Source organism: Monodelphis domestica, chromosome 1 (assembly GCF_027887165.1).
Source record: "Monodelphis domestica isolate mMonDom1 chromosome 1, mMonDom1.pri, whole genome shotgun sequence".
Taxonomy (NCBI): domain Eukaryota; kingdom Metazoa; phylum Chordata; class Mammalia; order Didelphimorphia; family Didelphidae; genus Monodelphis; species Monodelphis domestica.
The window spans coordinates 580,311,843-580,383,931 of NC_077227.1; positions in this window are offsets into that span (position 1 = coordinate 580,311,843).

Genomic DNA, 72,089 nt, shown 5'->3' on the forward strand with positions numbered 1-72,089 from the left:
ACCTTCCTTTCTCTTTCTCAGAAAGGCTCTCTTCAATATTGCCATTAGTACATTTGCATAATTGGCATAGTGTCTCTCTTATCGATGTATCCCAATTCCACTCTCTATCTCAGATTTCATTATTTTATTATTTATTTAATTTATTATTCTGCCTAGAGGAGGTTTGCTTAAAGAAGTCTAGGTCTTCATTTATATTATCCTTTACATGTATTTTAAAGATATGCCAACTTATACAGTGGTTTCAGATTTTTCAAAATGCTCTCCTCACTTTTTTCTCAGGTACTTTGGGTACTATCCATATTATTATACCTCTTAACAAATAAGGAAACAGGCTTAAAGATATTACCTTACCCAGGGTCACAGATGGAGTAAATGTCAAAGCCAAAACTCAAAACCCAAAGAACAGTACCCTTCCCAATCTCCATCATGTTTTTTTCTCTAAGGAAGCACTTATATGATCAAAGGTCAGGCAATGTAAGATACCCCAAAGCTAAGCATTTTCACAAATGCTGGACAAACATGGCACCCAAAGCAAGGAATAAGTCAAGTCTTCAAGATCTCAACCATCCCTCAGGGTCTTGGCCATAATTCAGAGACGTAGTGGATAGAGAGTTATGATGATGATCAGGAGACTTGGTTCTAAGCAAATTATTTTCCTTCTGAGGACCCCAATTTTCTCACATGTAAAATGAAAAGGATTTAATAATCTTTCATTTTTATGCAAGTCCTAAATTCCTATACTCTATTATTTAAGACACTTCTCTCTGTGCATCTCAGTTTACTCATGATGATTACTAAATTCTTTTTAACTGGGGAAACCCCACAATTCAACTCTAAAGTTAAAGAGGCCAGCAGATCTCTAGGACCTCTTTGTCTAACACAAAATGTTTATTTGCAGTCCTGCCCAGTGGAAAAAGACCAAAAAATCACTGATAACAATAGGTTATGGAGAATGCTTCTTGGCAAATATAGAGATGATTGAATCCCATGGTGACTGACCCATTTGGCCGTTGTGCTAATAAGACAACAGCTTCCCTGGATACATGATGGTTAGCATCTTTCCCTTCCTTCTTGTTACTTTTCAAATAGTGGTAATGGTTCATCCAAGTTTACAAGTCTGTCTCTGGCCCAGAAATCATCAAAAGGGTAATTGGTGAGAACAATTAAGTGTATTTGGGCATATAGTCATGTCTCTATAGACAGATATTTTCTATCTTTGAATAGAGGTGGATATATGCTGTAGAACTACTCCTCCTTAACCTCCAGGAAAAACACTAATTGCTATAATTTCTATAATTAAAAGTCTTTTCAGTTAGGACAAAGCTTATAACACTGGAAGCTCAGAAGAAAAAGGAGCAGGTTTCACCAGAGACATGTCAGCAAGTTTGAACTTGCCTCCCTCCTCTCCTTTATTCTGACAGTTACTCTGAGTCTGAAGCCCCCTTTGACATAGACAGTAGGGATGACAGATCCTCCCTGAAGTCTCTACAGGTGGCAAACAAACTCATTGTTCTCACTGTCAGCCCCCTATTCAAGGGAAAGGTGATTCCTGGGAGCAACAATTGGCCTCATTTGTTAATGTTAGTCAGCAAGTGTGAGGCTGAAACATGCTGTCAAACAGAAAGAGGGAAAGCAGGACCCCCATCCCTAAAATCGAGCTGTAGAATCAGAAACCTGTCAATGTTTTGTGAAGGAATTTCCCTCCCTGTTTTTGGACCTCTTCCAGATTCTTTCAAGTGTCTGAAGGATGCTTGGCATCTTCCTGGTCATCTTTCTTTCTTCCTCCCCTACCTGGAGCAATGACCCCTGGAAAGCTGAATTACAGAATCAGAAGTTCATGAAGAACAAGAGTGGGATTCTTAGGGAAACGATGTTTCCTGGCACACAGTCCAGTCCATTTAATGACTTGCCTCTAAGAAGTGAGATGGATCCCTTCAAAGACAGACATTTTCATTTAAAGGGTACTAGATTTAAGATCAGAAGATTGGAGTTCCTGTTCCCAGACAAAAAAACATTTTTTTTAAACCAATACTGTGTATTGGCTCCAAGACAGAAGAGTGGGAAGGGCTAGGCAATGGGGATCAAGTGACTTGCCCAGGGTCACACAGCTGGGAAGTGTCTGAGACCAGATTTGAACCCAGGACCTCCCATCTCTGGGCCTGGCTCTCAATCCACTGAGCTACCCAGCTGCCGCCACAGAGAACATTTTTAAAGAATATTATTTGGTCTAGGCAGCTAGGTGGCACAGTGGAGAGAGTGCCAAGCCTGGAGTCAGGGAGACTCATCTTCCAGAATTCAAATCTGGCCTCAAGCACTTACTAGCTGTGTGACCTTTAACCTGTTTGCCTCAGTTTCCTCATCTATAAAATGAGCTGGAAAAGGAAATAGAAAACCACTCTAGTTTCTTTGCCAATAAATCTAGGGTCCCAAAGAGTCAGACATAACTGAAACATAACTGAAAACAACAGAACAACAACAATATAGCACTTTGAAATGTATAGAACCCTATCTCATTTAATCCTCACAATAACTCTGGGAGGTAAGTGCTATTATAAACTGTATTTTACAAAAGAGAAAACTGACTCTGAAAAAGTGTAAGGGACTTCCCTAGGGTCAACCAGCTAGCCTCTGAGTCAGGACTGGAACTCAGGTCTTCCTGACAACAGGACTAGCACTCTATCTGCTATACCACCTAATGGCCTTTTTATACCTGATCCTTATTCTTAATGCCCAACCAATACTAAGAGCATCACTTGGCATGGGTACACTAGTGAGAAAGAATGATGAAGACAGAGTTCATCCTAGCAAACAGATAAATTCCAGGAAAGATACATGAGTAGTAACAGCCTGAGCAGCCAGCAAAGAAATAGACTGGTTGGGAACCTGAGTAGGAAGCATAGCCCCTCTTAACACCCCCCAAAATTTATCTGAAACAAAATATTGACTTTTAAGCCCTCTTTCTTATTCTATCTCTGCTTTTTAGACTCTCCAGGTTTTTATTAGAAATATATGGAAAATACTATGGTGTGATGGATGGAGCATTTGAGCTGGGGTCAGGAAAACCTGGATTCAAATCCTCCCCTCAGACAATAACAAGAGACACTATGTGTCTCTCAATAAATTTTTTATCCTCATTATGTCTGAGTTTCTTTATTCATAAAATAAGGAACTAGTAATATCCCTTCAGATTCCAAATCTATGATTGTCTAAAAGATGAAAGTATCCCTAAACAATCTGTAAATGTCCCAAAGAGTGAACCACAAGTCCAATTTCAGGAGGCCCAGATTCTATTCTTATTCTGTGAAGAACAAATGTTTCCTCTCTAACTTCAGTTAAGATTCAAAAACCTTTTCAAAGCCACAAACACCTTCACAATACTCTGAAGATTCTAACCTCAGCTGGAATATCTTAAACCGTGTTTTCTGTTTTTATCCCTGTATACTCCCACTTTGGGTCACCCGATCTACTACTCCCTAAAATATGACCTTCAGGATATTTTTAAAAATATTTCTGACTTTGTGCCCCCAATTTGTTGCTCTGGTTATGAAGTGAGTTGGTTCAGATTAGGTGATCAGTAAGGTCCCGTACAACACTAGCCCTCTAAGTCACCTTCCAGCTCTGACATTCTATATTTCCATGATTCTTTGAATCCCAGAGCTACAGCAGCTCTAATTTCAAGCTTGTTTTTTAATTTTTTTTGCTTTGCTTCAAGGAACAGGAGAATAGCTTATGTTGCAAAATGCATTGGAGGGAGAGAGAGAGAGAGAGAGAGAGAGAGAGAGAGAGAGAGAGAGAGAGAGAGAGAGAGAAGCAAGCAGAGCCCCAGAGACTTGGAGTAGAGCTGAGCATAGCAGCTTGACCTAGTGGTGGAGGAGGGTCTGTTGTTTTTTGGTTGGTTGCTTTATGAAAAGCTTCGCTTGACAATTTGGTCTTACTGATAATTACCAGCTTCCTCTGGGGATAGGTCAGTGGGCAGTCAATACAGCTCTTCTGGGGGTTTATCCCCAACATGAAAGGTAGACAGGACTGACAGGAAGACAAGACTAATAGAGCAACTATCAGCAAAAGGACAGAAAGGGCATAGGTAAGCTTACACACACACACACGCGCGTGCACACACACACACACACATCTTGCTTTCCCTTTGGCTTCTCATGGTATAGTCTGATCATCCTGTGTTATATTCACAACCCATCTTACCATCCATACCATGTTCTACTTAAGAAATAAAAGTCCAGAAGAACAATTTCTTCAAGAAGTTTGTTGCTATCCTCAGAGATCTGAGAGAATCGAGAATTACACCTTTCATAGTTTTACTCCTCTCTTTAGCTACAATAGATGTTATAGTTATTGTAAAATCAAAAAATCATTAAAATGCAAAGTTGGAAATTATCTTAGTGATGATCTCTCCAGTCCTGATGTGAACAGTAATCTACTGAAAAACAGACCCAAGAAGTGGTTATTACACCATCTTTATTTGTGTCTCAATTGATGAGGAATTGATTATTTTCAGAGGAAACCCATTCCACTTTGAAGTAATTTTTCATCATTAATAGAATGCTCACATTTACAAAGTTTTTTTAAAGGTTCCAAAGCACATTAGAGAGACAGACAGACAGACAGATAGATAGATAGATAGATTTTGATCCTCACAACTCTGCAAGATGTTATTATAATTAACATTTTAGAGTTGAAAAAATAGAGAAAAATTGAGAAATTTGCCCAAGACTGGTCATCCTGTAAATGCCTGAAACAGGTTTGAATTCGGTCTTCCTGACTCTAACTCATTCTATCCATTCCTCCCGAAATTGTCTTTGCTTTTAACTGAAACTGGGTTCTCTTTAACTTTCATACATTGTCCTTAGTTCCTTCCCAGAGGGAAGAAATACAACCAGGAAAAGAACAAAATGGGAATGTGTGAGAACAGAGAATAGAAATGGAGAGGGACCTTTGGATATACATAGACTGCCATGCTTGCTTCAAGTGACAGAAATTTATAGAATTTTAGAAAGGGAAGAGACCTTAGAAATTATCCAAATTCATTGGTGGTGGAGTTGTGAATTGATCCAATGAGCAATTTGGAACTATGCCCAAAGGGCGCTAAAATACTGTCTGCCCTATGATCCAGCCATAGCACTGCTGGGTTTGTACCCAAAGAAATAATAGGGAAAAAGACTTGTACAAGAATATTCATAGCTGCACTCTTTGTGGTGGCCAAAAATTGGAAAATGAGGGGATGCCCTTCAATTGGGGAATGGCTGAACAAATTGTGGTATATGTTGGTGATGGAATACTATTGTGCTAAAAGGAATAATAAAGTGGAGGAATTCCATGGAGACTGGAACAACCTCCAGGAAGTGATGCAGAGCGAAAGGAGCAGAACCAGGAAAACATTGTACGCAGAGACTAATACACTGTGGTACAATCAAAGGTAATGGACTTCTCCATTAGGGTCAATGCAATGTCCCAGAACAACTTGCAGGGATCTAAAAAACATTATCCACAAGCAGAGGATAAACTATGGGAGTAAAAACACCGATGAAAAGCAACTGCTTGACTACAGGGGCTGAGGGGAAATGACTGAGGAAAGACTCTAAATGAACACTCTAGTGCAAATACCAACAACATGGAAATGGGTTCTAATCAAGAACACATGTGAAACCCAGCGGAATCACGCGTCGGCTATGGGGGGGGTGGGGGGAGGAAGAAAATGATCTTTGTCTCTAATGAATAATGCTTGGAAATGATCAAATAAAAAATTATTTAAAAAAAAGAAATTATCCAATCCAGCCTCTTTATTTTACAGGTAAAGAAACTGAGACTCAGGGTGAAGGGATATGCCCAAAGTAACATAGTGAGTAGAAGAATTAAAAATTAAAAGTATATCTTCAGACTCCAAATTCAATCTCTTTCCAGTGTACCATGTTGCTTCCCTTCAAAATGGACTGACCCCTGTCAGGCAACCTTTAAAACATCCCTATTGAGTGTCTTTCACACTGGTTTTACTCAACGGTAATTTAGAATCATTTCTTCTTCATGTCTGATTAAACAAATAAGAATGTCTCTTGCCTCTGAAGGTTGTAGCTTTTAAGAGTGGATGCCATAAACTGTGAGAGTTAAAATGGTTGAAAGCTATAAACTGTAGTGATTAAAATAGTGGAAGATAAAAATTGTGATAGATATAAGAGTGGGTGAGTAAATTTTTGACCGCAGAAAATGTTTTTCACCACAGTGTCTTGTTTTAAATCAAATATTTAAGGTGGTCGCCAGGGAAATATTCCCAATTATGAATATACCCAAGTCAACTGGGTTTTATAGAGAATTTAATTAATAATACAATGAGGAATTAAAGAAAGAGAGAAGGAGAGAGAAAGGGAATTAATGAGAAAAGAATAAGCCGGCCCTGGCCGGCCCTGGCCAGCCCTGGCCAACCCAGGCCTAAGCCCTAAGAGAAAAATCAGTCAGTCCTTAATCACTCACCACAAGATCTGTCCAAGCAAGAATATAAACACCAGTTCAGCCAGCCATCCTTCTCCAGAGAGAGATTCTTCTGACTCTCCTCAAGACGCTTTTTCTTTTCCTTACATAGGGAACTTTTTCCTTTGTCACCTGCCCTAAATTCTTACATCTACCAATCACAGTAGATGTTTTTCAAAGGACAGCCCATTCTGAATTCACAGCTGAGTAGATTAATCCTTTTAGCAATCCACACCTGAGTCGGTTAGAATCTTTGAGCAAGTTTCTCACCTTTTTGTCCTGGCAAGTTTACAAGTTGCCTGACCTTTAATAGGTACTTAGCATCCCTTTATATTAATTCTAAAAATAGGCATGGCTTAAGTATGGGTGTAAGTATTTTTCATTGTTTCAGCAAGGAGTTTTCTCCCCTAAAGCAGTCTTAAGTATGGGTGGAGTAGAGTTCTTCCCATTTCTGATCTAAGTAGAGTTCTCATTTTCCAAATGGGGAATTGTCCCAGTAGGGAATTGTTCCAATGAAAAATTCCCCAATGGGGAATTTTTTTAACATTCATAAGTCTGAGAAATTTCAAGATTCACAAGGTGTAGGCTTTAAAGTGTTTGGGGGGACTACATTCCCCCAGAGAGCTCCAGAGGTTCCTCCCCCTTCCTTCCTAGTGTGGGATTGGTCTTGAATGGACCAATCCTATGATGGAGGAGGTACCACGCTCCCTACTTCCTGGTCTGGGATTAGTCTTGAATTGGACCAATCCCATGCTAGGGTGCCCTACACTTCTGGAGCAGAATTGGTCTATATAAGGACCAATCCCACACCTAGGAGGGAACTTGGAATCTGAGAAGATTCAGAGTAGCAGGGCATTTAGTTAATTTCAACTAGGGAACTCCAGTGTTTTTTATTTTTCTTTTAATAAAGTTTTAAAAAGATCAAAGAGTTTTCTTTCACCTCTTTGAGACTAAGGCTGACTTATAACATCTCACTTGTAATGCAGCAGCAACCCATTTAGGTCCATTCCTCCAATCATAGTTCATAGGGAGTTTCATCTGAACTAGGTTATATCTCTGAGCTTTTCTTTTCCAGAATATTCATTCATTCACCCAGAGGTCTAGGCATGGAGTCATTCAGAAGGCATTTATTCAGCACCCATTGGATGCTGATCATTATGCCAAGTGCTGCAGTAGATCTATAAATCAGGTAAACCTCAAGTAAGAGCAACAGACTTTACTTCTTCAAAGCCCCCAAACCATTAGCATTTGCTCCTCCCCTTTTGGAACATTCAAGAACTATTTCAGTCCTAATAGGACAACTAGGTAGCACAGCTGATTGAGTGCCTGGCCTGGTGTCAGGGAAGACTCATCTTTCTGAGTTCACATCAGATACTAATTAGCTCTATGATCCAGGTCACTTCACCCTGTTTGCTCAGTTTCCTCATCTGTAAAATATGCTGGAGAAGGAAATGGCTAAACCATTCCAGTATCTCTGCCATAAAAACTACATATAGGGTTAGCTAGACTTAGACACAACTGAACAACATCAAAGGTGAAAACAATTGAAATTATTAGACTGACAAAACCAGATCAGAGGCTATCTGCTTAAGAAGGAGTAATATTTTCAAAGTTATAATAAAATCTAGAGCTGGCAGGAGCTTTGATATAATCTAGTCTAATCTCATTTTACAGAGGAAACAAAGACTGAAGAAGATGTCCATAGTCACCTAGTCTTTCATATTTGCCTGAGGCGCTGAAGGGTGAATTATTTAGGGCTGTACTTTATGTCATAGGTAGCATCTGATGCCAAGTCTTCCCGACTGCAAGGGTGATTCTCTAGCTCCTAAGCAACACTTTTTCTTAGTAGCTAATAATTTAAGCCCACATTTATATTGTGCCTTGAAATTTAGAAAACATTTTCCATATTTGAGACCCACAGCAACTTTGCAGAGGTCAAGTCCTCTGACTGAATCCATTTGGCACTACTCTGCCTCCTAGCCTCATCCTGTAACCAGTTTAGGGAAGGGTGCACCACCCCCTATACCACAATACCCCCATGCACACCACAAAAGGAGACTTGCAGAAGCTGAAGGGGAATTTTCTTGCAGGATTTACTTTCCTAACTTTCCCCCAATATTCTAGAAAATACCTGAAGTCCCACCTCCCAGGCAGCTAATAGCTTTTTTAGTTAATTCTTCATTTGATTTGTGATTTTTATTTATTCTTTGAAGTCAGAAAGAACAGAAAAGAATGAAATAAAAAAGACGCCAACAATAGCCAGGCCTAAATCAAGAGAAAAACAGGCCCCTGACAGTTAAGAGATGAGGGAAGGACGTGCCTGTCCGATTTTTCCTGAAAATCTGCCCTGTTTTTTATTGCTTAATAGCAGACATATGAGTGATTTATTGCTTCCAATGTCTCTTAGTTTGTAATAAAGTTTTCAGCAGCTCTTCTTTAGCCAAGGCACCCTCTGCCATCCTGCGCCTGCGCATCTGGGCACACACACACACATACACACACACACTCACTTTGTTATTTTTCACATAATGTCAACTCATAAACCTTTCATCAAGTCAACCAGGTGGAAAAAACCCATTACTGAAAGAAGTGTTCACTCAGGTTCTGGATGCTGGAAGAGGGCGGGCTGGTAGGGAGAGAGAAGGGGTGGAGAAAGGACAGGAAGAAGAGAAGAAAGTTTCCTGATAGGAAAAGCTGGTGTGGGAGAAGAGTGGGGGTGTGGGGGGAGCAATGGGGTGGGTGTGGAGGTTATGAGCTGGGGGCCCCCTCATGCAAAGACCAGTTCTGCTCCACATACCCCAGCTGCCAACTCATTCGCAGAGCCTGACAAATCTGTCATTGCAATGACAGGCTATGGAATGCACTGTGTACACAGGCAACGAGGCACTGCTTTGGACTCTAATACCCAATGATGAAAGAAGGGCTTCAGCAAAGGCAGACTCTCCGCCCATCCGAACAAAAACACCTGTGCTCTCGGAGGGGCAGCATCTTGGGCAGGAGAATGCCATCTTTGGCTATCCAGCTTCCTTCTTTTCTTCCTCCCTGCACTGTTTGCTCCCTCATTTATATTCAGACTGTTCCTCACCCCACTGTACCCCAGTGACCTACCCTAGGCTACAACCCCTCCCCCCCAAAAAAAATCCTCCTTTCTTAGTCCATTCATTTGGCACATAGGAACTCAATGCAGGGGGAAAAAAAGCTGGCTAAGAGGTAGGGACAGGTGATAGCAATATTCTAGCAGGAACCATGGAGTGAGGGGATAATGCTGAAAAAGCATTGGGAGGGAAAAAGTACAAAATGAGAAAAGAATCGGTGGATAGTGGAGAAGGGGCTGAATTGTCATTTTCTTCTCAGAGAAGGGATTGGGGGTTTTAAATGAGTCCATGACTAGAATTCGTTTTCTCCTGGAACTTCTCCCGCCTACAAAGGAGCTGAGCAAATACTAATCCTCACTCAGATTCTTGGGGGCCTTGAGTTCCTCATGAAAAGCTGAAGTTCCCGTGTGTTTCTGGGAAACACCTGGACTTTGCCCTTGTCATTTGGAGATATGAAAACATATGAGCTCAAATTACTACTTCATCCACCAATATGAGGGACAATGGAGAATTGTATCTTTAATAGAATCTCAGAGTCTTGTGGTAAATGATGAACAGCAGATGGAGCAAAACTAACAGATCCAGGGCAGAGGCTGAATCATTTTCATGGCATGGAGGACCCCTCTAGGAGTCTGGTGATGCACACTGATCCCTTCTCAGAATAATATTTTTAAATTCACAAAATAAAATAGATAGGATTATGGAGGACCCAATTATATTGAATGTGGTTAATAAGAAGTCTTACCAAATTCCTTTTATGACACAAATATGATGCTGACACCTAAATCAGGAAAAGCAAAACCAGAGAATGAAAACTAGAAACCAATTACCCTAATGAAAACTGATGCAGAATTTTAAATAAAATGCTAGCAAGGAGTTTAAATAGCAGCATATCTCAAGTATCATTCAGTATTAATAGGTGAGATTTATACTAAGAATGCAGTGTTGGTTCAATTATAGCATAACTATATCAATTACAAAACCAAAAGAAATTATATGACTATCTCAACAAATGCAGAGAAAAGCTTTTGACAAAATAAAATACTCATTCATACAAAAAACCTGAGAAAGTGCAGAAATAAATTGAGCTTTCCTTAAAATGATGAATAGTATTTATCTAAAACCAACAGTAAGCGTTATCTATAAAGGGATAAGCAGGAAGCCTTCTCAATAAGATCAGGGATGAAACAAGGATGCCCATAGTCATTACTATTGTTTATTTGTGTACTAGAAATGCCAGCTAAAAGAATAAGAGAAGAAAAAGAAATTGAGGGAACTAGTATAAGCAGTAAGGAAATAAAATTATCACTCTTGCTAATGATATGATGGAATACTTGGAGAATCCTAGAGAATCAAATAAATTCATTGGAAATGATTAACCACTTTAGTAAAAGTACAGGATATAAAATAAACCCATATAAATCATCAGCATTTAAATCTATTACCTACAAAATATAGTTTCAAGAGACATAAAGAGAAATTCCATTTAACAAAACTGTAGATAATGTAACTATTTATTTGGGAAAGGAAATTGGATTTGGAAAACAAGGGGATAATAGGAGGCTTGTATGGGGTATGGAGGAGTTAAAGGGAGAGAGGGTATATAGCTTGGTGAGGCAAGGGAGGGAGATGCCCCCTGCTGAGAGGAAACCGCAGGGGTCCAAAGAAGTCTGTTTGTCTTTGAATGACTGAAACTGAAGTTCAGCTCCCTCTATGACCAGAAAAGATAGTCTACTTATCTGACTGCGAATTCAAATAACATAAAGTTTAATAACTAGTTGGGATTGGAGTTTTTCTAAGCTTCAGACCTGAGGCCAGGCCCAGAGGCTGGCGGAGAGTTTGTCCCACTCCCATCTACTCTCGTTGTTCTAATTCAGAATCTTAGCAGTACACAGAAAGCAATCAAGAACAATTCTAACCTTCAGAAGCCTGTGTCTTCCGGCTGAACCAAGAAAAGCATATGCCACTCCAGACTGGGCTGACCAAGCTCCTCTCTCCTCCAACACCAGGCAGCAAGTCCCACCTGGCAGGAAGGAAGTGCTAGTCACCACACCCCACTGCCACTCCCAGTTAGGCCCTTCCCCCACAAACTGTCAGTCTAAATTTCCTTTCCACAACAATATAAAATACTTGAAAGTATATCTGCCAAGACTAACCCAGGCACTATATAAACACAATTGCAAAACACCTTTTACATTAATAAAGACATCTGAATAGTTGGGACAATATTAAATACTCCTTAGACTGAGCAATATAATACAAATGACAATTTTACTTAAATTAATACCCTTATTCAGTGCAATACCAATAGCATTACCAAAAATTCTTTTTATAGTTAGAAAAAAATAATGATTAAATTCCCCTGAAAGAACAAAAGATCAAGAATATCAAAGGAAGAAATAAAAAAATGTAAAGGAAGTTGACCTAGGAGCATTATAAAGCAATAATTATCAAAACAATCTACTACTGGCTAAGAGATAGTGTTGGAATAATAGATTGGGTACATAATTGACAATAATAATAATAATTGACAATAATAATAGTGACAATAATGATAATGTAAATAATAATTGACAATAATAATGACAATAATAATAATAATAATAATAATTTTGATTATATTAAACTAAAAAGATTTTGTATAAACAAAACCAATGCAACCAAGATTAGAAGGGAAGCAACAAACTGGGGGAAATTATAACAAATTTCTCTGAAAAGGTCCCATTTCTCAAATTTATATGGAACTAAGTCAAATTTATAAGAATCCAAGTCATTCCTAACTGATAAATGGTCAAAGGTTATGAATAGACAATTTTCAGATGAAGAAATCAAAGCTATAAATAATCATATAAAAATGTTCTAAATCCCTCTTGATTAGAGAAATGCAAATTAAATCAACTCTGAGGTACCATCTTATATCTATGAAATTGGCCAATATGACAGTAAAGGAAAATAATAAATGTTGGAGGCAATGTGGCAAAACTAAAATACTAATGCATTTCTAGTGGAGTTGTGAATTGATTCAATCATTCTGGAGAACAATTTGCAATTATACGTAAAGGGCTATAAAAGAAAGCATACATTTTGATACAGCTATACCACTACTAGCTCTGTATCTCAAAGAGATTTAAAAAATGGGGGGATGGGAGAAAGTATCTGTTTGTACAAAAATATTTATAGCTGCACTTTTTGTGGTGGCAAAGAATTGGAAACTAAGGGAATTCCCTTTAATCAGGGACTGGCTGAACAAAAGGTGATATGTGATGATGATGGAATACATTTTTTATAAGGAATGATGAACAGGATGATTTCAAAAAGAACTGGAAGAACCTACATGATCTAATGCAGAGAGAAATGAGCAGAATCAGGAGAACATTAAACACAGTAACTGAAATATTGTGGAACAATTAAATGTGACAGACTGCTACTAACAGTAAAACAATGATACAGGACAATTCTGAGGGACTTGTGTAAATAATGCTATCCACCTCCAGAGAAAGAATGGTTGGAGTATAAGTGCAATGATAACATATGATCTATCACTTGATTATTTGGGTATATGATTTGGGAGTTTTGGTTTTATAAGGTTATTCACTTACAAAAATGAAAATATGAAAATATGTTTTGCTTGATAGTACATGTATAACCAAGACTGAATTTCTTGTTTGTTCTAGGAAGGGAGAGGGAAGAAGAGAGGGAGACAACATGAGTCCTATAACTATGGAAAACTTATGTGGAAATTTGTTATTAAAATTTAAAAAAATAAAAAGTGAACTGCAAATAACTTTTTTAAAAGTATATCATGGACATTTTCTTTGATAATTCCTTGTAGTATGATGTCTAGGCTTTTTCATCATGATTTTCAGGTATCCAATAATTCTTAAATTGTCTCTTATGAATCTATTTCCCAAGTCAGTTGTTTTATTCAAGAGATTTTTCATATTTTCTGCTATTTTTTCATTCTTTTAATTTTGTTTTATCATGTCTTTTGTTATCTCATGTAGTCATTAGCTTTTATTTGCCCAATTCTAATTTTTAAAAAATGAAGTTCTTCCATGACTTTTTGACCCTTCCTTTCCATTTGATCCATTCTTCTTTTCATGACACTCTTTTCTTCATTCGATTTTTTTCACCTCTATTTCAAGTAGGTCAATTTTGCTTTGTAAGCTGTTGTTTTCTTTTTGCATTATTTTCATTTATTTTCCCCGTTTTTATTTGACTGGTCTTATTTGATTTTTGAATTCCTTTTTATATTCTTCCACCACCTGAGACCAATTTCCATTTTTCTTTGAAGTTTTGAATATGGTTGCTTGGATCTCACCATTCCCTACTGACTCTGGGCCTTTCCCCTTATCACCATAGAAATTTTCTCGGGTTATGTGCTTCTTTTGCTGTTTGCTCATTTTCTAAGCCTTTTCTTACCTATGGATAGGGAGTTCTGATAGCATAGCATTCTATTTTCTCTGCTGATGTCTTATAGGATTCAGCACTCTTAGATATTTTTCCCTGGGGCTAAGGGCTTCACCTCAGTGTAGGCTTGGAAAGACCAAGTGCTATTGCCTTTCAGGCCTCACTGTGGGATGGTGCCAGGGCCTGGGACTTCAAGAGATGAGTCTGGGGGCTGGGGTACTCTTTCATTTTTATACAGTTTCCATTCCAGTTTCACCTTATCACATGAAAATAGACTCTCTCTTTCTCTCTCTCTCTCTCTCTCTCTCTCTCTCTCTCTCTCTCTCTCTCTCTCTCTCTCTCTCTCTCTGCCTACCTTTCAAGTTGTATTCAGCAGGGGAGCCTCCTCACTCTGTCACTTGGTCTTGCTTTTGGACTTTGACTCCTTTCATTTTGAGGCACTTTTTAAAGATTGATTTGGAAGGATTCTCAGAATGGCTACAGTTTTCACTGCTACTAAGCAGTTGTTTTGGCTCTGCCCCAATCCCTGATTTTGAGGCAAGAACCCACTATTCTACAAAAACTGCTGGGAAAACTGGAAAGCCGTTTGTCAGAAACTAGGTATAGACCAAAAGTGCACAGAATATTGTAAAGGATAATTTTAGCATTGTGACCTAAACTATATTAATTATTGGTCTCCGTGGATATCCCAAATTAAAAAAAAATACCCAAATCAGCTGGAAATTAATTAATATAGTAGAAAGAAATTAAGAAGAAGGGAGAAGGAAAGTGTGTAGGATTTCTCCCACCTGGTTTGAGCCAGGGGGAAAATTAAAGGCTTTAGGAAGGTAAGGCTTTTGAGAGTAAAAGAGTAAGGAATCATCCTGAACTCCAAGAGGGCTCAGCCAAGATGCCTGAACCTGAATTAGCTCAAGGGCAAACTCACTGCCAAAACCCAGACAAATAGCTGCCACCACACCAAGATGTCGGAATGTTTAGGATGCTGCCAGCCAGAGCTGCCTCTCTGGGAAAAGAGAGCAAAGAGAAGTGACTTACCCTAGACAGTTTTACATCACTTTCCTGCATCTCATCTGTACCAATGTTAGCTTAGCTCGTCTTAGGACAGCCCAGGGGTCTGTCAGTTGTTTCTGTACATGTCTGTTGAAGGCCATCTTCTTAGATACTTAATCCTTGAGTATGGGTGCAGGCATTCCTGACCTTGTTTTTTTTTTTTAATATATTTTATTTGATCATTTCCAAGCATTATTCGTTAAAGACATAGATCATTTTCTTTTCCTCCCCCCCCCACCCCCCATAGCCGACGCGTAAGTCCACTGGGCATTAGATGTTATCTTGATTTGAACCCATTGCTTTGTTGATAGTATTTGCATTAGAGTGTTCATTTAGAGTCTATCCTCTGTCATGTCCCCTCAACCTCTGTATTCAGGCAGTTGCTTTTTCTCAGTGTTTCCACTCCCATAGTTTATCCTTTGCTTATGAATGGTGTTTTTTTTCTCCTGGGTCCCTGCAAGTTGTTCAGGGACATTACACCACCACCAATGGAGAAGTCCATTACGTTCGATGATACCACAGTGTGTTTGTCTCTGTGTACAATGTTCTCCTGGTTCTGCTCCTCTCGCTCTGCATCACTTCCTGGAGGTTGTTCCAGTCTCCATGGAACTTCTCCACTTTATTATTCCTTTTAGCACAATAGTACTCCATCACCAACATATACCACAGTTTGTTCAGCCATTCCCCAATTGATGGGCATCCCCTCGTTTTCCAGTTTTGGGCCACCACAAAGAGCGCGGCTATGAATATTTTTGTACAAGTCTTTGTGTCCATTATCTCTTTGGGGTACAGACCCAGCAGTGCTATGGCTGGGTCAAAGGGTAGATATTCTTTTAGCACCCTTTGGGCATAGTTCCAAATTGCCCTCCAGAATGGTTGGATCAGTTCACAGCTCCACCAGCAATGAATTAATGTCCCTATTTTGCCACATCCCCTCCAGCATTCATTACTTTCCTTTGCTGTTATGTTAGCCAATCTGCTACATTCCTGACCTTGTTAAACTAAGTAGAGTGGAACAATGTAGAGTTCCCAAGACTTGATTCTGTTAGACCAAGTATCTCCATTATTACAAATCAGGAAATAGCTAAATCAAATCTTCTAAAGTATGGTCTGAGTAGGGTGGAGTAGTTTTAAAATTCACAATATACCAACATATGGTAAAAATGAGTATATGATTTAGATATAAAGGGTGATACCATAAGCAAATTTGAATCTATGGATATCTTCTATTAGATCTAGGGATAAATGAAGAGTTTATTACCAAATAATAGATAGAGAATTATTGGATATTAAATGGATATTTTGATTACATTAAATTAAAAAGTTTTTGGACAAACAAGACCAATACAGCCAAAATTAGAGGGAAAGCAGAAAGCTTGAAGTGAGGAGAGGGAATTTACAGGAAGTTTATCTGATTAAGGCACTATTTCTCAAATGTATAGAGCACTGAGAAGTCAAGTTTATAAGAATAATATAAGGCATTGCCCAATTGATATGGTCAAAGGATATGAACGGGTGATTTTTAGATGAAGAAACCAAAGATATCTATAGTTATATCAAAAAGTCTTCCAAATCACTATTGATTAAAGAAATGCAATTTTTAAAATTCTGAGGTAAAACCTCATATCTATCAGATTGACTATTATGACAGAAAATGAAAATGACAAATATTGGTGGAAATGTGGAAAAACTTAGGATACTAATGCACTGCTATGGAGTTGGGAACTTGTCCAACCATTCTGAAGAACAATTTAAAATGTCCAAAGGGCTATAAAATTGTGCATGTTCTTTGTTATAACAATACCAGTTCCAGATCTATATCTCAAAATATTTTTTAAAAAGACCTATATGTATAAAATATTTATAGTAGCCCTTTTTGTGGTGGCAAGGATTTGTAAACAAAGGACATGCTCATTAGTTGGGGAATGACTGAACAAGTTATATAGGATTGTGTTGGAATACTCTTGTGTTATAAGAAAAATTTGGAAATATATATATCAACTAATGAAAAGTGAAGTGAGCAGAACCAAGAGAATATTTTAAATAGTAAAAGCAATAATGTACAATGATCTACTGTGAATGACTTGGCATTCTCAGCAAAATAAAGATCCAAGACAACAGAAAAGGATTTATGATAAAAAATGTCTTCCACCTACAGAGAAAGAACTGATGGACTCTGAATGTAAATCAAAGAATGTTAGTTTTTGTTTTCACTACTTTTTTCTATTTTTTTTGTTGACCAATATGGAAATATGTTTTGCATTGCTTGCTATATCAAGGAGAGGAGAGAGGAAAGTGGAAGGGAAAGAATTTGGAATTCAAATCTTTGACAAACAAATGCGCAAAAATTTTTTTAATATGTAATTAGGAAAAATTAAATACTAACAAAAAGAAATATAGTTACAAAAAATTCCTGTTCTAGGAAAATGCTCATATTTATTTGTATTAGTCCAACTATCATATATTCAGAGTGAAGCCATTTCTGTACTCTTCTACTCTGTCCTCATTAGCTACTATCCCATTTTGAGGTTTCCAGAAACCATTGCAATGTTCACACAGAAACCTAGCATTTCTTGTTTTTGCTTTTCTTATACTAGAAGTATCAAATGTTTACCACAGAATTGAAGGCAACTCCAAATATGCCAGCAAATTGCTATTAAAATCTACTTCCAAAGTGAGGATAACCTACAGAACATTTAGTATTGTCTGATTTTTCATCACCATTAACATACCTCTGGTAGCTTCATCCTTAAAACAAAACCAAAACCAACCAACTAACCAACCAATAAACAACAGCAACAACAACAACAAAAACCCTGTCATTTGACCCTACTTTTTTTTTTAGTTTACTATTCCTTATCTTTTCCTCATTATAGTTGAATACAGGGGGGTGGGTGGGGGTGGGGGAGGAATAACTGCAATCAAATGGGATTTTTCATGACATTCTGCTCTTCCTTCATTCTCCATCCAATTGTCTTCATAATCCTTAAGTTCCTTTTGCTATATTAACTTCAATATATGCACCAAAACTCTGATATGGACCTCTTTTCTTTACATACTCCCTTCCTCAATGATCTCATTGGCTCATATGTATTCATTTATCATATCTATTAGCATGATTCCATTATCTACATAAATAGCCATGTTCTCTCTAGAGTATCAGACCTGCATCACCAAATTCATTTTGGACCTTTGGAAATGGATACCCTACAGACATTCAAATCTTTATGTTTCTAAGACAATTCATCTTCTTTCTCCCCAAAATTTTTGCTTTCCCATTTCTGGAAAGGATACCTCCATTTTTTCATTCTCTAGGGTTAGTAACCTTGGAATTATGCTTCATTTTCATTTCTCATACCCAGACAGTCACTAAGACTTGTTCGTTCTTCTCTCCATTTACTTGATCAACTCCATACATCCTCATCCCCTAACAGTGACACTAGTTCAGATCCTCAGCTTTTCTTGTCTGGTTTATTACAATAGCCTTCTAGTTGTTCTTTCTTCCTTAGATCTCTCTCCTCACTAATCAGTTACCCATATCACTGATAGAGTGATATTCTTAAACATAGCTCTAAATACATTATCCCCTTCTTTAACATGTTCCAGTGGCTCTCTGTTTCCTTTCAGATAAAAGAAAAAATTCTTTTTTTTTTTAATTTAGAGCTCTCCATGTTCTGACTCCAGGCTACCTTTCCAAGATTAATATATAATTAGCCCCTCCAAACATTACATTTTAGAGCCAAATTCCAATTTCTCCTACTTACTATTACTCCTATTACTATTGCTGTATTTTGACTTCAAATCTCAGCATTCTTTCCATTTTACTAGGTTCCTAATGAATGCTTATTGATTGCTTAATCACATTGCACATTTATTGAGTACCTCCTACATATAAGGGTAATTATACCCAAAAAATTATATTTATATATTATACCCCAATTATACCCCCCAAAAATCCCAAAATAGATATAAAAACATTGTCCTCAAGGATTTTATAGTCTAGTTGGGGCAAGGAGAAGACATGTATACAGAAAACATAGCTAAAAATCAAAGTGTATAGTATTTATAACCTCACATAATCTAGTATTTTTCCATATATTTTATATTTATCCACGTTTTCTAGATTTCTGCATAAGTGACTAGCTAGCTTCTCCCTCAAGTCCATATTATATTTCTTATGTTTCTGTCTTTGTAAAGTCAGCCTGTGAGTCTGGAGCATATCCTATTCTCAGCTTCAGCTCTTAGAATACATATTGTCCCTTAAGTTTCATTTCAGGTCCTGCCTCCCACCTGAATTCTTCTCTTTTGTCCCTCTTTATCTATGTTCTCTTCCTTCCAAATTATCTAGCATTTCATCTTATGTGTATATGTTTTACTAATACCTCACAGTAGACTGCAAGTTCCTTTAGTCTGGGAACTACTTTCTCTTGACTTCTGACTAAGCCTCACAATATTGATGCATTTAAAAAATAATTTAAAAAATTGTTCTAATCATTTATCCTGACTAGCTTTCCTCCCTAGTCCTTCTCCCTTGCCCATCTAATTGTTACCATTACTTCCATCATGTTACGTGCTCTAATAAATTGAGATTCTGGTATTAACAAACTGAAAAAAAAAGTTAAGTACATTTAAATGGTAGGCATTTAACAAATATTTATTGAACTAAATTGAATCGGAATATGAGTGTTAAATGAGCAGTATTAAAAACAAGTAAGAGGAAGTAGTTAGGGAAGGTAGGACTTAGAAATAAGAAAATAAGGAAAGTTTAAATTAATTGTACAAAAAAAGGAGCCTATTTCTGGTAGAAATATTTAGGGGAGAAATATAAATACTTTGGATAGCAGTGGGTAGAATCATGGGATATAAATTAGAGAGGGATTTTGGTAACCATATAATTTAACTCATCATTCTTCCTATAAAAAATTGAGATGAGATGGCCCAGTGTCAAGATGCAGATCAATTTACTTGAAGGAAGGTGTTTATTTAGAAGTTTATTAAAGGATAATATTAGAGACATTGTGGACAAATTTAATAAGGCCTTGAATGCCATCTTATTTGGATCAAATGCATTCAAATTTTTAAATTCAAATTTAAAGCAAACAATTGAGCTGTATTTCATATGTACCTCCCAAATCAAAACTCTTAAACAAAAACTCACTGCCCAGGTAAAAAAAGTCAGCTCATACTCAAAACATGGATTTCACCACACAGTTTAGGGGTCAAGTATCAAGGAACAACTGTATTTAACAGAAACATTCTCCCTGATATTGGAGTTTAGTTTAGATTTTGTAGTATGGTATTTCACAAAGAAGGGGAATTAATCAGTATTTCTAAAATATTTATTATTTCAATTTTCTTTATTATTGCCTATGATAAGTTCAGACAAATTGAGAATGAGATGCCAGTGAGATAATCAAATGGAGCCTTATGTTCAAGAGGAAGTCAAAGATATAACTCTGGAGCTTACAGAAGTAAAATTATGAGAAGATATGTATTATTGGTACTCTTAATTTGAAGATGAGAAAATTAAAGATGACAGAATTAAGTGACTTACCCACTTAAATAGAATTTGAACCAATCTAAGGAGAAAATGTGTTCAATTAGCATGAATAAATATGCATCTTGTTCTATCCCTAACTTCTCTATTGATATTGCTATAAACAATATTGCTCTTATTATTTAGATTCAATCTTGGGAGTTATCTTTGCATGTAGTATATCAGGGAGAGGGATGAGGCAATCAGATGCCAGGTTAGATTCATTCCAAGTAGACAATTTCTCTTGTATCTCCCCTCCTTTCCATTCACAAGCTGATCATTATTACTTCTCACTTGGTCAATTGTAATACCCTCCCAAATGGTTTCCATACTTCCTGTTTCTCCTTTCCTCTTCCTCCATTTTTTTCTATCATATGTTCAAATAATTTTCTTGATATGTTTCTCTTGCAACATCACTCTTCTATGCCAAAATTTCCAGTGACACTAAAATGCCTTCCAAATAAAGTGCTGTATAAACTCCTGATCAAAACATTCAAGTCTCTCTACATTCTAATACTCTTTCCTCCTTCTGGTCCCATCTTGTTCTTTTCCTTTCAGTATTTATATATATATAAATACTACAGTATTTGTGAGTAAGACTACACTATTCCCTACCCTACATTTTTATCTTTTCATGCCTGGTTTTTCTCTTTAGATTTCACCATCTCCTACTTTTCACTTGCCACCTTGCCACTCTGGAGAAACCTCAAACCCCCTCTTTTGATTGATAAATTCTTCCCCCAAAGCACCATTTTGCTTTACTTCACTCACAGCTGGACTCTCCTGATCCTTCTCACTCATTGCCTCACTCTTTCCTTCTCATCTCACTTCTTACTTTTTAGCTGCCTTTAAATGCTGATCCCTCCTCTCCATTAGAATGTAATCACATTTTAGTAGAGACTACTTTGTATCTGCCTCTTATCTGTGTCTTATTTGTATTTGTATCTGTAGCCCAGTGCCTGACATACAAACACTTACTAAATAGTTTATTTTTCTATCTTCACTCTGCCTTTGCTTAGGCTATCCTTTATTCTTTTAGTATTCCCATGCATTTCAGCCTCTCCTCCTAACCACACCATAGAAGCTATCACTCAATAAAAAGATATGAATACATTCAGGTATATTTAATGCCTTTCAAGTTTCTATTTATCAGTTCATTCTCTAGAAGTGGACATTTAGAGATTATTCTTCAAATATTAATTTTGTAGTTGTATGTAATGTCCTATTGGTTTTACTCATTTCGCTCTTCCCTATTTAATGCAGGCCTTTCTAAATTTAAAAAAACTAACCTGCTCATCATTTCTCATAACAGAGTAGTATTCCATCATATCACATACCACAACGTGTTCAGCCATTCCGTAATTGATATACATCCCCTTGATTTCTAGTTCTTTGCCATCACAAAGAGAGCTGCTATAGATATTCAGAACATATAACTTCTTTTCCTTTTCCCCCCGATCTCCTTGGGAAACAGACTCAGCAATGGCATTTCTGGGTCTAAGGGTATATACATTTTTTTAAGTCTAGGCATAATTCCAAATGTTTTCCAAAATGGTTGGATCTGTTCTCAGTTATACCAACAGTATATTAGTGTCTCCACTATCCTTTATTCTTAGAACAGATTTTTCTCATGTCTACCACCACCATTCATCAAAGTTCTTCCTTTCCTTTAAGGTCTAATCCATGAAACCTTTCTCAGCCTTGGAAAATGACCTCTCTTTCCTTGAATTTCTAGACCCTTGGGCTAATTTCATTCTCCCTTGTAAAACTGTTATTTGTATACACAAATTTTCACTTCTTTAAGATAAGTGCCTCAGAAGTAGATTCTGTGTCATATCTTTTCATAGCTTTTAGGATTTCTTTTGTACATTGCCTTTAATATAGTAGGTATTTTATAAATGTTTATTTAAAATCCAAATGCTAATCTTTTATAATTTTCAATTCTTCATTATCTCACCTTATCGATTCTTCATTCCAAAACTCTCTTATAGGATGGAGTTCCATGGGCAAAGCAAAATTGAGTCCTTAAAGTAGTAGTCTATAACTTTTTATACTCCAATGACACCTCTTCTCAAATTAAATTTTTTCAAATGCATAAAACAAAATACTATATATGCTTTCAAAAGAAGCCACTTATGTTGGAATGAAATTATCATTAAAAAATCAAATTCACAGATTCCAGGTTAAGAACCATAGGATATTCTTTTTTCTGGGCCCAGAAAATGACTGGAATAAGAGTTTTTCTTGACCTAGCTTCCTCAAAAACATTGAGACACAGATAGAAAAGGGGATACCTGACTTGTTCTTAACTCTATAATTCTGTCAAGGCATGACCCAAGAAAGTGGTTTCATGACACCCAGAGATAGTGTACTCAACTCTAAAGCTTCTCAGAGAGGATGAATTCTTCCATATTGCTCAAGAAAGCATAATAAAGGAAGTAATATGAGTAACTTATTTTTATTTTTTAAATGATACACCATTTAATAGTCAAATGCTAAACCCCCAACAGCATGGATGAATTAGGCAAGTGTTTGCCAAATGCTTTGAGCTCCTAGGGGAGATATTATAAAATGACAAAAGATAGTGTCATCTGTTGGTCCAGAGAATTGAAAGGCAGGAAGGAATTTTATAAGTCTATATGAAAGAGGTATTACATTTGTTCTGGTTGGCCCCAGAGAACAGAACTAGGAGGAATGGGTAGAAGAAGCAGTGTGCTGGTAAATGTTTAACAACCAGCTCTCAGAAAAAGTTTAATCTGTATTATGAATGTATTCTTCATCACTTTCTTAAGTCTAGAAGAAACAAAACAATAAAGCAATTTCTGATTTGTCTGATTTGACAAAGATTCAAATTCTCACACTGAAAATTTAACAATCAGCTCCAGGACCAATTTGAGCTGTCTCCACCACACCCTGGGTGGAAGTAACATGAAGATGAAGTTCAGTGAATATAAAGAAAAAGTTCCTAGCAGTTAAATTCATCTAAAAGTGGAATAGCTGCCTCAAGGGATAGACTTGGCTGATTATGTTCTTGTGAATATTAGTTCAAATAGAAGGTTGAACTAGACTGTCATACCTCCCAATTCTCTGATTTTCTCTTGGAGAATTGTTTTCCTTTCTGAGAGACACCAATCAGCATCAAGAGACCCTTTATTCCCAAACAAATAAAGGTCAATGTAATTTAAATTATACATAAATGTGAACTTCCATCCAATAGATATTAGTGGCTTGTGGAACTGGGAATAAACAGGAAAAAAAGTCCTTGTCCTCAAGGAACTTAAGCTCTCTTAAACACATATACAGGAAACAAAAAGAAAAATATAAATGTCAACTCATCTCAGAGATGATTGGGGGTTGGGGAAGAGTACTTGTAAGTGAACAGTCATGGAAGTCTTCATGGAGAAGAAGGCACATAAATTGGGACTTGAAGGTTACAAGAGATTCTAAGAATCAGAACTGAGGAGGGGGAACATTCCAAGTCCTGGGGGGATATGCCTATGCCTTCAAGATGCTTTCAAGCATGCCACTTTGGTTTCAATGTATGCAATGTGGGCAGGAGTTAAATAGTCAGTTGGAAAGAATGTTAAATCCTATCTACCTCACCCTCCACACATTTATACTAGACAGGTTGGTGGCACAATGGATAGAGTACCAGGCCTGGAATCAGGAAGACTCATCTTCTTGAGTTCAGATCTGGCTTTAGACACTTACTAGTTGTATGACTCTGGGCAAGTCACTGAACTATGTTTGATTTAGTTCCTCATCTGTAAAATGAGTGAGAGAAGGAAATAGAAAACTACTCCAGTCTCTTTGTTGAGAAATCCCCCAATGGGGTCACAAAGAATTGGATGTGGCTGAAAAATAAGAACAAGAAGCAATAGGGGAGGCCCAAAATATCTTGGGCTATTAAGGGATATTGACAGACCTTTACTTTAGCAATATTAATTTGGCAGCCCTGAAAGGGGAAAAAAATGTTAAAAGGACAAGCTAGAAAATGAAGAATTGACTGGTATCATGGGCAAAGGAGACAGAACTCAAACCACCAGAAAAGGAAGCTCACCTCAATGTCTCCCCCTCTTCTTTCTGCTTTCCTTTTCTCCTGCCCCCTCCTCCCACCCCTGTCAGAAAAGCACTTTCTGGCTGCTCTCCAGGCAGATTACAGCACATAAGGTCGCCCAGCTGTCCCTGCTCTTGGAGATATCCTGTGACACCATGTTATGACTGGCCGCTTGCTTGACTGGCTGGGGCCTGCTTAGGATTAACTGAGGTAACACTTTAATATTCCCCATTTGCTTTGACTTGTGCTAGGTGAAACATGCCTTCTTCATCTCTGATGGCCCATCAGCTGCTGTCCCTTTGAGTCAGCAAAAGGGGGCTTTCCTCTTTGGGTCTGGGAGAGGGTGATCAAGTTTCATTGGATAGGCTGGGAAACTGCATACTTACCCACCAGGGGAAGGAAGCCACTATCAGTTCCATCTTCCCTACAACCTAATTAATTCCTGTGAAATCAGTCTCCTCTGACAGCTCTACTGGCAGCTCCGGGCTTTCTTTCTTCTTGTCTCTTGGTGGCCTCTTGCTCTCACGGGTTGCTTTCTAGTATTGCTGAAGAGCAGATAATCACCAGAGAGTGAGTAAAAAGGCAAAATTGACTTCCAAGAGTAGCTTGGTATTCTAACGGGGAGGGGAGGGGTGTTTGGGGCAGGGTATGTTCTTCATTTGTTCCTTCCTTCCTTCTCTATCTCCCTCCCTCCCTTCCATGGGCCAAGCTATAACTGTTTCTATAAGATGGCTAGAGCCAACTGTTAGAAAAGCCCTTATTCTTTTTATAACAACATATTGGGGGTTCAGGAATCATGTGTGCCAGTCCCAGCTCTGTCCCTACCTTGTTGTGTGATTTTAGACAACTCACTAGACCTTTCTAGACATCAGCTCACTCACTTGTCAAATGAGCTTTAAGTGAACTCTAAAATTTCTTCTTACCCTGCCAATCCATTCACTGTGGAAGATCTCAGAGCACCTTACTCACCCTCTGCTCCAACACCAGAGATGGATCACAATCATGGGCTCATCACTTATTTATTAAGTACATTTAAATATCCACTTAACTCCCTCTTTCTTTCCTCTATCCCCATTCAAGAAGGCATCGTTTCACAAAAAAAAAAGATATATGTATATAGACAATTTTGTCTTATTTCTATTTATCAGTTCTTTCTCTGGAATTGGACAGACACAAGTCATTCTTCAAACAACATTGTTATTGCTATATATAATGCTCTCTTGCATATGCTTTCAGTCTTCATAATTTCATGGAGGTCTTTCCATATTTCTTTTCCAAAATTAACTTGTTTTTCATTTTCATTTCTTACAGCACAGTGGTATTTCATCACAACCATATGCCACAACTTTCTTTTATCACTTCTAAAAGATTCTGGTCTGTAATGTCTTTGGTCAAAGGATTAGAAAGAAGAAATATTTTTGTAGGCAAAAAAAAAAATCATAAAGCCTTCTATGTCATGATATGGATAATGTATGCCTCATCTCTACCAAAAGGACTTCAGGCTAAAGAATGCCAGGCTTCCCATTAACCAAAGTCATCCTGTCCCTGAAGATTAATAGCATGTTTGATTTAGGAGTTAGTTTGCGTTTTGCCATTATAAATTTGTGTTGCAGGAACCTAATCTTCTCTGCAACTCTTTTATATAGATATTACTTTCTGATACTCTACTTCTTTCACATATTATCTAGTCTAAGCCTTTTCCTATCTCTTTAAATCCCCACCCCAAAATGCTCATCAGATGATTTCCTTTCCAGCTTTATTAAAAAATAATAATAAAGCAACCCAGTGCCATCCTGTGAATCTTCCTTAATTTTCCTCCAACTTAAGTTAAACCTTCTGTTTTCACTGATTCACCTCATCCTTAGAGGGAGCTCCTCATTAATCTCCCTGTCTCAAGACTCTCCTCTCTCTAATCTATCCTCTATATAACTTCCAAGGGAATTTTTCTTAAGTACAGGTGTGACCATATCCCCACCATCACCCCTAACTCCCCCCTCTACTACACACACTAAATCTCGCCTTCTTATACATTACTCACCTCCACACACTCTAAGATTTAGAAACACCGACTTACTTAATGTGTCTAACACTAGTCACCTAACTATAGAAAATAAACAGCTTGGGGAAAAGATAAAAGAGAAAGACAGATATAGACAGAGACAGAGGAAGGGAGGGAGAGAGAGAGAGAGAGAGAGAGAGAGAGAGAGAGAGAGAGAGAGAGAGAGAGAGAGAGAGACAGAGAGAGATATTCTCAATGTTTTGAGGAACACTTAATTTGTACACATAGATAGAGTATGTCCCCAAAATGTTAATGTAGTTTCAAGTCTAACCAAAAGAAAATCATTTGGAAATTTAATTAAACTTCTTTTTATATGTGTTAGTTCTGTATATTTTATATAATACATTTTTTGTTTTTAAGAAAACAGGCATTATATGATCAGAGACTTCTGGAAGACACTTTTTCAGACTGGTAGAAAAGGAGAAGAGTATCCCTTGTTTGGCTACCTCAGTTACCTGACACCTTTTATTGTAGAAACATATTGAACCTGTCATATATGCATAAAGACTTTCATAACATGATGCAAAATGAAGTACACAGAATGAGCAGAACATTGTTCACAGTAGCAGCAATAATGTCCGATGTTCAGTCCTGAATGAATTTACTATCAACAATGAGAGAGTCTAGGGCAACTTCAAGGAATTCATGGTGAAAAAGTCTATCCACTGCTCTAGAAATAACTGATAGTTTCTGAAGGAACATTAAAGTCTATCATTCTTCCCCTTATTTGCTCCCTGGAGTTTTCCCTAGTATGATATGTATCTTCTTTCACAACATGATGAACAGCAAATATGTAATATATGATACAACATATACAACCTATATTATATTACCTGCCATCTTGAGGAGGGGGGAGAAGTGAGGATGGAGAGAGAAAACATGGATTTCAAAATATCAGAAAAAATTATTAAAAATTATATCAACCTGTAGTCTGGAAAAAATTTGAAAAGCACAACTTTGGTCTTTGGATTATATTAAGACTAATATTATAAGGGCAATCCTTTCAGTCAGGAAGATCCAGCCAATGATAGTTTTTTACAAAGTTTGCAAGTTAACTATTGCAATGTATATCACAAGATGATGTTATGTTTTTATTTTAATAAGAATAAGAATAATTATATTTTAATAAGAAATTTAGCATGTTAAATTCAAAATAATTGTTATGGGTAAATAACCTTTCAAATATGTTTTATAAGCTTATAGCATTTATATTTCTGAAAGCCTCAGTGCTTAAAATTGGACTAAGGCTTTTGGGACTAGGATAAATCAGTAGATAAAGATATTGATATGAATATGGATATAGATATCAATATAAATATCTATGTGAATATTTTTTGAAAATGTTATTTAATTAGTTGATTTTGAATATTTTTCCATGGTTAACAAGAATCATGTTCTTTCCCTGCCTTTACCCCAACCCCTCCTGTAGCTGGCATGCAGTTCCACTGGGTTTAACGTGTGTCATTGATCAAGGCCTATTTCCATATTATTATCTATGTGGATATTGATATCAATATTGATATACTCTCCCTTGACTATCTTATCTATACCCAGACTTCAGCTATTATTCAGCTATAATTTCTATCCAACAACCTTTCAAATATGCATTTTCACAATGACTTATCTATCTCCTGTACTATACCCTCATATTTTTAATTGCCTATTGGGCATCTTCATCTTTCTGACTCACTCCAAGCTTGGTTTGTCTATAATGGAATTAATCATCTTTCCTTTTAAATCATCATTTCTTCCCAGCTTCCCTATTTCTATCATTGGTACCATGATTTTCTCAGACACCTGTGCTCATATCCTACTATCTTTTTCAAATTTCTTACATTAAGTTGAATTATTTCAATTAACAAAAATTTACCTTTCCTCTCTTAAAACTCCATCTCCTTCTCCTATACCTCTGAAAGTGAAAGAAAAACAAAATCCTTCTAACAAATATACATAGTCATCTAGAATCTAGCGTTACAGTTCATAACTTTCTAGAGAAAACTAGATTGCACAGTGGATAGAGCCCTGTGTTTATAGTCAAGACCTGAATTCAAATTGAGCTCAGACATTTACTAGCTATGTGACTCAGGATAAGTCACTTAAATCTGCATAACTTAGTTTTCTCAACTGCAAACTGAAAGTAATAATAGTATCTGACTTCTTTGGTTGTTGAGAACATAAAATGAAGATAAAAACATTTACTATAGTGCCTAACTTATAATGGAATTCAATAAATGCTTGCTTTTATTTATTTTATTTTTTATAATATAATATAAATAATATCATATAATGTAAATATCTTGGCAGCCTGAGTCTCCAGAGAGAAAGTCAGGTTGACTCACCCTGGGTTTGGCCCCTTGGCCATAGTTCAGACTCAGGGCAACAGGAGCTGAAGTAAAGTCGAACAGAGATTTAAAATGTCTTTCTCAGGTTTCCTCTTCAATAGTCTTTTCAATTAGGAAATGTTGGGCGGAAAGATTTCTAGTCACCAGCAGCAAATGTGGGTAACCCTCAGGAATAAGTCTTTTTCCACTTTCTCTCTTTGGTTTCTCAAGACTGAGAACCCAATTCCTCTAACAGCCAGAATCTTCTCCTCCTCAAGATTCCGATCCCTTAGGGCTCCTCCCCTGTTGAGGTGATCAGTTTCACACACTCTTCAACCTGGCACTTTAGTGCCAGCCTGTGTCACAATGACCAATGTGGAATTAATAAATAATAATTAAATTTATTTCATATTATTTACATTATATTATATTATTTATATAATATCCATCTGTTGGTGATGGAATATTATTGTGCTGAAAGTAATAATGAACTGGAAGAATTCCATGTGAACAGGAAAGACCTCCAGGAATTGATTCAGAGCAAAAGGCGCAGCACCAGGAGAACATTGAACACACATATTGTGGCACAATAGAATGTAATAGACTTTTCTACTAACAGCAATGCAATGCTATCCACATCCAGAGAATGGCAGCAGAACAATAAAAGAAAAACATGATTGATCACGTTGTGAATTTTAAAACTATTCCACCCTAATCAAACTATTTTTTAGAAGATTTGATTTAACTATTTAAATATTTAACAAATATTTCCTGATCAATAATAATAGAGATACTTGGAATAATAGAATCAGGTCTTGGAATCTCTACATTTCTCCTCCCTTCTTAGTTTAACAAGATTTGGAAGCTCTGCATCAAACTCAAGATTTAATTATCTAAGGAATGGCCTTCAACAGACATGTTCAGAAAAAAGGACAGACCTCTGGGCTGTCCTAAGTCAAGCTAAGTCCTCATTGGTATAGATGAGATGCAGAAAAGTGATGTAAAACTGTCTATATAAGGCACGTCACTTCCTGTCTCTTCCTCTTTCCCTAGAGAGGGGAGACTGGCTGGCAGTGTGCTAGGCGTTCTGACATCTTGGGAGTGGTGGCAGTTCTTTGTCTGCATTTTGGTGGTGAGTTTTGTCCTTGACCTGGTTCAGGTTCAGGCATCTCAGGTGAACCCCTTTTGGAGTTCGGGTTGATTCCTTCCTCCTTCACATTCCAAACCCTTTCTTTCTAAATCTTCTAATCTTCCCACACAGTATCAGCCAGGTGGGGGAGAAATCCTTCACCCTCTCCTTCTCCCTTCTTCTTAATCTCCTCCACTATCAATTAAATCACCATAAAACATTCCAGCTGACTTGCATATTTTATTATTTGGGATTTCCCCTGGCGACCACTTAAATTTAGATTTTTTTCAGTCTCAACCATAATTTTAACCTTTATAATGTGGTTCAATCGGGATATAATTGGGGTTTTGATGTTAAAGGATCACTCTACTGCAAATATGAATAACATGGAAATAGATTTTGAACAATGATATATTTATAACCCAATGGAACTGCTTGTCAGCTCAGGGAGCAAGGAGGGAAGAGAGGTAGAAAAAATCATGAATCAGGTAACCATGGAAAAATATTCTAAATTTTAAAAAAAAGCAAGTATGGGAATATACATTTAAATTTAATCAACACTATTAACATTTTCTCCATCTCTTTTTAAAGTCTAGACAACAACAAAACATTAACTCAAGTCCTGATTTATGACATTTACTGATTCCCAATATGTAAATGCTAAAATGAAATCTAACAATACTCTGAGCCAGTATAAGCTGTCTCCAGCATATTTCTTCCTATACTTTACCATATAGCTGGAACATTTTATTCAATTTAAGATACACCATTTCAAGAGGAACTTTGACAAGTTATAATATAAAGTTAGAGTTGGTGAGTACCTTTTAAGTCATCTGATCTAAACATCTCACTTTTCACATGAGAAAGATAAGGTGAAATTACTTATTCAAGGTCACATAGAGAAAACTCAGAGCTGGTATGTGAAGCCAGATATTCTGACTCCAAATCCAGTATTTTATTCAGTCTATCTTCCCCATGGTAATGAAGGGAGTTGAAACTATGCCATAAAAATATTGGTTGAAGGAATTCTCATTTCCATGTCTTGGAATAGACTTATAATATACTCCCTGCTCATTTCTATCTCAGAGAAATCTCTTTTTCCTCAAGGCTCCAAACATTTGTCACCTTCTGGAAACATCCTATTCTAATCCATCAATTTGGCACTGCCTGCTCCCTCAAAACTGATTCTGTAAATACCAGATATTTGTGTGTGTTTTTCCTAATAGATTATGAGCTTCTTGAGAACAAGAACTTTTACCCCTTCTTTTTATACCTAATAACTCCTACACCATCTAGTTTAAAGTAATTACTTGATAAACACCTGTTGAAGTAATCAATCAATGAAATGGAGCTAGGTAGCTCAGTATATAGTGCCAGGCCAGGAATTGGGAGAATACAAGTTCAAACCTAACCTCAAATACTTCCTAACTCGTTGACTTTGGGCAAGTCACTTAACTCCAAATGCTGAGATTTTGCTGCTCTTTTCTCTTGGAATTGATACTATTATAAGAAAATGAGCAGGAGCGGAAGATACTGCAAGGCAGAAGCAGGAAGGTTCCAGACTTCTGGAGAAGTGACAATGAGACCAGAGGTTGAGTTTTTGTCTAGTCTTCTAGGGTGGACCTAGTGAACTGGCTATTCTCTCTCCCATGGCTTTCCTGTTGATCCATCATAACAACTTCCTGTACCCATATAATATGTGGACTGACTGAAATATTCTTACAGAGCTGCTTGAGACACCAAAAGCCATCTGTCAGTGAGACCATCCCTTTGAGCCCTGTTCTTGCTACCTTCCAACTTACTATCTTTATCACTATCTAAGGGGGAATTAGGGTTAGTGAAGTGTAGACTATTACAGGAACTGGGAATTTTACTTAGAGAGCTAACTGGCAGTATAGATACCATCTTTCTGAGGTTACCAGTTTGATTGGGGGTAAGGGGTTATTCATGTTCTTTAGTTTAGCTATCCCAAACCCCCTTTCACCTTTCCCTTAATTATTAAGCAAACTGTCCTGTGATTATACAGTGCCTGTGTTTATTAGCTCAGGATCTGGCTCTGCCATACTAAAACAGAATGTCAGGGCTTAAAAAAAGTCTGGAAAAGAATTAAATTAGGGAACATTAAAAGTTTTTAAGTATTGGAAAATATGGTAAATAAATTAGATATATTCTGTTTTGTTCTAGAGTGAATAACTAGGCGTAATGAGTAGAAACTATATAGGCAGATTTCAGTCTTAAGTATGGAGGAAAATTCTTAACAGTTACAGTTATTAAAAATGAAATATAGGTATCCATTCTACATTGCAACTTTCTCTATTGTAAGAAATCAAATGGGAATTTTTAGGGAATTTTGCAGTTGCCACAGATGACACAGGAAGGCCAGAAGATGACACAAAGAAAAAAGATTAGAAACTCAGAAAAGAATTAAGTATAGGTATAGTATTGTATAATACCAACAAAATTTATTTTTAATAACATTAATATATACAATTTCTTTTTTTAAAGTTAAAATTTTTAAAAAGAACATGAAAGTCAGTAGACAACCCCCAAAAGTTAGAAATGTATAGATACCTTAAAAATTTAGTAATGCACAAAATGTATATAGCATTATGTATAATTTTACCTGTATAGGATATATTTTATTGTTTAATAACAAATGAACAACTATATAATTTTTTATCTTAAAAATAAATTTATAGTAATAGAACTGAAGTTCCATGCTCTAGTTTGGGAATACCAAGCATGTTTATGGTGGTCTCTCACCTGACATTTTGCAATGATAAAAAAAATTATTCAGATTTTCCATATCACTTGGGTGCCATGCTTCTTACCCTAACAATTTGGAAGGGATACCTGTATACTTCCTCTTGGGTTTCCCCCACTTGAAGTCCTTTGCAAGTTGGACACTTGTCAAGAATGTTGTAGATGGAAGACTAGACTAGATAACTTCTACAGTTATTTACATCTATAGACTATCATTATTGTTATTACAGGGTAGGACCCACACCTATGATGTCATTTTCAGATAATTTGGGGGGGCATATGTACTATATTAATGTACACTAGCATTAATTGTCCTGAAATTTATTATTTTAGGGAACACCCAAAGAACACTGAGAGACTAAATAATTTACCTAGATTACCTAGCCCATATATGTCATACAAGGGACTTGAATTCAGATCTTCCAAACACTGAGGTTTATTGTCTGCCTTAGTTTACCTCAATACCTCTCAAAAGTCTTTAACTATAAAATATAGCATTTTCAGCACAATTATTCCCTTCTTTACCTATGACTTTTCTTTACAAAATAAGTCTTGAATATTTAGTCTCTGGTGAGTTTAATTTCAATATTTAGAAAAATTCTAGAATAGATTAATAACTTAAGGGAATTCACATTTTATGTTGTATTCTTTTGTGTCTCTTCTCAGTGTTCTCCAATTCAGTATATTTTCATTATAAATATATAACTCCCTCTTTTAAAATTTCTACTTCTTTAAAAAGATTCTCTATAATCATGTAACCATGGAAAAGTATTCTAAATTAAAAAAAGATTCTCTATAATGTATCCAATTTTTTCTATCATGTTATTTACATTTTTTCAGTCTTCATTTAAAGCTCTGATTTATGTTATAAGTCATACCTAATTTGTATTTTAAGAGTTTTATTTCTTTTTTGAACCATTGCTATTTTCCTATGTTCTCTGGAGATTCAACCACATTCCTTCATCTCAGAGCAATGGTTCATATTTCATCATATTATAACATTTATTTAAAGTAATTTAGTTTCATTTTGAGGTTTTAAACATTATTAATTCTATTTTTATGATATGCTAGTAGTTTCGGTTTTTATTCAGTCTTTCTCTTTTTAAACTTTTGATCTTTCTCTCAACTTCAGAGATCCTTTGGAATCTGCCCTGTACTCTTCAACTATCATACACATCCTAAAGGCTGAGCTGCTGGATAGCTTCAGGTGTCTCTACTGGGACATACTGTGGTTATCCAGGTCCAGATCTTTGACCAGAGTAACCTCTGGCAGAAGGAAACTGGCCCCAACTGTATTTCTAATCCCCCCCAGGCCCAGAATTCCATTTCCCACTAATATTTGGCTTTGAGTATCTTTCATTTTGCCAGAGTATTTAAAATTCCCTTCTCCTTAAATCATGGGTAGGCATATTTAATATCTGTCATTCTTTGCATTGCTACAGGTTCAGGGTCAGAGTCATTACAATATGGGATCACAAAAATCAAACTCTAAGTTATAAGCCTATGAGTTTGATTGTGTTTGCTGTAGAAGTGGCTGAAGATAGTAATTCTGAAAGAGAGCTCCAAGTATCAGAGTGATTTATTGTTAATTTATGAAGTAATTAATCTGCATGGTTATTCTGTCTTCTTATCTTATGAATTCAGCAATATTTATTCTATATCTGGCACACAATTGCTTTCTTTTGAGGTTTTAATTTGGAAAAGTTTGTAGAAAGCAACTATCTTACTAGCCTATTGAACATAATATTTATTGTTATCCACAGGACATAATATTTATTACATATTATTTCTTTATTTGTTTGTGACCATGTAGAAAGGGTGATATTGATGACTAAGAAGGCACACGAATTCATCAAGAAGAGATCATGGTAGAATAATCTCATTTCTCCATTTCTTTTTTTGACTATTTCAAAAGAATTACTGCTATTAGAATTAACTACTATTTCAGTTACAGTATACCTAAGATTCAGCAAATTATTTGTCCAAGAGTCATGCTATCATCATGGACAAGATATATGAATATATTGTAATATATTACAATACATTATGATACTGGAAGATTCTGAGTTAATCGAATGGGTAGAACTAAAAATGAGATGTTTATATGAGAAACAGTAATGTCAATAAATATTGATTAAGCACATACTATGTGCGAGGCATTGTGCTGATTTAAAGAGTTACCACAAAGGACAAAACAGTCTCTGCTCTTAAGAAACTCATATTCTAATGGGGTAGATGACATAAAAATATCTAGAACTATACAAGTGGTGTAACAACATAGACAGAAGGTAACCTTGGAGGCAAAGGCAAGAGAATCCAGGGGAGGGGGGAATCATTAAAGCCCTCCTGTAGAAAATAGAATTTGAACTGAATCTTAATGTAATCCAGAGAAAGTAAGAGGCAGAGCTGAGGAGGGAGAAGGAGAACATTCCTGGCATGAGGGACAATAACTGCAAAGGCATAGAAATGGAAAATGGAATATGATGGGTGAGAAATAGTTGATTTTCTTGTATAGTTGAATCATACAATATTTGAAAAAAAAAGAAACCTGAAAAGATAGAAAAGGACTCGGTTTTAAAAAACAATAAGAGAGGGCTGCTTGAATTTATTGAATGGGAAGGTAGGTTGTAGTAACTTGGGTAGATCTATACTTTAAAGAATCATTTTGGCAGCTGATTGGAAGATTGGAAGATAGATTATTAGAGTGGAGAAAGACCAAGGCAGAGTGACCAATTTGACTATTGGTATAGTTTCATTGAGAAGTGATAACATCATGAACAATGGTGATGAATGTGTGAATAGAGAGAAGAAACATATAAGAGACACTGTAAATGTAGAGAAGGCAAGATTAAGGAGCAGACTCAATAACTAGAATGAGTGAAAGTTAAGTGTCTGGTGTGACTCTGATATTGTAAGTCAGGGTGACTGGGAGAATGGTGGTGCCTATGACACAATGGGAAAAATCAGGAGAAGGTTGTTTGGAGGGAGTAGATAATTCCTTTTTAAAATATATTAATTTTGAAATACTTATGGGATATCCAGTTGGTGAAAGGCAGATAATGAAGTGGTACAGAAGTTCAGAAGCAAGATAAGAGCTATATATAGGGATCCATCATCAAAGTAGAGGTGATAATTTACTACATGGGTATCAGAGGTAGAATTTGAACACAGGTTCACTCATTCCAAAGACAACTTTCTTTCCATTATACTATAGTATATATCTACATTTGCATTTCAAAACATCTTTTTAAAAGTCAGATGGAAAAAGGATAGCTAGATAGCCATTTCTGTGAACAAGGTCTAGAGAGTTTATTGGCTGCAAAGCCAAAATGATTCAATGATACAATATGATGATGCAAAAATTTATCATAAATTTAATGATTTTTTGGCTTCACCAGTCATTCAACATGTGTTTATTAGGTACCCAGGATGTGCCAGAAACTGTACCAAGTATTGGGAATATAAAAAGATGCAAAAGATATAAACTCCTCAAGGAGTTTATAATCTAACAAGCAAACAAACATGTAGAAGCAAGCTATATATATATATATATATATATATACACATCTATGTATATATATATTTATGTATAAGATAAACAGAAAATCTTTAGAGAAGTTGCTAGAACTAAGGGAAGATGGGAAGGCTCCTTAGAGAAGGATATTTTAATTTAAACTTAATGAAAGCAAATCAGTAGGTAGAGATGAGAAGGAAGAGTATTCCAGGGATGGAGGATAGCCAGAGAAAATTCTCAGAGCATAGAGATGGAGTATCTTATTTGTAGAAAAGCAAGGAAGTCAATATCATTGAATCAAAGAATACACAGCAAGATATAAGTTGCCAAAAGATGGGAAAAGTCAAGGGAGGGGTAAGTTATGAAATATTTTGACCACCTAATAGGGGTAAAGTAGCCCAGAAAGAGTAAAGATGGAAAAATTACCCCTGTTCACATTTTTAGGGGACAGACTTGGTTTTTCCTTCCCTCCAGAAGGACAAGATGTTTGGGGCAGATAACAAAATGCTTTCTGTTTAGTTTGGGTGGCAAGAGACAAAAGAGGAATTTCAGGAACATCAAAGGGTCAGCGAAATAATATTTGATTTAGTACAGATAAACACTCCTTAGATCACAACCCCAGAATGGACTCCTTGTCTCTTACCTAAAATTCCTGCATTAAGGTCTGTTTATTGTCAGATAAGAACCTGTATGTGTAACTTGTATCTGGGAAACCCATATAACCTGTTCCCTAATGCCGAACCTGTGCAGTTTTCCATTAGGGAATTCTGTCCCAGCTGGTAGTTTCTTTACTTCTCTCTTTTATTAATAAATTTTGGTTCCAATAATCAATATTCTAGGTGTTTGAACTCATTTGTGAAGTGTCCCGCTTCAGGGGATTTTATATTTTATCCTGGAGGTGATAGGAAGCCACTGAATTTTGAGTGAGGAGATGACATGGTTACACATACACATTAGGAAAATTACTTTGGAGTCTAAATGGAGGAAGACTTGAATTGGGAAGGGATTTGAGAAAGGGAAGAGATACACCAAGAAGCTATTGCAATAGTTCAAGTATAAGTTGATGGCCTGTCTCTGCCTGGTGGCAGTGACAGAGGAGAGAACAAAGCATGTTGGGGAGATGTTATACAGGTAAAATAGATAGAACATATAACAGGTTAAATGTGAGGAATGAGAGGTAGTAAGGAGTCAGGAATGACACATAGGCTTTGAGTGTGTGAGACTAGAGGTTGGTAGTACCCTGTTCAGAAATGTTTGAAGGGGGAAACAGAAAGAGTTAGGGGAAAAATAATTCAATTTGAGCATATTGAGTCTGCTGGGCATACAATTTGAGAAATATGAAAGGCACTTGGAGATACAAAGCTGAAGATAAACAGAGAAGTTAGGGCAGAATAGAGAGACTAGGAGCTGCTGAAATTACTAAATTCAAGGGAAGTGATATCAACAAAGAAGGGAAGAGAGCTCCCATCAGAAAACTGTTCAACCTGTACAGTTAGAAGGTTATCCTCTGGCTAAGGATCCAGTAAGGTAGTCAATAACAGAGAGGTCAGATAGTAGAAAGAAAACTAAAAGAGAGTCTTGTTCTAAAAATCTTAGAATAAAATATCTAGGATTAGGTGATCAACAATATCAAAGGCTAAGGAGAGGTCAAGAAGTAAGATTGAGATGAGGTCATTGGCTTTGGTAATTAAAAGATCTTTAATAAACTGTGGAGGGAAGAGTTTTTGTGGAATGATAAAATCAAAGGCTGGATTATTGGAGGTTGAGAAGAGAATAAGAACAAAGTGGAGGCATCTCTTGTAGAGGTCTTATCAAGGTTAGCCACAAAAGACAGAAGAGATAAAGCAGGAATGGAAGGATAAATATAAGTGTTTTTGAGGATAGAGAAGATATGCCATGAGCAGAAAAAAGGAGTCAGTACCAGTGAGAGAACTACCACCTACTCAAAAGAATCTTGAACTCTACATCAGTGTGTCAAAGACTCTTTTATTTCATTCTGCAAAGCCAGTGTTACAGGTGTCATAGCCAGAAAGAAATGAAGTGATAAAGCTAACAGACATCCTTTTATCTTGGTCCCTGAGCAAAAATGGTTCCTCCCCTCATTCACTACTGGCTGGTTACTTGAGTTACAATCTTATCTCAAAAGCTAGCAAATAGGCAATTTACAAACCAAATTATCATAATTATTCAAGTGGGGTTTAACCAATCAAAAAAAAAAAAAGCAATCTGCTGAAGAAGGGAATTGCTTGTGCAGGGAATGGAGTTTATTTTGTAAAGATTTTTTTTTTTTTTGAGGGAGAGTAAAGAGAAGAAATAGTGGCAAAAACGTATATATTATATGATATGAGGAAGAGGGGAATAAATGGACCTCAGAAAATATAGCCTCCATTTTATTTGCAAATAATAAGGCAAGGTTCTCAAGTGAGAGAGAGTTTGGGAAAGGGAGAGCTATGTGAGAAAGTATTTCATTCCCTATCACTAAAAGTCTTCAAGTGGGAACTGACTGACCATTTATGAACACAGTGTAGAGAATTAAGCTGGTCAGGTATAAGTGGTCTAGATAGATTCTGAGGGTCTTTTCAACTATGAGATTCTGTGATTTTGTGATTCTAGCCAGAAAAAATAAAAATGAGATTTTCAAAGTTATTCCAATCTCAGATGCCAAAAGTCTGTAGATAATGAAACTTATTTGTTTTAAAGACTTGATTGGTTTCAAGAAGGTTCCCCCAGTTTAGTTCATCAGTCCAAATCAGTTTCATTTTTTCAGACTCATTTAACTTTTCTTGCCAAAGGGGATAAAGTGAGTGAGAACAATAAAAGGGTGGGGAGAGAGGGGAGAATTAAAAGACTCTTGAGTGAATAGGTAATTTGATTCACTGTTTACATGGCTTGTGGAGATATTTAAACAGTTGGCCTACCCCTGACCTTTTAAATTGAGATTTTGGAGAAAATAAAGAAAAAAAAACAAATAAACTTTGGAGTCATGAAGACTATTATTTGCAGATTTTAAATTAATCCAGGTGGTCAGACTAGGTAGAGGTTGGGCAGGGGTCATTGTTGGGGAGGGAGCAGGGAAGATGATGCAACCAATAATACTGATATTCTCTATTTGTGTAGTCCTTTATGGTTATTTAATGTGATCCTTACAACATCCCTATGGGGTAAGTACTAAAAATATAAAGATAACCATTTCACAGAGGAGGAAACCTAGGCTAAGGGTTATTAAGTATCTACCCAAAGCTGCATAGTTATTGGTAGAGACAAGACTTAACTTCAAGTATTTTGACCTTATTTTCAGGGATCTTTCCTTTACCCTCATGTCACTTGTGTATTACTAGAAAACAACAACAACAACAAATGTATATGAACTACCTGCTAAGTGCAAGGTATCACAAAAATGATAGTCTAGTTAGAAAGATATGTAGGAGCTACACAGGGAGACTTACTAGAAAAATAAAACAAATTAACATTTTAATTCAGTTTAACAAAACAAGTCAGTACAAGATAAGATCATTGTGTATGCATTTTCCTTGTGTTAGACAAAGATTATGATAGGCTGGGATAGTCAAGATGAAGCTAAGTTGGACTGTGAAGAATAAGTAAAAATTATATAGAAAACAAAAAGAGAACCAAAAAAAAATGGTCAAGACATTTTTAGGTTAGGGGTTGAAGGAGCAGACTGATTTGCCTAAAATAGAACCTTTGAGGTCATCATTAACAAAGAACTAATTAGGTTGGTGGAATAGTGGGTAGAGTTCTGCACCTAGAGTCAGGAGAACTTGAGTTCAGAAAAGATCTCAGAAACTTACTAGCTATATGTCCCTGGACAAGTCACTTTATCTTGTTTGTCCTGTTTCCTTATCTGCAAAATGAACTGAAGTAAATAGCAAACCACTCTAGTATCTTTGCCAAGAAAACCCCAAATGAGGTTCCAAAGAGTCAGATGTGACTAAAAAACACACCATCAATTTCAATAAACATTTAATAATTCCAGCGAACCATTGTACCTTTACACTAGTAGGGATTTTCAAAAATATTTTCAGATTCTCAAACATATTTAAATTTAAGTGTAGACCTTGATAAAGATCTTAAAGGTTGACCTGAAAGTCAGCCATTTCACCAAAAATACACCACCAGTCTTCAACTAGGTCTATCCCTAGAATGATTTGTGGCCAAGAGCTATAGCCTCCTGAAGGGTTCAGGGCTTTGGGAAAAGCATAATATGTGCAGCTTCCTTCTCCCATCTGCATTTTTGTTATAGGGGAAGGGAGAAGCTGGGGAGTAGACAGTGGAGGCTCCAAAATTCTATGATGCTGCTTCTGGGAAAGACAACTGAAGGTTGTGGTGAGATTGGTGAGGGATTTATTTAGACTATTGTGACCCAAGGGAAGCATCCTTTAGTTGATTTTTCTTTGAATTATGATTGGATGCTCAACTCAGTTGTTTTATTATGCAGAAAGAACCTTCTAAATCTAGGTACATACTGTGAGAGAAATCCCTAGTTTCCCTGTCAAAATTAATTTTGCTTCTTTTTTCCTTCTCTTTCCTTTTCAATGAAACTTTCTCTAACAAATGTGTTCTATATTAATATTATCTTTGTCTGAAATCCTACTACTTTTAAAGGCATTATCACATAAGCTAGCATTTAATTTCTTTTCATTTATTTTTATTTGGCTGTTTTTTTCTCCCAACTAGATTGTAACTTTCCCAACATTAGGGAATGTCATGTCCCTTTTTATCCTTCACAGTATAAGATATCATTAATGAACTAACAACATATAATAATATGATGGTTAGCTATAAGAATTGCTGAAAATGTTTCTTAAAAGATGTTACTATGATCTCTTGTAGAATGCCAGAAACTAAGACATCGGGAATTATTAGGATATAAAATATGGAATGATTTAAGCTTTGGCTCTCTGGGTAACTTAGAAACCAATGAGAGTGGTGTGAAGATTGGATTTGGCTCTCCCCTGATTGTAACAATGAAGGTACTTAGCTCTTCCTTGATTGTGAAGATTAAATTGTACTCCCCTGTCTATTTTTAGATTTTAATCACCATAAGTGTAAATACAGTACTTAAAAGTTGAGTATGGAGATCTGTCCATTTTGATTTAATCAAAAAGGTAAGAACACCCATCTCACACACTGAGTAAGAGGTCTGTGACCCATGTGTGGAAGAGTGGGTGATGAATCAGAATCGATTGACTTCTGGGAGGTCCTAGAGCAGAGCATCAGCTGTGACTGGTAGACATAAAAATTAAGGGAAGTGACACAAGAAAAAAAGGTCTTTAAAAGAAAGAGACAAGGACCTGAACTGAATACTTCTGGGTATTCGACTTGGAACATACTTGGAATGGAACCTCCTGTGAGAAGCAGTCCTTCTAGATTTATTGGCAGTTCTACTGGAGTTGAGGCTGATGAAGAATCTGCTGACTGGACTGACATGTGGTGAGTGTAAGGGCTGACTCCCTTTCTCTTGGCCTTTCTGGAGGCACCTCCAGAGCAGTTATCTCTCTCTTTTTCTTCTCTTTCTCTCTTCCTTAATATCTTCCCTCTTTATTGTAAAATAAACTACCATAAAATTCATTCTGACTTTAATAATTCATTTGGGATTTAGTAACTAAATCCCTGGTGACCAACTAAAATATGAATCAATTCAACCAATAAATTTAATGGGGGAAAGTGGGACTTACCATGGAAATAGACCTGAGAAATATAAGTTTGAATCCTGGCTCTGCAATCTACTGGTTCTTTGACTTTTGTGAGAACTTTCTCTATCTGGTTTTTTGCTTCCGCTTTTGTGAAATGAGATGCTTGGACTACATGAGATTTGAAGTCACACAAAATCACAGATTTTGAGTGCTTAAAGGGATCTCTGTGACCTCTCTAGTCCAATCCATACACAAAGAGAATCTCCAGTATAACATGTCCTTCAAGAAGTTATCCCCCCTCTGCTTAAATAAGCCATTCTCATTCTAACATCCTCAAAGACAAACATACCTCACTCAGTCTTTTTTGAATCTATAGTCCCAAAGAAACAAGATAGTTTAGTAACAAATAAGGGTCATCTGGTTTTGAAGTCAGTCATATAAAATTAACTCACTCAGACAGTGCCAAATATACAGCCTTGGAAATAGTCTACATACTGGCCTACATGACCAGTAATTTTATTCATCCCTTTTCCCTGGGATAATAAAGAATCATGAGGGAATAGGGTAAAGAGGCTACAGATGCTATCAAATTGTGACCCTCCTTCTACTTCCACTTTGAACCTGATATTCTTAATAAGACTTTCGGCACTGAGGAAATCCAATTGATCTATGACCATCTTTTGTCCTCAAACCAAGTAGACATTGATTTATTTTACTTTTTCCATTTGGGGCATTTGGTTGGAAGAAGTAAAACCATATTACTTTGGCTGAAGCCTTGGAGAATGACTAAAAGAAAGAAAAATGTATAAAGAATGCCCAGATTTGAATTCAATATAGAACTGGCAAAGCCTTTGTCCACCTAAAATCAAATAATGAAATACATTCTCTTCTATAAGTTTCGGCAGCTTTGGATCTATTAGGATCTAGCTTAGGATCTACTTTGAAACTCTTTCAGGATGCTTTGTTCCTCTTTTCTACTTTTCTCAAAAAGCAAGTTATTATTATTGATATTATTATTATTTGCAACAAATAATATATTACATTGCATAAAATTATATTAAATATTTTATAGTATTTATACATTGTAATCCAGGACACTTTGTTAGGTGTCCTTGACTCTATTAACATTTGAGGATATAGTCAGAGGATTCAATATCACTAGGTTTTAGCTCAAAATAAGGTTTCATTCATTCACATATCTTTTGTCCCCAAAGCTGGCTGGTCCTATATACCATCCTCTTGTATATAAACTCCATGGGGATTCCATACCTATTTTCACTGCTTTACAAATATTTTCAAAATTAAGAAGAACATCCAGAATACTTACCAGTCTTCCTCTTTTCTTCCTTCCTTTTTTCCCTCCTTTCCTTCTTCTTTCCCTTCTTTTCCCCTCTGTTATCTTCCTTCCTTTTGTCTTCTATAAAGAGTGCTGGATTCAGTGTCACCAGTCCTAGGTTTGAATCTTGCCTTCAATAATTTTGCTTTTATGGTTAATTCATAATGTCTCTGACTCTTGCTACCTTTTTTCTAAAGCTGAAGATAAAATACTTAGACTTCTAGAATATGTTAACTAGAATGTCAACTAGAACATGTTTAGCATCTAATTTATTCCAGACTGTGCTAATCACTGGGGATACAAAAACAAAAGACAGTCCCTGCTCATAAGAGCTCCTAATCTAATGGAAGAAACACAATGCAAAAAATTATGTATATACATGATATAGACTGTGTACATGGAAAAGCATGAAGAGAAGGAAAGACTTAGCAACAGAGAGGACTGAGAAAAGCTATTGGAAGAAAGGAGGTGTTTATCTATGACTTGATGGAAGCTATGAGATTCTGAAAGCAAGGATAAGAAGGGACAGAGTTCTAGGAATGGAGGACAGCTAGGGAAAATGATTGGAATTAAGCAATTGGATCTAAGAGGAAAATGGTTTCAACATTTTGTTAAGGCTACAGAAATGAGACATATTTCAGTGATGGATACAGAATCTCATTGATAATATTTACTACAATAGTGCAAATCTAGATAAAAACTATTCATTTTATGAGATTCTTTTCTCCTTTAAAATTATTTATTATTATAAACTTAAACTTCTCAATATAGAAATAATGAGAAAGGATGGTATAAGAAACTGTGAACTACTATTACATGTAGTTTTTAAAAGATATATTAAGTTATAATACTAATAAAACTGCTTTGCTTATGTTATGTATGCCCCTCAACTTCCTTCTGCTCTGATTTTTTGTGTATTTTTTTCCCATCGATGCCCTTAAAATTTTTTTTCTAGCATTTCTCACCAACCATCTCTCCTACTCTTAACCCTGTAACTGCCTGACAAATAGAAGTTCTCTCATGCCAAATAAATCAACACATTGGCTATTCAAGAAAATAAACATTTCTCCTTCTGACCCACTTATCCATCTCCTTTCTTCTAAGAAGTGTAAAGGCCTTCATTATCACTTTCTGGAGTTATGATTCTTCATTGAATTGATTAAATTCTGAAGCCTTACAGAGTTGTTTTCCATTGTATTGTTGTAGTCATTGTATACATTGTTCTGATTCTCCTCTTTTCACTCTATAAATTTAGTTAAGTCTTCCCAGATTTTTCTGGATTTGTTGTCCTTTTTATTATTACTTACAAAGCATAATCTTCGGTAGCATTCATATACAATAATTTATTTATTCATTCTCCAATTGATTGGTACCTGTTTCATTTCCAGGTCTTTGCTACATCCAAAAGATCTGCTATAAATATTTCTGTAGATATGGGTCCTTTCCTCCAGGCTTTGATCTCTTTAGCAATATATGCCTAATAGCTATACCTTTGGGTTGAAGTATAATATGCATGGTTTAGTGCCTTTGGGAATGTAGTTCTGAATTACTGTCTAAGATGGTTGAAACAATTAATCATTCAACCAACAGTGCTTAGTGTGCTTATCTTCTAAGAGCCTCACAATTGTGATTTATTCCTTTGTCATCTTTGCCAGTAGGATGAGGTAGAACTTCACGGACATTTTAATTTTTTTCTCTTATTGTTAGTGATTCGTAACATTGTTATGTATATTTAATATTGCATGTCTTCTTTTGAAATCTGCCTGTTTATATCTTTTGACCATTTCTAACTCTTTCTCATATTCTCCTATAAATACTCAATAGATTCCCCTTTCATTAGGTCTTTTCATAATGTCTCAGGGCTACCAATACATTACTTAGACTATACAGCTCTCATTCTTATCCAAGGAAGAAGGATGATAAGAGCTAGGAAATTGGAGTTAAATGACTTGCTCAGGGTCACAGAGCTATGAAGTGTCTGAGGCCAGAAGTATCTGAAACCACATCCTACCGTCTCTAGACTTGGTAATCTATCCAGTAAGACACCTAGCTGCCTACAGCTATTATTTTTACTCTATGATCACCCTATCTCTTTTTCTAAGTTTCTGCTTACTAGATGATATCTTCATTGTTTAATCTATTAAGGAATAGTGCAGCTTACCATTTATTGTAAATTATGAGATGCATAATAAAATTGAACCCTCTGGTTGAAAAAAAAACAATTAAACAAACCTTTAAGGCTATATCTTGAACTATAGTCAAACAAAAACCTAGTGGAATCATTTTTTCCTGTTCCTTTTAGCCAATTGTGTGATTGTGGCTATATGGGGAACAGACTAAAGAAATAATTTCCAATAAAGCCTATGTATTCCCTTCTCATATTATCAAAAAGAATATCCTTGACATGTATACATATCATCCTGGAGACTTTACAAAGATGATAAAATGGTTATATAATTAATTATTTTGGGAAGAGAAGAAGGATGACAATAATGTCCTTTGTGATTTTCCAGTAGTTATTATATTCTTATTTTTCAAATATTTTAAAGAAAAAATGTCATTTTCTATGCATATTTCTTTGGTATTTACATGGTCTTAACAAGCTCTTTTTTCTACCTTCTACTTCTTTAGTGCATTTTCATTTTTCCTATAATACTACATCAGGGACAGATATCTGAAAGTCTAAGTGTTAAGCTACTATTATATTTTCTGATGAAAATATTTTATTATGTAAATACTAATGGATTTGTCCAACATTTTTTATGCTTGGTAGGTTCCTTCTAATTTTATTTATTTGATTGGTCAATGTTTTGGAGATGATCTTGGTCTCATGCCGAGATTTTTATAAATTTATTTTTTCATCCATAATACTATTTATCATTCTTGTTTGAACTGTTGTCCTAGAATTCCCTTTGATTGACATATAGGTCTGATCTCTATTATATTAAAATTTTTAGGGACAATTTTTAATGCTCCATTTTAGAGATTACTTCATTTTAAAAATCAGTAGGAAATAAGAAACTATGTATGTGTTTTTCCCTTTATTCATTTCCTATTTCTGGCATCAATAACTTGTTTGAATAGGTCAAGTTGGAGTTATTATAAGTACCACCTCTTCATCTTTATCCTTTCTTCTAATATGGGATTCTTTACCTCTTCAACAAGTAGTGAAATGGATAGAGTGTGTGAAGATTGGATTAAAAAAAAATCAGACCAGGGAATGACACTTTCCTATTAAAATAAAATTCTAGTTCTTTTTCTTCTTATAGTATGGCAACTTCCTATAGTCTTGGCTGCAAATGGGTAAGTAAAATATTACTGCATTCTGTCCTAAAGACTTTTGGGATAGAAATTTATTGAACCCTAATACAGGGGCCTATTATGAATTTATTCTTGCTTAATCAACATTTTATATACATAGATTTTGATATTTTGATTCTGATTTTGAATTTTTTTCTTTCTACTAAAAGTTTAACTTCCATTTTTTTCTCCTTCTTTATGTTTTTGGTTTTTGTTTTTCTCTTCTTTTTGATAATTGATTCATACACCCCCATAACTCAACATTGCATCCTGAGCTGAACTGGATGTTATTTTAACACCCACTTCAGGGGGGGGGATTGTATTTCAATAAAAATCCAAGATTTTGAATTTTTGTTCGAGAAAGATCCTCAAGGAAGAAGCTTGATAACTCCTAAATCCAGAGAATTAACTGTTGCAGAAAGATGCCAGAAAACCTACACTACATCAAGAAGATCAAGAATGAACTTTGGGTGTGGTTGATTGAACTGAAGTTTGATTGAACATTTATTTGAATGTATACTCTTATGCCAAAAGGGGACTGCCCCCAATTGGTTTTTGTCAATGCGCCCAGCAAACATTGGTTTTGTTGTCTGTCTTTCTTCTATTTCCCTCTTCTATCTAACTATTGTAATTTCCTCTCAGAAACTGAATATTGTATACATCTGTAGTTAGAAGTGCTTTAGGACTACAAGATGATTATGTTAAATGATCAATGGGGAGACTAGTCTCCCAATGATTATCAGGGGGGATTGTGAAGATTGGATGTAGCTATCTCCTGATTGTAACAATGAAGATACTAAATCTGACAAAATCAAGAATGTCTATACCCATACTTAATGAATAAGTATTCAGGAGGATGGCCTTTGATAGGCATTTGCAGAAAACAGCTGACAAACCCCTAAGTGAAGCTTAAGCTACTATTGGTACAGATGAGATGCAGGAAAGTGATGTGAAACTGTCCATATATTACACATCATTTCCTCTCTTCGGTCTCTTTACGTGGAAAGGTAGCTCTGGGTGGTGACTTCCTGTGAGCTGCCTAGGCACCAGTTCGATCCTGGAACTAGAGCCTGGAGGAACTCCTCAGACAGATTCCTTGATAGAGTTATATGGCGAGTGATAAGACTGACTCCCTTTCCCTTGGCTCTCAGGGGAGGCCCCCTTGGGCAATGCCTTTAACTCCTGCCTGGCTCAGCCTGAGCTGGAGCAGTTTTAATTAACTCTTTCCCTCTCTCTCTCTCTTTCTTAAATTCTTTCCTCTATATTAATTAAAATCATCATAATTTCCAGCTGACTTGGTTATTTTATTATTTGGGATATCCCATGGTGGCTAATAATTAAATATAGTTTAGGTCACAATGATAAAATTATCCTTTACAGTGTTATGCCTGGAATTAGAAAGACTTATTTCCCTGAATTTAAATCTGGTCTCTAACATTAACTTGCTCTTTGACCTTGGACAAGTCACTTAATCCTGTATGATCCAGTTTCCTTGTTTGTAAAATGAGTTGGTAAAGGAAATGGCAAACCACTTTAATATTTCCCTCTGATGAGAAAAACCCAAATGGGGTCATGAAGAATCTGATGCAACTGAAGAGACTAAAGAACAACAAATAAATAGCTTTTAAATGCACACAGACAACTGATTTTTGAAGTGACCACTACATTAGTAATTAATCATTTCCTGTCTGTTAAGATGTTGCCGATTTATTTTTTTATGTGTGAGATCTTCATTATGCTCATCATTTTTAGCACCATCAAATTTATTTCTTAAAGAAATTATTTATGCTATGCTTGATGGATACTTCTGAATTATCAAAACTGTCTTCATCTTCCCTTTGTCTTTTTAATCTTGGATCATATGTTTCCTATATTATTCTTTACCCACTTTCTGAATGAAGTTACCAAATATCAATATATATGTTGACTTGGTTTGGAGGATCATAACAAATTATTCACAGAATGTCTCAACAGTTGTTCGTACTTAGGTTACAATTATTTTTATATAGTGGTCTTTTTGCTTATCATTATCATGAGCAATGCAAAGCAAGATGATCAAGCATCCTGGAAAATGATATTTCTTGTTACCTTTAGATATACAATTGAAATAAACTCTGCAAATAATTTATTTGCTTCTCCAAGGGGGGACCTATGAGCTGTACTTCCAGTTACTTATTATTATCTTTTGTCTTCTGGTTTATGGGGAAAATGCTAAAACTGACAGGTTTAATTTTCTCCAGTGGCATGCCTCTAGTAAGGCAACTAGGTGGCACAGTACAGAAACGACTGGACCTGGAGTCAGAACAAACTAAGTTCAAATGTGACCTCTGGCACTAAATAGCTATGTAACTCTGGGCCCTTTATTTAACCTCTTTCTACTTTGATTTCCTCATCTATTAAATGGAAATAATAATAGCACTTACCTCTAAGAGTTCTTGTTAGTATGAAAGAAGATAATATATCTAAAGCAAACCTTAAATTATTATATAAATGGTAGTTAAATAAAATAATAGGAGGAGGATTTAGCCTATAGATTATTAACAGTTCAATTAATGTTTATAGTCTAAAAAATTGTGGGATTCTTAGCAATCCTTATCTGTTTCTCTATCATTTTGTCTTCATCACTGCAATAATAGTAGGTGACAACACAAGATACAAAATCACTTGGACTGTATTTGTTTCATGGATTGCTATAGCAAAACATTAAATTTCATTCATTCAAAGGAATATAAACTGAGTGACTAGTACATATGAAACATTATGTTTTGGTTGTGGGAGATGTCAAAGAGCTCAATCTATTATTTCTTTTCTCAGAGACTTTGCACTATAAGTAAGAAAAGTCATGAAAATTTATTTAATGTGTAAAATTTAAATTAATGTCTAATAACTCCAGGTAATATATAAGATTTATTAGTAATCAATTGAAGTGGAAGAAATAAAAGAACAAAATTTTTTTTAAAAGCCTGAATAAAAACACATGGGTAAAATTCTCCTGCCTGGCTCTCACCCAACCTCCACAAACCACCTTCCCTGGAGCAGAGAGAGAGAGAGAGAGAGAGAGAGAGGGAGGAGTTACACCAAATATATCCAAATATATACATTAGCACACATAAATGCGATGCTGGGAAAGCAAGTCCTGGGGAGCAAATTCTAATTACACATATGATAAGATTTAATTATATGCTAATAGTAGCTAGATGTTGTAGAGAGTGGTACACTGAGCCTGGAATCAGAAGGACCTGAGTTGAAATCCTACCTCAGATACTTATTAGCTGTATACCCTGGGTAAATCACTTAGCCTTTTTTTTACCTCAATTTCATCATTTGTAAATGAGGATAATAATAGCACCTACCTCTCAAGGTTTTTGTAAAGATCTAATGGGATAATTGTAAAGAGCCTGATGCTTAATAAATACTTGTTTCCTTTTTTCTACCTAAGAAAACACTACAGGAATTGTACAAAGCCAATAGTCAAAGATGAGAAATAAACCAAGTAAACTCATGGTGTTATATCAACAAGGAGTGAAATACAAAGAGAAATATATTAGAAATCAAAGGAACTATTGTTTTTCCAAATGAATGTTATTATTTCTAGTTCAAAAATAGAATGTTTTGGTAATTTAAATTGTAAGACATTGAAGAAGTAGATTATTTTAAATAGTATTTTCATTTTAATTATATTGGCTCTGGCTACCCAAAAATATCAAAGGAATTAATTTTAAAAATATAAAAGGACTAGCAGCACCAAATTTTGAACTGTATGATAAAGCAATAATTATTAAAACTATCTAGTACTGGCTAAGAAATAGAAAAGTGGATCAGTGGAACAGAATAAACATAAAACAAACAATTATAAAGATTACAGTAAATTTATGTTTGACAAAAGTAAAGATCCAAGTTTTGGATATACACTATGTGAATCTTAAAATTCCTCAGACTCTGCTTCAGAATATTTGGTTAAGCTATTCTCCATTTTAATTAATGTAGGTACTTGATCAGGAATATATTGGGAACTTTAAAATTACTCCACCCATACTTAGGCGTACTTTAGGGGAAGATAAAGTTGTAAAACTCCTTACTGAACAATGAAGGTACTTAACTCATACTTATAGTAAGGCCAAAACCTTAAGCCAGGTCTATTTTTAGATCTAATACAAAAGGGTGCTAAGTACTTATGAAGGTCAAATTAATCACTAAGAGGTAAGGCAATTTACAAGGGGCAAGCTTAACAAAGAGGTGTGAAGTACTCAGAAGATATAATCTACCCAGAGAAGGTGAGAACTAAAAACTAAGAATGGGCTGTCCTAGGAAAAGCATCTACTGTGATTGGTAGACAAGGGGAGGTGACACAAGAGAAAATTCTCTTTAAAAGGAGCTGTCTGAACCAGTTCAAGGTAGTTTGCTTTAATTCAGCTTTGGAAGCTGAATTGGAGGTCAGGAGTCAGAGGAGGCTGCTGGGTCTCTGAACACTAGAGTTTTGCTTGGAAAGATCTTGTGGTGAGTGATTAAAGACTGACTTAGTTTTCTCTCTTAAAGATAAAGGCCTAGGCCATTGGCCTGGGCCCTAGCCTTTTCCTACTTTTTCCTCTTACTCTGTCTCTTTCCCTTTTCTTAATTCCTTCACTTATGTTAATTAAAATCTCCATGAAACCCAGCTGTCTTGGGTATTTCATATAAGATCAAAATGGAGAAAGGAATAGGCATAGAGGGAGATATCATAAACGAATTAGAACAGAGAATATATTACCTACCCTATATATGGAAAGGAAAAGAATTTATGAATAAATGAGAGATTGAAGTCATTGGAAGGTGAAAAATGGATAATTTTCAATACATTTAATTAACAATATTTTGTGCAAATAAAAATGTTATAACCAAGATTAGAAGGAAATAATTAATTTGGGGAAAAACTTACAGTCTCTCAGATAGAAGTTTCATGTCTAAAATATAGAGAGAATTTTGTCAGATTTATAAGAATATGAGCCATTCTCCAACATATAAATGATAAAAAGATCTAAATAGTTTTTGGATGAAGAACTCAAAACTATATATAGATGTACAAAAAATGCTCTAAATCATTATTAGAGAAATTAAAATCAAAACAGCTATGAAATTTAATCTCACACATACCAGATTGGCTAAAATAATAAAAGGACAAAATAGTAAATGTTGGAGGGGGTGTGGAAAAATAAGGACACTACACTGCTGATGGAACTATGAACTGATTCAAACGAGTTTTAAAACTGTGTATCCTTTTTGACCCATCAGTACCACTATTAGGTTTATTTCCTAAGGTGATTAGAGAAAAAGGAAAAGAAACCATATCTTCTAAAATATTTATAGAAGCTCTCTTTGTGGTGGCAAAGAATTGGGGAATAGCTAAACAAGTTGTGACATATTGATATGATTAAATACTACTGCATCATAAGAAATAAGGAGCAGATTAATTTTTTTAAAATATAGAAATACCTATATGAAATTATGAATAGTGAAACATGCAGAACCAAGAAAACATATACAGTAGCAAATATTTTATGAAAAATGACTTGTGTATGTCCATTCCAGAGAAGGAACTGATGAAATAAGCAATATATAGTTTTATACATACATATTTTTTGTCAAATAATGACTTCTATAATAGAGGAGAGAAATCAGGGAGGCCGTTACTTGTGTATTTTAATGTAACAAACAAATTTAAATAAAAAAGAAATCAGAAAACCTAACTTCAAATTACATCTTTTTCCATACTACTCACTACCTGTCTCATATTTAGTCTCTGTAGGCCTCATTTATAAACTGAAGGTTTGGAATTCAATAATTTCTATGGATCTTTTCAACTTCAGATCTTAAAATTCTCTGAGATAACTTAGATTTACAGGTATCAGTAAGACTCAGAGAGATATGACCAATTGCTAGAATATTCCAACAGAAAGCTAGAGGCTATTCAAAAGGGAAAGATTTGTTTGAAAGGGAAAAAAATATCATTATATTCTTCAGGAGTCTTTCATCAGAGTATTCTGTCCAACAGGCAATTTGCAAATGATCCATGATTTCTCATTCTGTGTGATATTAATTCATGGCCTCCAATAAATCTTCCAGATGGAGTCTACTCAACATAATGGGGGCACTACATATCAAGATGATATACTTGTGTGATGATGGTGAAGATTCGTTGAGGAAAGAATCTAAATGATATTTTGAAGGGGACATAACACAGACTACTTTGATAGAAGAAAGGAATAGATGATGATCTCCAGAAGCAAATCACAAAGGTGGCATGGAATTTGTTTATTTGGTTATTGTAGTAAAGGGATTTTGTAATGATCCAGATGTAAGTTTAAGATATATTTCTGTCCGAAGCAAAGTAGCTGATAAATTCTCAACTTGTCACAATGAATTTTTCATTCTTCAAATGGGAAAGAAAATGACAAAGTCAAGTGGTAATCTAGCCCTCATTCTAACCAATAAGGAAGACCTTCATCCATTGCAGGATGGAAACTTTAGAAGGAAGTAACTATGACATCCTGGAGATTGTGATATATAAAAAGAGTAAAATTATTCAGTCAAATATGTATGCCAGATCTGAAAAGAGTTTATTTCAACATGTTTGGGAAAATAATAATAGTGTGAATTTGTTTTGCTTGATTCTACATGTTTATAACAGGGATTTTGTCTTGACTTGCTTTCTTAGTTGGGAAAGAGTAGGTAAAAGAGAGAAAAAGTAGTTCTAAAAATTAAAGAAAATTCAATTTATACACAGCTAAGATTATTCTATCCCATTGCTCAAAGGCTTTCCATGGTTCCCTAAAGTAATAAAGAGACTCTAGTAGGCAAATATATTATAGCCTAAGTCAGTTCAAAAGGGAATAGATGCATTGTAGAATGTATAGAGCTCCAAACTTAGTCATAAGTTTGAATCTTGGTTCTGATACTTGAGACCTGAGACCATGGGGCATAACTGAACTTCTCTGGGACTGAAAAGTTATAAACACCCATGTTAGAGTGGTAGAGATATTCATAGATGCTAAGAGTTCACAGGAAAGAGAAGTCATTGTGCTTTGCATTGTTCAGGTTATCTCTATTTGAAAAGGCAAGGCTTGAATTTGTCATTCAAGGAAAGTTAAGATATTGATGAGGAGGACATTTCATATTGTGCTACATGAAACAAGATCTGATGTTGATAGAACTTTGTAAGCTTAGAAAATGTGCCAATAGTTCTGTTATACTACATGTAGTCATGATCCTAGATTTATAAACATTGTTCAAATAAACAACTCATATGAATATATGTGTTTGTTTAGAGTCTAATTCTCATGGGGTCTAATTCTAAATGAAACTTATGAGTTGCCATTTATTTTTCTTTTTATATACAACAATATATGTAACATAACAATAATATAATACATATTGTTGTAAATATGTAATAAATATGCTTACCCAAGAGAAACAAATTCTCACATTAGCTACGTCCAAAAATCTGCCTTCTTTTTTTTCCTCTCTCCCCCTTTACCCCCTTCCCATGAAACTTTTCATGGAGACAGAAAGTAATCTAGTTTTCCAGGGCATAGCACAAATGAGTATGGAGAGATATGAAATGAAAGGTAGGAATGCCAACTGAGGGAGTCTGAAGTTAGAAAGTTATAGGGAACCACAGAAAGGGTTTGACCAGAGGAACTGCATGGTTCTCTCTCTGAATTAGGGAACCAAGCAGTGATAGTGTCATGAAGGATGGTTTGGAAGGGGAAGACAGTGAAGGTGGAAAGACTTTTTTATTGCACAATTACAACAATCCAACCATGTGATAATCAGATCTAATACTACCTCATCGTTGTCAGTAGAAAGAACAAATTGGGGGGAAATGCAAGAGATATTTTGAAGGTAGACTCAATAAGACTTAATAAATGACTGAATGTGGGAGGTGAGACAAAGGAAATAGTTAAAGTTAATAACAAAAAGTTTGGGACATAGGGGATAGGTGCTCTTGGTGCCATTGTCTAAAAGAAGGAAAACCAGAGGAATCAGATTTTTTTTTGGAGGAGGAAGTAGGATAGAAAGATACATTTTTTAAAATCCCTAACCTTCTGTCTTAGAATCAATACTATGTATTGGTTCCAAGGCAGAAGAGTGGTAAGGGCTAGACAATGGGGGGTTTAAGTGACTTGCCCAGGGTCACACAGCTAGGAAGGATATGAGGCCATATTTGAACCCAGGACTTTCCATCTCTAGGCCTAGTTCTCCATCCATTGAGCCACTCAGCTACCCCCAAAAGCTACATTTTTGACATTTTGAGTTTGAGGAGCTCCTGGAAAACAGGTTGTGATCAGAGAGTTTAAGAGTATGAATGGATCTTAGAGATCATTTATTCTAGTTATCCCATTATAACTGTTAAATGAAATTGTTGCTCTTCAACCATACCCCACTCCTTGTGACCCCATTTGGATAGAAGGATTTGCCATTTCCTTCTCCAGTTCATTTTACAGATGAGGAAACTTAAGCAAACAAGGTTAAGTTACTTGCCAACCACCTTACATTTAATGAACATCAGAGGCTAGATTTGAACTCAGGAAGATGAATCTGACTCCAAGACTACCACACTATCCACTAAGCAAGGTGCCCCTTGCTTAGAGAGATGAATTAACTAAATCCAAAGCTTGGGTTAAAACCAAGATCTCATGATGCAGTCAGCCCGTTGTTCTCACTATATACTCCCTGAGTATTCCTGAACCCCCCCTCCCCAAACACACACACACACACACACACACACACACACACACACACACACACACACACACACACACACTTTTGGACTGGGTGGAAGGAAGAACTCAGGTTTCTTTCTACCACAATGTGGAAAAAAATCCAATAAAGTTGCCATCCTTTTTCTGCCCTTTTCCATTTCATCAGGTCAGTAAAAAGCAGAACCGGCAAACCCCCCAAACATTTGATTTTAATAATGTCAGTTGCAATAAACTCAACTCGGTTACAGCAGCCAGGGCTAACTGCTCTCTGTTTGTTTAGAGAAATTAAGTTGTAAGTTCTCAAATCCTGTCTTAACGAGATGTTTGATTCTAGGATACACTGCAGTCTCTCTGCTGGCTAATGAGTTCTGCTGGCTGCCAAAGAACAGAGCTCCTACTGAACTTGTGGGGGCTCTTTGATTCATTGATCGGGCTTTCACCAGTGACTGGCTTAATACAATATGTAAATAAAAAGAGAAAAGTAGCATCTGCATCATTGGAGGCACTTAATGGCACCAGACAAGCTAGTCATAGCAAGTTTGTTGATTATTTTTATAACTTAAACAGCAGCTCAATTATATTTGCATAAACATGCAATTGAGACTTAAGTATTAGACAAACAGTGGAAGGAATAAAACTTTAATATGTCGGCGTTGGGTATTGGGTTGGCTAAGATCAGATGTCCTAAAGTGTTTTGTTTCCAATGAGGACAGCCAGACGCTTAAGGAAAAGGCTCTTGGTCCTCATCCAGTGCCCTTTATTCTGGGAATAGAGTGTGGTCTAGCAGCTGTCCCAACCTGTGATGCACTGCCTGTGTTCCCTGGTCCTATTTGGGTCAGCCTAACAGCATTAGTGGCATCATTGGTCTGAGTCTTTTGTCCCTTGGAGGTCTGGAAAGAGATCTGCTACCAAACCACAAAGTTCAAACTGTACTGAAATATTTCAAATGGAGAAAAAGACATAGAAGGAGAGGATGAGGAAGAGAGGGAAAGGAGGAGAGAAAGGGAGGGGGATTTGGAGGAGAGGAAAAAAGAAAAAGGAAAGAGTAGATGGGAAGAAAAACATTATCAGGATGAGGAGGAAAAAAAGGAGGAAGATAAGGGGACAGCTAATTTTGGAGCTTTCAAGGGAGATTTTATTAAACATTTTTTTTCTCTTATAGGTAGACTTCCTACTTCCATGGCCTTGAATGTTAAAATGTGTGTATGTCAGCTGTGTCTGAAAACACTATGTGACAGAGAAACTTTTGGAGAAGCTGTTAGAATACATATAAATGTGGCATACTATACAGAGAGACAGAAGCAAGGAGGAGTTGCCATTTTCCAAACTTAGAAATAAACTGTTAACCTGTTTTAAGCTTTTAACATAAGGTGTGAGTTTCCTTTCCTTTTATAGGCATTGGAGCTCCTGAGGAAAAAACAATAATTCATATTAATAAGTTTACAGTATAGTGTGGTGGAAAAGGCCTTCACTTTAGAGTGAAGGAATCTGGCTTCACATTATAACTTTGTTCTTTATTACTTGTGTGAACTTGGGTAAGTCAATGAACCTCAGGACTCCAAATTTCTCATCTATAAAATAAAGAGGTTGTCTAAATGAACACTTCTTGAAGTATAATATGAAGACTGCAAGAAGTCCTTTTGGGGTTGAATGAGATTAAAACTATCATTATAATAATATGAAAATGCTAAATACCTATGAAAATACTTATTCCTTTTCCAATTATATGTCTATGTAAAGCCAGATTTTCTTCATGAACTTCAACGAAAACCTTATTGTAACAGAGTGAATGAAAAAGCAAATATGAAAATCTAATTATTTTCTATCAATTCAAATATTAAAAAGATATGTACACATATGTAAAAACAATGTCACTTTCCTCATATTTTTTTAGAAAATATAGTGATTTTTTATGAAAATATATCAAGTTATTACAAAGGAATTGTTCTATTAAGGGCTAAGAAATAGAGAGGTACATCAGTAGAACAGATTAGGTATATAATACCTAGTGTAAATGACCATAGTAATCTAGTGTTTAACAAATCCCCAAAATCAAAGCTTTGGGGACAAGAACTCACTATTTGACAAAATTTTCTGAGAAAATTCTAAAGCAGTTTGACAGAAACCAACATCTCATACTCTAAAATAAGGTAAGGTCAAAATAGGCACATGATTTAGACATAACGGATGATATCATAAGTAAATTAGAGGAGCATAGAAAAATTTTCCTTTCTTTCTATGGATAAACAAAGATTTTATAACCAAAAAATAGACATAGGAACTTTATAGAATATAATATGGATGATCTTGATTGCTTTAAATTAACAGGATTTTGCACAACAATCAATGCAGCTAAGATTAGAAGGAAAACAAGATTCAGGAATTTTCTCCAATAAAGGCAACATTTCTCAAATATCTAGAGAAACTGGGTCAAATTTATAAGAATAGGAGTCATTTACAAATTGATAAATAGTCAAAGGATGTAAATAAGCAATTTTCCTAAGAAGAAATCAAAGCTATCTATAGTCATGTGAAAAAAAAATGTTCTAAATCATTATTAATTTAAAAATTCAAATTAAGACAACTCTGAAATACTACACTATACCTATAAGAATGGTTAACATGACAGAAAATGAAAATGACAAATGATAGAAGAAATGTAGAAAAATTGGGACAACAATATACTGTAGGCAGAATTGGGAACTAATCCAAATATTCTGGAAAATAATTTGGAACTTTGCCCACAGAGCTGTTAAATTGTTCATACCCTTTGATCCAGCAATACCACCACTAAGACTGTATCCCAAAGAGATCAAAGAGAAAGAAAAAGTCTTATATGTAAAAATATATTTACAGTAGCTCTTTTTGTGGTGTTAAAGAATATATTTTTAAATATTCTATAATCCATCAACATAACAAAAAATAAAACCATATTTTAACATAATGTTTATTTTTAAAAAAAATTTTCTCAATTACATGCAAACTTTTTTAACCTATTTTTAAAGTTTTGAGTTCTAAATTCTCTTTCTTTTTCTCTCACCCTCTCTATTTAAGAAGTGAAGCAACTTGATTTAGATTATACAAGTAAAGTGCTGCCAAATACATGTCCATATTAGCAATGTTGCAAAAGAAAACACACAAAAAAAAGGATAGAGAGATGAAGAAAAAAATTGTTAGAAGTATATTTCCATCTGTATTGAAACTCCATAAGTTCTTTCTCTAGAGGCAGAGAGAATTTTTCATCATAAATTCTTCAGAATAGTTTTGGAATATTATATTATTGAGAATAAATAAGTGATTTATAGTTATCATAAATATTGCTGTTTCTGTGTACAATGTTCTCTCAGTTCCACTCACTTCACTTTTCATCTGTTCATATAAGTCTTCCCAGATTTTTCTGAAAGCATCTTGCTTATCATTTCTTATAGCACTTATAATATTCCATCAAGATCATATACCACAGCTTGTTCAGCCATTCCCCAATCAATGGGCATCTCTTCAATTTCCAATTCTTTTCCATCTCAAAAAGAGCTGCTAAGAATTGGACTAATCAGAGTCATAGGAAGTGATACAGAATCAAGTAGTAATAGGGGCAGTTAGGTGGCATAGTGAATAGAGTGCCAGACCTAGAGTCAGGAAGACTCATCTTCCAGAGTTTAAACATAGCCTCAGATACTTAGTAGCTGTGTGACCGTGGGAAAGTCCCTTGTCCCTGTTTGCTCATTTTCTTCATCTATAAAATGAGCTGGAGAAGGAAATGGCAAACCACTTGAGTATCTCTGCCAAGAAAACCCCAAATGGGTTCACAGAAAGTCAGAAATGACTAAACAACAAAATAACAAGCTTAACCAGGTGCTTTTCCACCATAAAAGAGATGCTATAAATACTTTTGCACGTATAGATCCTTTCCCTTTCCCTTTCAACTCTTCAAATAGAAAGAACAAAAAAAGCAAAGAAAAATAAACACTGTAATTGTAATGACCAGGTTTTAGTCTGAGAAATGATGAGAAAATGAACCTCACTCCTTTTTTTTTTTTTTTTTTGCAGAGATGGGGACTATAGGGATGGAACACCAGACAGGGTTGACATCATTTTTGTTGTTCTTTTTTTCTGAACTGCTTCCTTCTTCCTTTGATATTTTTATTCTTTGTTACATAGGAAACTCACAGGAAGGAAAAGGGAAGAGAATGATTCAGAAATGAAAAGTGATGCAAAACAGAAGTGTTAAATATGCAGCCTCATGTGGCATAAACACTGAGTGCTACTGAAACCAGATTAAAATGTAACTGGAAAATATTTAACAAAATAAAATACAACATAGATAATGTTACAATGTGGTCTTCTATGTCAATATGTACTCACAGGCATCTTTATGTACTCTTTAGTGGCTTCTTTCTTTTTGGATTTGCCACCAATGATGTAAAAAACAATAAAATCAAAAACAAAAAACACATTTGTAATTGGTTTCAGTTGATGAGTAGACAGTAAGAAACAGGTAAAATAAGGGCACATTCTCCCATGTAGGAAACACTTGCTTTGGCTCAGAGTGAACATTTCAACACATTCTTCCCAAATAGAGACCCTCCCTTTCTGCCCAAGCCAATTCTTCCCATCCAGTCACTAAATCGCATTAAGCCTAGTTCCACTCATTAAGTTCAGTTCTTGAGCCATAGACCTGGACCTTATTCCTTGGCTGTGGCTGAACCCAAAAGATTTTTTTCCCTTCATCAGGCTAATGAAGTCAGTCTTATGTCATCATTAAAGCTGGTGTTAATCCAAGCAGAACTAATACTGGTGTTCCTCCAAGTAAAATTAACCAAGCCCAACCCCCAACAACCCAGATGTTAGTCAGGCACTTCTCACTGATGCTAATGAAGAACCAACTCCCTTGAGGTCCTTAGGCAGCTGAGTTCACCAGAGGAACTTCAGAGGACCAGAAGTGAACCTCCTGACTAATAGAGATTAGCTGAGGTGAATGGGGGGTGAGCAAGAGGGGGGAGGATAGAAACTATGGACTAAATTAACTATGAACTAATAGGAAAAAGAAAGTCTCCTTCTCTGAAGAGAAAATGAACTCTCCATTATGAGTTTTCCATTTTATGTTAAGGACTTTCCAGATGGGAGCCCCTCCCTAACAAGAGGTTCCTAAGTGGCCCTTCCTTTAACCTATCTCTATATTCTTCCATTGAAGAATTGGTTTTCTTCCAACTCTATTTCTATTATTTCCTTTACTCCTCACCAACTGAAATTGATCCATTCCAAATAGACCCTTTGCCACTTAATGGTTTTTCTGCTTAGGAAAACTATTTCTCTGAGAGTCAGGAGTTGAGTCTTAGGCACAGAAATTTCTCAAACAGTCCAGTGCTCTGGAATAATATGGTGCCTTTGTTCCATGACTAGAATTATCTCCCTAAACCAATCTTTCATGTATAATATATATATATATATATATATATTTTAATCCATGTGTCTAGATATCCAGATGTTATAAGTAATACATATGTCTATTTATTTTCTGTCATCACATTCTCGGATCAAAATGGGGCAAAATGGCCCAAGGGCAAGATTTCTGAGGTCAGGAGCTCTTGGTTCAAATCCATCCTCTGAGGTAGGAGTCCCCAAACTTTTTACACAGGGGGCCAGTTCACTGTCCCTCAGACAGTTGGAGGGCTGGACTATAAAAACCTAACCCTAACCCTAACCCTAACTCTAATGCTAACCCTAACCCTAACCCTAACCAGGCAACAGTATACAGAGTGTGGAATCCCCTCCCCCAGATCTCCACTCACCATGCTGATGTCTTCCATTGTGCAGCCACATAGTCCTTTGTGCCGTGCCTCTTTCTAAGGCACCATGCAAAGGATTACGTCAGTGGAAGGAGTACTGTACGTGAGCGACTCCACCACATACAGTGCTCCTCTCACTGACCACCAATGAAAGAGATGCCCCTTCCAGAAGTTCAGTGGGGGCCAGATACATGGCCTCAGGGAATTAGCCTGGGAGCCATAGTTTGGGGATCCCTGCTCTGTGGGTTACTAATTATGGGTCTTTGAACAGGCCAGTGAAGTTCTCTGCCTATTCATTTCTTCAGTTCTAAAATGAGGGCACTGAACTGGATAGCGTTTAAAATACTTTCCAAACCTATATTCACAACTTTATAAATTTGGCATTCTCCCCATAGAGGGGAAGGCATGATTACTATGCCTTGGAATACCCAGAACCACTTTACTTCAGGTAAAAAATAAACAAAAAACAAAAAAAACCTATAGCATCATAGAATCTCAGACCTGAATGGGACCTCAGTGGTCACAAAGTACAACTTTCATCCCAATAAGAATCTCTGAAAACAGCCAGGTAGTGTAGTAGCATGCAGGGCCTGAAGTCAAGAAGACTTGTGATCAAATGTCACCTTAAACAATTACTAGCTGAGTGACCCTAGGCAAATCACTTGACCACTGTTTCTTCTTACCACACACATTCAAACTTCTGCCAAGGACTGCTGATTTCACTTGTAATATGCCTCCTTCTCTCCTCTGACACTAACACAACTCTAGTGCAGGACCTCATCTCCTCACACCTGGATTGTTGCAATAGTTTGATAGTGGGTCTACTTGTTCCAGGTCTCTCTCTAGTACATTCTCCATTGAGCCACTAAAGTGATTTTCCTAAATGTAGGTCCAATCATACCACCTCTTTTATTCAATAAACTACAGTGGCTTAATCCTCCAGAATCAGAGAAAAAAATTCTATGCTTGGGACTCAGAGTCCTTCATAACCATGTTCTGTCCTATCTTTCCAGTCTTCTAACATCTTACTACCCAACAGGTATTCTTCAGTCTAGTGACACTGGCCTCCTGGCTATTTCGAGAAACATATGCACCATCTCTCAGACAAATATCTGTAGCTGTGTATTATAGCTGCGAGATCACAGACAGAGACACTTCTAACCATCATTGTAACCATACGTAATTTATCCTTATTTCTGTGAACACAGTTCTGCCATTCCATCCGCTAAAGATTCCCAACAATTTCTTCTCAAGAATTCTCTTTTTCCTTTTCACAATATAAGAGTTCAAACAATACCATGAAGAAGAAAAAAAGTCTGCTTCTTCTTTCCATCTTCTCTAGCATCTCTTAAATCATAATAGGAAAAATAATTTCTTCATCTTCAATCTAGTCATCATTCAACAGTCTCTACAAAATGATAGTTAAAATTCTCATTTCCAGCTTAAACAGATCAATATCATCCATGCTAGACAAACAATATGTGTCTCAGAAATTATGTGTTAGTATGCTTGTGTATGTGTGTATGTGTGTGTGTGTGTGTGTGTGTGTGTGTGTGAGAGAGAGAGAGAGAGAGAGAGAGAGAGAGAGAGAGAGAGAGAGAGACTGTGTTTGTTTAGGTTTGGTTCATTGTGAATAGAAGGTACAATGAATTCTATAAGGGTGATGGCTATGTACAGAGGAAATGAGTCTATTGAAATTTTAAAAAATGGGAAATTTATCCAATATGACTTGATATGAACTATAATTCAGTTATTTTTATTGTGTTACTATTATCATCATCTGCTAATTTTTAAAATTATCCACAGTATGCAATACCGTTAGGCATTATAAATATCCCTCTCACATGTACTTCCTGTAGAGTGATTACTTTGTAAAAACACTATCAACAAAAGTTGGCTGCCAAGACTACTTATAGGTTCTCCTTTTCAGGTTTGAAGCACACATACACATAGAATATGCCATCAGTGAAATTATTAGCACATGGTATCCATAATCACCAAGATCTCTATATATAGGCATTTATAATACACAAATATCTTACACACAAACACACATACACATACCCAAAATACCATGACAATAAAATCACTAACACATGGTGTAAGTAATCTGATAGATCTTTAGATACAGTCCTGTATAATATACAGATACCCACACTGACAGACTCTCTCTCTCTCTCTCTCTCTCTCTCTCTCTCTCTCTCTCTCTCTCTCTCTCTCTCTCTCTCTCTCTCTCTTTCTGTACGTGTATGTGTGTGTTTGTGCCTCTGTCTCTCCCCTCTATCTTTCACACACATACATACATATACATAGAGGCAGGTGTGACTTCGCCAATTCCCTGTGCCCTTCAATATATCCACCTCTGGTCCCAGGGAATCATTACATCCAAATGTCCTCAATGGTCTCTCTTGTTTTTCAAAGAGAACACTCATTCACCAGCATCCTCTGATCTCTGCCCTCTTTTTCCTTCAAATTAAATTTCAACTTTTTTGTAAACCTCTGTGAAAGTGACAAGCGGATGCCAAAGCTGTCTTTTAATACACAAAAGCATAAATAATGCCATCCATCAGGGCTGTCACTCAGAAAGATAGATTGCCAGTTGTCCAGGCTCTTGAATGACACCAAAGCCAAAGCTGGAGTGTCATCTCTTCTCTCTGTGTCTCTGTCTGTCTCTCTCTGTTTGTCTCTGTCTCACTATCTCTCTCTTGTGTCTCTCTGTTTCTCTCTGTCTCTGTCTCTCTATCTCTGTCTCTGTCTCTGTCTCTGTCTCTCTGTCTCTCTGTCTCTCTCTCTGTCTCTGTCTGTCTGTCTGTCTGTCTGTCTGTCTGTCTCTCTCTCTCTTTCTCTCTCTCTCTCTCTCTCTCTCTCTCTCTCTCTCTCTCTCTCTCTCTCTCTCTCTCTCTCTCTCTCTCTCTGTCTCTGTCTCTCTCTCTCTTTTATTTGCCGGACTGCTTGATTCTGATGAATGGTGCTGTCAGGGTGGGATTCCACTTGCTCGGATAATGAGTCAAGAATGCATTCCCTGTCACAGGCACAGCAGATGTCAGGGGCAGAAGGGCTCAGGAATGCCAGAAACAATATACAGTTTCTTCCTAGTCCCCTGACAGGCCAATATGCTGCACAGGGTCTAATTTATGTAGACAAAATGCAGACGGGGGCTGCAGCCACCAGAAAGCATCACCAGATAGCCAGCATGACAATGCAACTAGGGAGGGGCAGCTGGTTGGAAAGAGGTCTGGTGATGAATACCAGTTTAGGGACTCAATAGCCCTGCATCCAAGGCCAGACAAGGAGAGGCCTAGACCCCTGTGACTTCATTAATGAGTTCTTTACATCATTATGGAAAGAAATCAAATGGGGCAGAGGGCTTCTGTTTCCTTTAATGCCTTGATTAGGTTATTCACTGGTAGGGTTAGGCTATTATCATTCCCATGTGTCCCCAAAGACACTTGCTGTAGCTAGACATACTTAGCTTTGACTGTACTAACTTGATCTCAGAAGTTTGGGTACTGAAAGTCCTTTTTAGAATCTCTCAGCTACCCATCACTCAGCAACAGACCCAGAAAAATAGCTTCCCATTACATAAACTGTTAAATATTTGGTCCCAGACCAAAGGTGGATATATGCAAATCATATAACCCATCTACATAGATCCATACATGCATGTAAATCATACCTAGGGAAATCCCTCAGGCTGGTTGGTGAATTATGATAATGTGATAGCAGGAGAGTTTTCTCTAAAAAGGGGAAAATAGAAAAGGAAAACAAAAGATAGCTATAGTTCTTTGTCAAATAACTCTCAAGAAACTGAACTTGGAAGCATACACTATATCTCATCAATTACAAAGAGGCAAGAGGGACAACCATTACCAAGAGTTGGTGAACATAAAGTCTCTATTTCTAACCAAAGTTAAAAGACCATCTTTAGTATGTCACAAACACCTCCAGTAATAATCATGGCAAAGAAGTCCCCATGTCTTTTTGCACTGGCCATCCCTCATGCCTGGAATCAAATTCTTCTTTACTTCTACCCCAGAAAGATCTTTCTTCCTTTAAGGCGAACCAAAGCAACACTTTCTCCATGAAGTAGTTTTTTTTTTTTTTAATCTCCCCAACTAGACCTACTAGTCATAGAACTCAATGAAGATACCATATAGTGTTCTAGCACTTGAAGTAATTAATGTATTATTACCATTGAATAGGAATTACTACTGTTCTTGACTACTGAAAACTCGATCTGGAGGCAGGAATGTCTGAGTTCAAATCCTGCCTCAGATACTAATTAGGTGTATCTAAGTCATTAAACCTCTGATTCAGTTTCCTCATTTGTGAAATGAAAATAATAATATAATAATAGAAAATAATAGTAGAAGAATATGATGAACACAAAATGATACTTGTAAAGTCCTTTATAAATATTACAAGTGCCATATAAATTATAGGTATTATTTTATATATTCTTATAAATGCACATATTTTCTCAATACACAGAATGTAAGCTTCTTGAGAGTAGGGAATATTTTTAGCACTTTGTTCTTTGTGTGCCTGGCAAATGCCATTTTGAAGGGAACTATGAATCTTAGCATTATGTTTGGCTTATGTCATCACTGCTCCTTATCAGCTGAGTGATTTTGGTCTTCTCTCTGGACTTTCTTTGTCCTCCCTAAAACAACAACAAAACAACAAAAGGATCTCTGATACATTCATATGGTACTTCAAGGTTTACAAAGTACTTTACACATAATATATGAGATAGAATTTTCTTATCCCATATATATGTTAACTTGGGAAAACACAGAACCACTAAGATGGTCAGAAAAAGTTTGTAATATTTGGCTGCCACGGAGTCAAGCACTTAAAAACCACACAGAGCCAAGGCCTCCAGGACCATTATCTCTGAGAGAATGCACCGCCAAGGATGATTTTCCAAAGTGTAACAGAACTTGGGGGTCTTATATACCCTTGGGGGAGCAGGGCAGGGAAGAATGATTGACTAGCTCTATACTGGATACAAGGAAGGGAGGAGTCCAGGATTTGACCTAGAGGAAGAGGTTACTCTGCACTAGCAATAAAAAGATGTTTCCAGCAAGGAGCTTGCCTACTGGTAATGTTGATAAACTTTAAAAGGAAACAAAAATACCCAAGGCTTGATTGACTGATCACTCATCTTATCTAACCTGGGATCAATTAAGAGCCTGGAAGTCTATTTTTCAGTTCTGAGGTAGGGTCAGTCAAGTCACTCATGTCTGTCTGGGGCTTCCTCTAAGGAGACTTCCTAAAGGACTAGGGGCAAAACTTGGGTTTTCCAGAAATAGAGTTGACATATATATAGTCAATGTGGAAATCTAGAGATCCCCAGTTTACTTAGCTTGAGTGTAGAAACCCCAGGTTTTGACCTTGTCACTGGAGAGGTTTCCCCCTAAGGGAAGGTCCCACTTCACCAGACAATAGACATCCACTTCATGTGGGAGGTAGACCCCATCTGAAGTCAAGTAACTCTTTTGTCTCCAGAAGCCTTTCCCAGTATATCACACCCTGCTTCCCGGGATTGAACTCTGGACCTTCAGTGAATTGTATATAGAAGTGTATATAGAAGTATGTATGTATATATATATATATATACATATATATATGTATATATATATATAATGTTGTATACATATACATATGTATATGTATAAATATCTTATTATATAGGTATTTGACATTAATTATCACAACTAATTATAAGTTTGGGTGGTATTGGAATCTACATCCTGATTTCAATTACATTACCATTTTCATTAAAATTTCTCCTCTTCCCACCCATCTATTCTCCCCACTCCCACTCCCTCTTTATTCTCCCTCTCTTGCTCCCATTCTCATTCTGTGAATCTTGAAATTTCTCAGACTTGTGAATGTTAAAAAATTCCCCATTGGGGAATTTTTTATTGGGACAATTCCCTATTGGAACTATTCCCCATTTTAAACAGTGAAGCTACTTAGATCTAAAATGTGAGAACTCTACTTAGATCAGAAATGGGAAGACCTCTACTCCACCTGTACTTAAGACTGCTTTAGGGGAGAAAACTCCTTGCTGAACAATGAAAAATACTTACACCCATACTTAAGCCATGCCTATTTTTAGAATTAATTACAAAGGGGTGCTAAGTACCTATAAAGGTCAGGCAACTTGTGAACTTACAAGGAGCAAAGAGGAAAAAACTTACACAGAGATTCTAACCTACTCAGGTGTGGATTACTAAAAGGATTAATCTACTCAGGTGTGAATTCAGAATGGGCTGTCCTTTGGAAAACGTCTACTGTGATTGGTAGATGGAAGAACTTAGGGGAGGTAACATAGGAGAAAACCCGCTATATAAGAAAAAGGACAGACTGTTGAAAAAATTTCTTGAGATATACAGGCTGTTGAGAGACAATCTCTAAGGAGGTCTTTCAAGGGAGGCTGACCCTGGCTGGAACTCCCTCTGGGGAGACTCTGTCCCCCTGAATCCTGGCTTAAACAGATTTTATGGTGAGTGATTAAGGACTGACTGATCTTTTTTTTTTTTTTTTAGGGCTTAGGCCTGGGTTGGCCAGGGCTGCCTGAGCCGGCCTATTCTTTTCTCATTTATTTCCTTTCTCTCTTTTTCTCTCTCTCTTTCTTTGATTCCTCATTGTATTATTAATTAAAAATCTCTATAAAACCCAGTTGACTTGGGTATATTCATAATTGGGAATATTTCCCTGGCGACCCCCTTAAATATTTGATTTAAAACAAAACACTGTGGTGAAAACGTATTTCCTGTGGTCACAATTTACTCACCCACTCTTATATCTATCACAGTTTATATCTTCCACTATTTTAATCACTACAGTTTATGTCTCCAACCATTTTAATTATTACAGTTTATGGCATCCACTCTTTTAAATGCCACAATTCTCATCCTCTTTCTCCCTCCTTTCCTTCCTCCTCCTTTCCTCCTCTTTCCCTCCCTTCCTCCTTTCCTCCCAGTATTTCTGCATATCTATGATCTCAGATATGTTTACTTCCTTCAATATTCCTCATTGTTCTGTGCAATCCTTGGCCATATCTTCTGCTAACTTAAAAATAACACAAAACTACTAAAGTAATCAGAAAAACCAGGTCTTTAATGAGGAAAGAGATAGGTCCAATAATTGGCTGCCATCACAGAGCCAAAATCCAAAGACCACACAGAGTCAACACCCTGGGGCTCTGAGGATATATCCCTGGGAGAATGCACCCTGCTAAATGATTCTCCCAAGAACAAGAGAATTTGAGAAATACCATTTGGGGAACTAAGGACTGGGAAGTATGATTCATTGATATTACCAAGGCTATAAGGAAATGAGAAGTCCTAGATAGGATTATCAGGAAGAGGCTGATGCTTTACAATGGTTACTAAAGGAAAGGCTCAAGCCTAGGGCTGGGCTACCTGGGAGAGGACTTTGATGCTTTGGGAGAAAGTACTAGGACAGAAGGGTACTTAACATTTGATTAGATCTACCTTAAAGTCTGAAATGGGTGAATCTTGGACTTCCCTCAGGGTGAATTCTTAAGGTATTGGGGCAGACTTGGGGTCTCCAGATTTCAAGTTGACACTTCCCTTAAGTTTTTTAGAGAGTATCTACTCAATGTCCTAGATACCTGACTCTAGGTCTTTTAACTTTGAAGTGCCAATGCAAAATTCTAGCACTTATTCCTTAAAATTCTTCCTGAAAAAGAGTGCAGGTATTCTCATTTGTTTGTTCTTATGTGGATTGTTAAACTGATATATTCTGAGTGGTCATGGACCTCAATGAAGATGCCATATAATTATCTGAAGTAATGCATTATTATCATTAAATAGGAAGATCTGGAAAACTTCATCTATAGTGAACAGCTCTTTCTTTTGGGGGAAAAAACAATTCATATTCTCCATGATATTATGCTGGCTGAGATGTGGCATTTATAGAGATAAAATAGGGAGGGATGAGAGCAAAGGAGAAACCCAGATAAAGTCCCTTAGAAATAGTTAGGTACAGATAAAACTTTTTTTTCATTTAAAGCAATCAAATATAGTTATGTGGTCTTGAGATGGAGCATGAGCTGAACCTTGAAGGAAGATTGGGCAGAAAGGCAGAAATTATGAGGAAGAAAATTCTATAGGAGGAAAATTCACAAAGGTGAGAGATGGTGATACCTGTAAATAATCACAGAATCAGTGTGACTGGAACATAAAGTACACAAAGAAATGTTACATGAGATAAGGCCAAAAGCATTCTATAGTCAGACTGAAGACACACTCCAATAATAGATATGTAATTTGTATGTTTCCCCCAAAAGTAATGGGGATCCCTGATAGGCTTGTTAATAAGGGAATGATATAGTAAGACTTGGATTATAGAAGCATACACTTGGAAAATATGTGAAGGATAGTGTGATTAAAGATTTACCAGCACATCCCTGTTGAGATGGCACCAGCATTGTCCCCCTCAAACCATAGAAGTATTTCAGGCATACTATAAGCAGGGAAAACCTTTTGCTCCCTTCTATCCTTGTGACTCCTAAGCCAAAACATATGAAAACTCAGATAAGACCCTCGGATGATTATCCTCCTTGGCTTCAGGCAAACCTCCCCTGCCTAGGCCTCAGTGCATACCATTCTAGAGTCACATCTCCACTGTTGTAAAGAGTATCAAGATCCCAGAATTGATGTCATCTGGGAGAAGCTTTCCATCTATGCTCTTCCACTTAGGAGGCAGTCTTCCACCTGTGCTGTCCTCTTGGCCAGATTCAACATTACCTTCTAAATTAACAAATTTCTCTTTTTATTCTTAAGCTAAGTTTCAGAGTTTTGCATCCTTGCAAAAGGTACCCTTCCCGAACCCCTGAAGCCCACCACAACAGTAATAGTCTCATCAGAGAGAAGTTTAGAGGAGAGACAGATTTAAATTGTCAATATGGAAATCTAGAAGTCCCCAGTTTATTTAGTTGGGAGGTAGAAACCCCAGGTTTTGACCTTGTCACAGGAGAGGTTTCCCTCTGTGAATCTTAAAATTTCTCAGACTCTACCTTGAAACATTATCTTAAGGTTATAGTTAAGGTTATTCCCCATTTAAAGTATGGAGGTACTTGATCAGGAATGTATTGACAACTTTAAAATTACTCCACCCATACTTAGGCATACTTTAGGGGACGATAAAGTTGTAAAACTCCTTACTGAACAATGAAAAAGTACTTAACTCATACTTATAGTGAGGCAAAAGCCCTTAAGCTAGGTCTATTTTTAGATCTAATACAAAAGGGTGCTAAGTATCTATGAAAGTCAAATTAATCACTAAAAGGTCAGGCAACTTGCAAGGGGCAAGCTTAACAAAGAGGTGTGAAGTACTCAGAAGATATAATCTACCCAGAGAAGGTGAGAACTAAAAACTAAGAATGGGCTGTCCTAGGAAAAGCATCTACTGTGATTGGTAGACAAGGGGAGGTGACACAAGAGAAAATTCTCTTTAAAAGGAGCTGTCTGAACCAGTTCAAGGTAGTTTGCTTTAATTCAGCTTTGGAAGCTGAATTGGAGGTCAGGAGTCAGAGGAGGCTGCTGGGTCTCTGAACACTAGAATTTTGCTGGGAAAGATCTTGTGGTGAGTGATTAAAGACTGACTTAGTTTTCTCTCTTAAAGATAAAGGCCTAGGCCATTGGCCTGGGCCCTAGCCTTTTGCTACTATTTCCTCTTACTCTGTCTCTTTCCCTTTCCTTAATTCCTTCATTTGTATTAATTAAAATCTCCATGAAACCCAGCTGTCTTGGGTATTTCATATTTGGGCATTTTCCAATGGCGACCACTTATTTTTGATTTAATTCAAAACACTAAAATTACCTTTACAATTTTGGCAATTCAAAGTCTTGAAACCCATATTTTCGCAGTCACACCCCTGAGGGAAGGTCCTTCTTCACCAGACAATAGAAATCCACTTCAGCTTTGGCAGTAGGTTGTTGTTGGTTGTCTCTCGAACTGAGGATGAAGATTTAAGTGGAAAAGTCGATGCACAGAGACAGTCCCACTCTCTTGGCATTGGAAGCTTGGGTCCATTGGCACAAAAAGTCATTACACCTGGAGACTTCCTCAGCTGCATTGGATGGCCATGTTGTCTTTTGTGCTCCATCACGCCCTAAGCACTCCACAGTGCCTTGCTGCATCACCATCTCAGCCGTTGAACCTTCTTGTTGGTTTCTTCCGCCTGTTCTGCCGAAGCAGTCTTCACATGTTGGGTGAGCAAAGCCCTGGTTCACCAGGGGTCGACAACGCAATGGCTACCCTCACAACGTTTAGCCAGCCTGTGGAAGCCGTTGCCCAGGGTGTGGCCGCTGCCGCATGCTAGCAGCTACTAGGAGATACAAGTGAGAGCTGGGTGTCAGGTGAGGGTCAGTGGCTGGAGACCTGCCCTAGAAGGGCACGACAAGCTCTCCATACCAGAGATATTACCCCTCCCTGAGCACCCCATACACCCAAGTAGGTAGTGTGTCAATATCGTACATTGAAGGTCCCGAGTTCAATCCTCAGAAGGAGGGTGGGAAAAGGCTTCTGGAGACAAAAGAGCTACTTGACTTTGGATGGGGTCTACCTCCCCACCTGATGTGGATGTCTATTGTCTGGTGAAGAGGGACCTTCCCTTAGGGGGAAACCTCTCCTGTGACAAGGTCAAAACCTGGGATTTCTATCTCCCAACTAATTAAACTGGCGACTTCTAGATTTCTATGTTGACACAGTGTAGAGATGAATTACATTTACAAAATTCCTAATACTCCTTCCATTAATTCACATTAACTCTCATGTAATGCTTCACTCAGATTTTTTTCTATCCCAAAAGAATGTTGTTTTC